A 60,948-nucleotide genomic window follows, 5' to 3' on the forward strand; every position below is an offset into this window, starting at 1 on the left:
TAACGGAACAATGCAATAACATAATTTTTCGGCAGTGAAATCTAAATTCTCATATTATTATTAGACTTTCGTTGCCTTGCATATTTGTCTCGTAAACTACTAAAGCTATAATATTCAAACTATATAGAGTCATTTCCTTTAGCTACTTTCTTATATAGTCTACTTCCCATTTACCACAATTTTGAAGTCCAACTGATACGTTCACTTTACAACGTATAAGTCAAGCAACAGTGTAGATATCGTAACAATATTTTGCACAAATACTAAATTTCTAGTGAGACATCTGTTTTGCCAAAAATGTCGTTAAATCTCTCAGATAGGCAAAAATACTTTATTTCTAGTGTGGCATATATATATATATATATATTTGGCGTAGGAACCGCTTTAAGCGATTATAGCCGAATCCACCAGAGCGCGCCACTCATTCTTCCTTTTTGCTTTTTGGCGCCAACTGGAAACACCAAGTGAAGCCAGGTCACTTTGCACTTGGTCTTTCCACCGGAGTGGAGGTCGTCCTCTTCCGCGGCTCCCTCCAGCGGGTACTGCATCGAATACTTTCAGAGCTGGAGTGTTTTCTTCCATCCGTACAACATGACCTAGCCAGCGTAGCCGCTGTCTTTTTATTCGCTGAACTATGTCAATGTCGTCGTATAAATCGTACAGCTCATCGTTCCATCGTCTGCGGTATTCGCCGTTGCCAATGTTTAGAGGACCATAAATCTTGCGCAAAACCTTTCTCTCGAAAACCCCAAGAGTCGTCTCATCGGATGTTGTCATCGTCCACGCTTCAGCGCCATACATCAGGACGGGAATAATGAGCGACTTATAGAGTTTGATTTTGGTTCGTCGAGAGAGGACTTTACTTTTCAATTGCCTACTCAGTCCAAAGTAGCACCTGTTGGCAAGAGTGATTCTGCGTTGGATTTCAAGGCTGACATTATTGGTGTTGTTAATGCTGGTTCCCAGATAAACGAAATTATCTACAACTTCAAAGTTATGACTGTCAACAGTGACGTGGGAGCCAAGACGCGAGTGCGCTGACTGTTTGTTTGATGACAGGAGATATTTCGTCTTGTCCTCATTCACCACCAGACCCATACGCTTCGCTTCTTTATCTAGTCTGGAAAGCGCAGAACAAACGGCGCGGTTGTTGCTTCCGATGATATCAATATCATCGGCATACGCCAGGAGCTGTACACTGTTGTAGAAGATTGTACCCTCTCTATTTAGCTCTGCAGCTCGTATTATTTTTTCCAGCAATAGATTGAAGAAGTCGCACGATAGTGAGTCACCCTGTCTGAAGCCTCGTTTGGTATCGACCGGCTCGGAGAGGTCCTTCCCGATCCTGACGGAGCTTTTGGTATTGCTCTAGTGTGGCATAGCCCGTATAAAAACTACCGAAATCGCACTATAACTTTTTAAGCCCCAGATATCGAACATGAAGTCCTCGAATTTTTTGTTTAAAATATCAATAAATCTCTCAAATATTCTAAAGAAATCTCGAAAGAAAGATTTCTCCTTTCTAACAGATTCCTTAAAATCAGGTCAAAATTTCCTCTAGCCCAATATATCTCTATTTCGGATTTTCAAACATCTGGTGGACTTAATACCGTATATATCAGTTAATATATGAGATATCTTAGCAAAATTAAGTGAACGTAAAATCTTGGATATAATGTAGCTTAGTGGTGAGAATAGTTGAAATCCATCATAATCCACAAAAAGCTTCGAGTTAGATCAAATTGTGTATTCTCTTAATAAAATTCAATAAATAAATTGCGAGAGTATATATGTTCGGTTAAACCCGAACTAAGCTCTTCCTTATTGTCCAATTTAATACTGTAATTTTAATATCGTATTCTTAAGAAATAAAAAAATCTTTAGATTAAAAAATTAGCTATATTACAATCAATCCATCCTCATAAAATTATTCATTTTAGAGAATTCCCTAACTTTGTGAAACATGAGTTTTTCCCTAAATATTTTCATCGAACCCTTTGATAATTTAATTCCATTATTAGGACTCAATTATAAAAAACTCGTACTCATCATTTGAAGTGAAATTTTTTCCTTTTAAAATTAAAAAAATTACACAAAATAATGTATTTTATACTTTTCAATTGTTCGCATACAGAGCCATACAATATAAGCATGTGTAAAAAAAACGAACATTTTCGCCAACATGGATTGGTATGGTATGAGTGCCTGATTTCATTACTCAGAGTAAACTTGCTTCAACTGCGGTGGCGGTCTACGCATACTCATAAACGTTTATTTCGAACTAATATGTATCTACTCATAGAACTATGAGTTGAAAAGTAACTGATATACTTCCTATTTATTAAATAGTAATTGTATTTGTTTTTCCCACTCGTCCTCTTTTTGATTTTCACTGATTAGTGACGATCTTACTTATCAAGAAATTTACATATGTACATATAATTAAAACAAAACTCAAAAAGAGCAAAGACAAAAGCAAGAACCGCTCATCACCAGTAGCGTGTGTACTTAAATATTTGCAATTGTAGGTATTGTTAATTGTGTATTTATTAGTATTTGTTGTTTTCATTGTAGTTGTATTTATTAGTAACAGCAAACTTTTTTGTTGTTTTGTGTATACCGACTGGGTTGTCGCTCAGCATAATTGTGAAATTTTTTTTATACGCATTGATCTAAGTAGAAAAGATCAGTGGGTATACAAACCACCGCAACATATTTCTTCTTCTTCTTCTTCTTGACTGGCGTAGACACCGCTTACGCGGTTATAGCCGAGTCCAAAACAGCGCGCCACGCATCTCTCCTTCTGGCAGTTTGGCGCCAATTGGTTATTCCAAGCGAAGCCAGGTCCCTCTCCACCTGGTCCCTCCATCGGAGTGGAGGTCTCCCTCTTCCTCTGCTTCCACCAGCGGGTACTGCATCGAATACTTTCAGAGCTGGAGCACCTTCATCCATTCGAACAACATGTCCTAGCCAGCGTAGCCGCTGTTTTTTTATTCGCTGGACTATGTCTATGTCGTCGAATAACACATACAGCTCATCGTTCCATCGTCTGCGGTATTCGCCGTTGCCAATTCTTAAGGGACCATAAATCTTCCGCAAAACCTTTCTCTCGAAAACTCCTAGTGCCGTCTCATCGGATGTTGACATCGTCCACGCTTCTGCACCGTAAAGTATGACGGAAATGATGAGAGACTTGTAGAGTTTGGTTTTTGTTCGTCGAGAGAGGACTTTACTTTTCAATTGCCTACTTAGTCCATAGTAGCACCTGTTGGCAAGAGTGATTCTGCGTTGGATTTCCAGGCTGACATTGTTATTGCTGTTAATGCTGGTTCCCAGGTAGACGAAATTATCTACAACTTCAAAGTTATGACTGTCAACAGTGACGTGGGAGCCAAGACGCGAATTCGCTGACTGTTTGTTTGACGACAGGAGATATTTCGTCTTGTCCTCGTTCACCACCAGACCCATACGTTTCGCTTCCTTATCCAGTCTGGAGAAAGCAGAACTAACGGCGCGGTGATGTTGTTTCCAATGATATCGATATCATCGGCGTACGCCAGTAGCTGTACACTCTTATAGAAGATTGTACCTTCTCTGTTTAGCTCTGCAGCTCGTATTATTTTCTCCAGCATCAGGTTAAAGAAATCACACGAGAGTGAGTCACCTTGTCTGAAACCTCGTCTGGTATCGAACGGCTCGGAGAGGTCCTTCCCGATCCTGAAGGATTAACGTCAGCTTACACAGCCGTATTAGTTTTGCGGGGATACCAAATTCAGACATCGCGGCATAAAGGCAGCTTCTTTTCGTGCTGTCGAAAGCAGCTTTAAAGTCGACAAAGAGATGGTGTGTGTCGATCCTATTTTCACGGGTCTTCTCCAAAATTTGGCGCATGGTGAATATCTGGTCCGTTGTTGATTTTCCAGGTCTAAAGCCACACTGATAAGGTCCAATCAGTTTGTTGACGGGGGGCTTTAGTCTTTCACACAATACGCTCGACAGAACCTTATACGCGATGTTGAGGAGGCTTATCCCACGGTAATTGGCGCAAATTGTGGGGTCTCCCTTTTTGTGTATTGGGCAGAGTACACTGAGATTCCAATCGTCAGGCATGCTTTCTTCCGACCATATTCTGCAAAGAAGCTGATGCAAGCACCTTATCAGCTCTTCGCCGCCGTATTTGAATAGCTCGGCCGGTAATCCATCGGCACCCGCCGCCTTATTGTTCTTCAAGCGGGTAATTGCTATTCGAATTTCTTCACGGTCGGGCAATGGAACATCTGCTCCATCGTCGTCGATTGGGGAATCGGGTTCGCCATCTCCTGGTGTTGTACTTTCACTGCCATTCAGCAGGCTGGAGAAGTGTTCCCTCCACAAACTCAGTATACTCTGGTCATCAATAACTAGATCACCTCTGGGGGTCCTACAGGAGTGCGCTCCGGTCTTGAAACCTTCAGTTAGTCGCCAGATCTTTTCGTAAAATTTTCGACCATTACCCCTGTCGGCCAGCTTGTCAAGCTCTTCATACTCACGCATTTCGGCCTCTTTCTTTTTTTGTCTGCAAATGCGTCTCGCTTCCCTCTTCAGCTCTCGGTATCTTTGCAACATATTTGGCTGAGTAATTTGGATACATTAGTATGAAAAATACACAATTAAGCACGCGATGTAACTACTCTGAGTTAAATCTCAATCGAACATATACCAATCGAATACACACCTATGCCGTGTATGGCCTCTTTTAGGTCAGCAACAGTTATTGAACCTTTGCAGCCTACTACTTTTAGAAATAACTACAATTACCAAGTTTTATACCTAAACTTGACTGTATTAAAAAGCTTTTCAAGCATCTTCTCTAAGTTTGCTGTCGAATTAACGCAAGACAAAAAAATATATATAATATATATTAAAAATAAAATATATTATAATTCATAAATATAAGAAATAAATAATAAATGTAAATACACTTTTAACAGTTTGATAAATTTGGTATTAATTAATTGACCTTAATATAATATCTTGCAAATCGTCAATGTGTTTATTCAGTGCATCTGAAAGCAGAAAAATTAGGACCTCATATTTATATAACCAAAAATTGTTTACCCTTTTCTGTTAGAAGACTTCTTCTTTCTCCACTGCTCTCCTCCATTGACATATCATCCTTTATTAAATGTTTTAATTTCGGAAGAAAAAGGAGCAAACAAATAACTCCAATAAATTTGATAATCTTTTTGAAAATCAGCAGTTTTAATATTATCTTTCCAATTGTAAACAAATTTATTTTCTTCTTCAGTTTCTCTAAAAACCAGTGGTCTCGAGGTTGATATATGACAGGTTGATGGATCGTAGGAGGTCCGTAAACTGGACTTGGCGGGCCATATATTTCATTTGATGGTTGTAAATTATTATTAGAGGGGGGTAAGTAACTGTATCCAATATTGCCACCTGAAAAATTATATGAATATGCTTATTACTTGATTTCGATTAAGAATAATTATTTTAATTTAAATGCGCAAAAATGAATATTTTGTCTAATTTGGGAACAATTCAAACTGTTATAAAAAATGCTTATTTTGAGACGCTCTCACGATGGAATAACTTAGATATCCCTATATCCCTGGTTGACGTTTAACTATTAAACGGTCAGATGAAAAGCTGAGTAATTTGTAACCGCCGTGCAAGATCACAAAGGAGAATTTAAAACAATAAATATAAACGTAAAAGCGAAATTGAAAAGCATTTGAAGAAATTTTTTGTGATCAGGGAATTAATTTTCCATAAAAAATTACACAAACATTTAAAAATTTGGCAGTTGACATGTATTAATACACTTTATTTATCACTGGTATTAACATTAAATACAATGAAATTAGTTTGAAAAATAAATAAGTTCTTCAACTTTGTGCCATTTAATAAAAATAAAACACTCAAGTTTTCTCCTTTTGTTCTCCAACATCGCTTTTTATCAGCCATGATTTAATAGATGTAACTTGTATCAAACATAATTCTTTTTATTTACAGGAATTTTTATCCCATTTAAAAACTCATATTCACCACTATTGTATTACTCAGTTTTTTAATTTTTTTATATGACACCAACTAATTTTTATATCCAACTTGTGAATTAAATATTATTATTTTTGAATAAAATTAATGAATATCTTTTTTATAAATATGTATGTTTACAAACCTACCAGAACTAGATTGATGAGAGCTCTGGAGCGCATTCAAATATGTATCTCGAACATAATCTGTTGAGCTTTCTGCTGTAAAAACATGTGTAATAAATATCACTATAAAATATATTCCTAAACTCGAATTCATATTGTTCAAATTAGCTTGCGGTAGAAACTTTCAATGTACATCAGTACTGGTAACAAAATGTAATACTAAATGCAAGTAAATTTAAAACTTTTAAAGAAACCTTTAACCAGATATACGTTATTCACTATTAGTACCATATACAAATAAAGTGAAAATAAACAGTTAAATCGATTTAAAATCTAATCACGTATTTCACAGACATTTACGGAATGTACGAATTGTCTTGCATTTTAATTACATTGTACTAAATGCAATATATGTATGTATGTAAAAGCTTTCATATACTTTTACGCTTACACAATAGAAATGGATACAAATTTACCTATATAGATACATATATACTAACTAATACTTTCTTAAATAACGAAGTTTCTTGAAACATCTTAATAGATGTATGTATATACAAGCAACTTATGTACGTCAGCCAACCCATTTGAATATTTTTTCAAATGTACAAATGTACCTACTTACATAAACATTTTAAAGTTGCTTTTATTGAAAATATCGGCCAGTTTGTGAGATAAATTAAAAGGATATTTTCCCGTATAGCAATTTACCCTAGTGCTGAGGATAAAAAATGGGTTTCTATAAACCTGATTTAGGGATTTTCCAACTTCCGGTTTTCTTTTACGGTATAAATAGGCCAATAAGTAAAATATCTAGCAAAATTAAGTGAACACATTTTATTATACTCACGCAACAAAGTTGCTAACAGAGTATTATAGTTTTGTTCACATAACGGTTGTTTGTAACACCCAACACTAAACGAGTTAGATATAGGGTTATATATACCAAAGTGATTAGGGCGAAGCGTAGAGTTCAAATCCGGATGTCTGGCTGTCGGTCCGGCCGTCCATCGGTCTGTGCAAGCTGTAACTTGAGTAAAAATTAAGATATTTGATGATCTTAGCACACTTGTTTCTTGGCACCATAGGAAGGTTGCTTTCGAAGATGGGCAAAATCGGACCACTGCCACGCCCACAAAATGGCGAAAACCGAAAACACATAAAGTGCCATAACTTAGCCATAAATAAAGTTATGGAAATAAAATTTTGTACAAAGGATCGCACTATGAAGGGGCATATTTGGATGTAATTTTTTTTGGAGAAGTCGGCCTGGCCCCGCCGCTTACTAAGTTTTTTGTACATATCTCGAAAACTACTTAAGCTATATCAACCAAACTTTCTAGGTACTACTTTATCTAGTCCAAAATTTGAGGAAATCGGATTACAACCACGCCCACCTCTCATACAAAGGATATGTTGAAAACTACTAAAAATGCTTAAATTCAGTAAGGCACCAGAAACCTTAAATTTCATTGTTAAGAAAGTACAGAAGGCCTCTATTCAAAATTATACAAAATACAAAATTTGGTAAACAAAATTTTAAATGGCCACTTATGGGTCAAAAACAATATCTCCAAAGCACTAGTGAAGATATCGGAACATAACTTTACATACATATATGACATTTATAATGGGGCAGCCCCATTCAAAAAATCGCCGAAATCGGCCCCATATATTGAACATGCGCACCTCGGTGCTTCAAGCCTAATATTAAGGTTTTCAACTTTCAATGGACTTTATACCATATACATATATGACGAATATGTGGGTCAAATGGTGTATTATATAACATTAATAAAATTAAATAAATAAATTGCGAGAAAATAAAATATTCGGTCACAACCGAACTTAGCCCTTCCTTACTTGTTGAATATACTGTAGTGGCGAAAATGGGTGAAATCTGTTCACACATACCCGAGCCCTCTATATATAACACTGTACAACATTTTTCGGTCAAGCTTATATGACTGATGTTATAAGGGGTCAAAAAATTAAAACTGTACATTTCGAAAAGTGGTGTATGTGGTTAAGCGGCCTTTCTTCTCGTATGCGTATTTATATAATTTCAGTATAAATAGTTAAAAACAAAAGCATTTAAACGAAAAAATATATTTTTAAATTAAACATTATAAAATTGTACCAGTATAGAGTAAAATTCTTTTTTGTGGATCCAACGTATCCTTATATCATCAGTCAAAAACACTTGATCAATATTTGTTATACGTTATTAAAATTAGAAGAGAATGTTGGTAGTGCCGATATTTTTACTTTTGTGGTAACTTACATACAATTAATATTGGCGTTTCAAGGGTGCTAAAATTCAAAATTGGAAGACAAATATTTCAATATTGGAGGCGGATGAAAATCCAGAATAAAAGTCGATTTCGCCTATAGTGTAATGATTTTGGTTATTCTAATGAAGTTTATGTCGAATTCGTAGAAACATATTCTTGAGTATAAACCTTTCTCTAGCCCTAATATATCCGATTTTGTTTAATGAAATTCAAATCTATTGTTTTTTACTAATATCCCAATATGCATATGTAGGTACATCTATAAAAAGCCTTGGTAGTCACTTTTTCGACTGAGTGAAATTGTACATTTATACTAGGAGCTGTCATTGATCAAGATTTATCATTTTGTATTAGTGAGAGGACACACAGTTTTTTGTTTTATTAAAGCACCAAATTGTTGAAGATATTTATGGGTTTCACGGGATTTCTGATTTCTAGTTTAGTTTTCCCAATCGATTACGATGTAACAGATGTTCCATTACCCTGTTATGAATCAATTCGTATAGCAATTAAACGCACAAAAAGTAGACCTCATAATCTGCTCCAATTACCGTGGATAAGTCTCCTCAGTATCGCATATATCGAGCGTACTCTGCGAAACACTAGAGCCCACCGTCAATAAACTGATTAGACGAGTGAACGCGGACAAGACGAAATATTTCCTGTCGTCAAACAAACAGTCGGTGCATTCGTGACTTTTCTCTCACTTCACTGTTGCCAGTTGTAGATAATTTCGTATACTATGGAACCAACATATACAACACCAACAATTGAAATTCAACGCAGAATCACTCTTGCCAACAGATGCTACTTTGGACTAAGTAGGCAATTGAAAAGTAAAGTCCTTTGTCGACGAACTAAAACCAAACTCTACACGTTGCTTATTATTTCCGTCCTGCTTTTATCAAAATCGTGAACGATTGAGCCGACACTTTTTTCGAGAGAAATGTTTTGCAGAAGATTTATGGACCTTTGAACATTGGAAATGTCGAATACCGCATACAATGGAACGGTGAGTTCAGCGAATAAAAAGCGGCTACACTGGCTAGGTCATGTTATCCGAATGAATGAAAACAGATTTAAAAGTGTTCAATGGAGTACCCGATGGTGGAAACAGAAGAAGAGGAACCTCCACTCCGTTGGAAAGATCAAGTCAAGAGCGACCTAGGTGCACGTGATATCACCTATTGGCGCCAAACAGCAAAAAGGCAAATATAATGGCGCGATGTTGTTAACTCGGCTATAATTGCTTATTCGGTGACTACTAGACACATAGAAGCGGCTTAGATATAAACCTTAGTAAAACGGAAGTTGTTTTACTCACATGCAGGTATTAAATCCCAAACACCGCTCTCCCCTCACTATGAGGCTCTAGTCTGCAACCTGTGGACAAGGTGAAATATCTGGGGCTTATCCTTGATGGGAAGCTATCTTGAAAGCCAACAATGAGGAAAGAGTGAGAACGGCTTCGGTTGCCAATTTTATGTATTTATACATATTTAAACAATATATTATTTGAACAAATTCAGTTTTTTCTTTTAAAATGTACGCTATGTCGTATCACAAACATTTGAAAGTTGATTTGTTTACGCATCTCAGCCTATCTTTCAACTTCTATGCGTATTCGAATCCAAGTTCGAATTTTGGAGCGGTGGTTGCGTAAACATTCGAATGCTGTATAGCTCATCGTAAAAGAACATATTTATTCAATTCATCTGTCAAACGTCCGCATTCGGATATGCGCGCTCTATCGTTCAGTCGTTGTCGAACCAGCAAGCTGTGGAATGGGCAATGTTAGAACTTTGAATAATTTTACATATCACAAATTAGTGGCAGCTCTACAGCGGCCATTGTCGTTGTTAATATTAGAAACATTTTTAATTTGGCGACTGCAACAACTACAAGCCTGCTGTTGTCTAAAAAGCTGTGACCATAAGAACTCTTGATGTCGCTTGTCGTCGTCTATGTGTTTAGCATTTTGCATAAGTGCCCTGCGCGAAATGCATTGCTGTTATGAATATTGTTTGATGTTATGTCTTACATATAAGGTTTTATGCTGGTTAAAGACAGCAAATATAAGGCTTTTATGATCTAATATATTTGTTTTTTTTTAATATAATAGCTTAAATATATAAATGAGGATAAAAATGCATGTTTTGTGAAAAAATAGAAAATATTCCCAAAATATAAAGTTACAGAGTTCTCAATGGGTATAATTTATTTCGTGCTCACCTAGACCCCTTTCACACAGCAATTTTTGTCGCGGCAATTCTTAGTTTTATAGGAGAGGGGGCGACGAGGAGAGGAGAATCGCGCCGAGTCTGCTGTGTTCAGGCAACACGCTTTGTGTTCTTATTCGTAACAGTTCACTGCTACGTAACAGTGTTGCATTTGCACACATTTTAAAATTAATGATTACAATATATTTGACAATTTGAATTTAATCATTTAATTTTGTATTTAATTTGCAATACATATAGAAATATGCATAATATAATTAAAAAGTGCTAGAAAATTGAGAATAACGATAAAAATTAGTTAATGAAATATATTTTTTTGCTTGGAAACGATGCGTACAAGAAGTTGAGAAAATTATATGAAAGAGAATGACAGAAAAACACGAACAGAGTTGTCGAACAAGAATTGCTCGTGTGAACGCAAGGGGCGACAGCAAAAGAGAATCGCCGAGAATTAGCAACAGAAGTTGCCTGTGTGAAAGTGGACCTACATAGTCACAATTTCTCTCGTGCCGGCCACTGCTTAAGAATGTGAAATACGCAAGAAAATTTAAAATTTTTAACTTTTATGCGTATTTCAATACTTATTCGAATTCGCGTGTGAACGATATGTATAAGTTAATAGTTCCCGATAATTAACTACAAAAATTTTCTCGTTTGTACAAAAACTTATCATCACATCGATATATTTTTCGAATACCTAATGTAAATACTGTATGACCTTATTGTTCTGCACAATTAACAAACAATGGCGTATAGTTTTCAATCCTCTGTGCCAGATCAGCAGTTCTTGTGGGATGTATTTCAAAGGTATGCAATTAATTACTGAACACGAAACTTTGAATATATTTATGTTGTAGGGTTGATAAGGATCGTAGCGGTCACATTTCTGCTGACGAATTGCAGATAGCCCTGTCTAATGGTACATGGAGTCCGTTTAACCCGGAAACTGTACGTTTAATGATTGGAATGTTTGATCGCGAAAATCGGGGTACAGTTTCATTTCAAGATTTCGGTGCTCTCTGGAAGTATGTTACTGATTGGCAAAACTGCTTCCGATCGTTCGACAGAGACAATTCGGGTAATATTGATAGAGAGGAACTAAAAACAGCATTATCCTCATTTGGGTATCGTTTATCTGATAATCTTGTGGATGTTCTAATTCGGAAATTTGATCGGTTCGGAAGAGGAACAATACTTTTTGATGATTTCATACAATGCTGTATAGTTTTATATGTGAGTCATTCCTTTCCTATTCTCCAGCCATTTAATATTACGTTTTATTTCTAGACTCTTACATCGGCGTTTAGGCAACATGATACAGATATGGATGGTGTTATTACTATACATTACGAACAATTTCTCAGTATGGTGTTTTCATTGAAAATATGAGCAATTTTAAAAATAATTTTTTTATCTTTGAACTATTATATTTTATTTTTTTTTTGTTAAGGAGTCAATATGGTGTAATTAGGTTTAAATAATATTATACGCATTTCTTACTATACGTAATTATCTCAATGTTTTTAAGACTCCTATTGTCTATCTATAATAAAATGAGTATAGTCGCTGACAAGCAAGCGTAGGCCAAAAAATACATTACGAGAGGATATCTACGAATATGACAGCCTACACAGTGGCAGGTCGCCCTTTACCGCATATTATCTAAATATTATTTTCAACCCTTATTATAGTATTTAGAAATGTCAAAATCAGTCTAATACCCGATACCAAGTTGCCAACAGTATTTTGCGAATTTAGAAGATCGAAGTCATTGAATATATTTAAAGAAAATATGTATGTACACTTTATTTATTATTGTTTTACGAATGTTTCAAATTAAATTATCTGTATAAATTGTTCCCAAAAACTCATTGTCAGTACTTTATGAAATCTTATTTTGCAAACGAATTTTTTACTTCGTTTAATGGTTTTTGGTACGAAATAACTTTTTTTTTTAAGAATTTATTTATTTATTTGGAAAACTTTAGAATAGCATCCCACGATTTCGCGGATAAAATGTGTATGGTTGGATAGAGGAGATCCTCCAGATTAAGAATATATATAATTATAGCCGCAGGAGAGAACTTGTTATTGCACCACTTTGATAATCCCCGGTGTAGGCTTTTTTTTGAAGCGCTGCCGAAGGCCGCCTCTGCAGGAAGTATTTCTACGCGGAAGGACTAGTCATTTCCTCCCTCCTTTTTATTTATTATGATTCATTTGTATTTTTTTAGATATGGCAACGCTTCTTTTTCGTCATCATGCAACCTTTTTGTTATTGTGTCAATTGATAAAATTGAATAAAAATTAAAATGGTTATTTAAAGAAAATTTCTAAATAATTAATATAAAATAAATATATAGAAAGAAAGTAGTGAAGTGTAAGTGTATAATAAGTGCAAAATATAAATGAAAAATTAACTATTTAGCGAGAAATTACGTGTTAAAATTGGACAATAATTATATATATTCTATAATATTAAAATATATATATTCTTAATCTGGAATAATTATATATATTCTTGATCTGGAGGATCTCCTCTATCAAACCATACCCACTTTATCCCCGAAATTGTGGGATGCTATACTAAATCCCAGCCATTTATTTTATTTGTCTTCATACCTATAACTTATACTTCGAATAATTGTGCTTAAACCGTGGTATCAACAAAATTAATAATGTATAATTTTCCAAGTTGTTCAAAATTGCTAATAATCATCATTAATGCACAGAAAATTAGTAATAAACGTACAAATTCATTAATTCTAATTCTAATGGGTGGAGGTAGTAAAGAAGTGAATACAGTGATCCCCGCTTAGTGCCTATATTTTACGGCATCGTTATTTTTTCTACAAATCCCTCTTCACTTAAGTGCCTGTAACATTTAATCCATAAATAAAAGCAGAAAAAATCCCGGTTTAAGTGCTTTTCCCACTTAAGTGCTTATACTTTGCGGCATCAATGATTTTTCTCTAAATCCCTCTTCCTCCGTTAGTGCTTTCGTTTAAGTGCCTGCAAAACCTTATAGAAAGATTCATTTGTGAGGTAACAACGTCTTTTTCAACTATTTTCTTGTACAATCGAAAAGAATCGTCCATCTCTAACTGTCATATTTAAATTTCTTGTTTTTCTAGTAACAAAAGCAAAGTATCTGTAAAATGACTGGAAAAGGGCGAAAAATAACTTCTTTAACAATAAAACAAAAGCTCGAAATTATAAATTTAGTTAACCAGGATAAAATATCAAAAAACGAGGTTGCTAAAGAATATAATTGTGACATTTCGACTATTCACCGGATTTTAAGAAACCAGAAAGAAGTGGAGTTATCTGTTACCAGAAATAATTTAAAACGCAAGCGTCTCCGGCAAAGTTCCTGCAATAAAGTAGAAAATGCTCTATTACAGTGGTTTGACCAAATGAGGGCGACGGATGCGGCAATTTCTAATGCTCAAATTTTACAGAAAGCTAAGGAATTTGCAATTAAAATGAACTGTGACTTTGAACCATCTAGTGGTTGGTTGTGGCGTTGGCAACGCAGAGAAAATATTCAATATAAAAAGTTACAAGGCGAAATAGCTGATGCATATCACGCGCAGGCAGGAACTTTTCGAGATTCACTCTTAAAAGATATACTAAAGGATTATGAACCATGTAATATTTTCAACGCGGACGAAAGCGGACTATTCTACAAGGCCTTGCCAAATGGAACCTTGTGCAAAGAGGGCGGTAAAACACAAAAGGACCACCTAACTCTTCTATTCCTTTGTAACGCAGATGGAACTTTTAAAAAAGTGTTTGTAATTGGGAAACCAAGAAATTCAAGGTGTTTTAATGAGAAAGATCCTCCAGTGCCATACTATTCGCAAAATAAAGCATGGATGACAGTCTCATTGTGGTCAATGATAATGAAAGAATTCGATCGTGAAATGGGGAAGCAAAAAAGGAAGATATTGTTATTTGTTGATAACGCTAGCTGTCATAAAGTTAATGGGTTGTGCTTGGAAAATGTGAAAATCGAATTCTTCCCATCAAATACAACATCAGTGTTACAACCTCTTGAACAAGGAGTAATTCACTGCTTCAAGTTTTATTTTAGAAAAATTTTGATACGAAAATTAATACTGTCCACCGAGAAAGGCGAGTCAATAAAAGAATTTTTAAACTCAATTTCAATACTCAATGTTCTCACCTATATCAAACGGTCATGGTGGCTGGTTACAAGCGAAACTATTAAAAATTGTTTCAGAAAGGTAATGTTATAACATTGTATGTATGTACATATGTATAGCTTTCTATAGTTTCAATTTACTCTTCTATAATTTTGCAGGCAGGATTTCCATTTGATGGAAATCGATTTGATTGTATTGAAGAGGTATGCGATACAATAGATATTCCAATGGAAATAGAAGAATTTCAGGAATATGTCGCTTGCGATAACAATGTGAATTGTTTTGGTACCCTTACTGACGATGAAATAGTGGAATGTGTATTAAGTGAAGATAACGAAGTCTGTCAGTCTTCGGAGGAATGTCCTACAATTGATCTCGGTCCACCTTCATTTGCAGAAGCAATAAATGCGCTGAGCATTGTCGAAAAATTTATGGAATGTAACAATATTGAAGGAGATGATGTTGATCTTTTAGAGGAAAAGCTTTTTAAAAGAAGATTTAAAAATTTTCATCAGACAAATTTTACTTCCTTTTTTAATTAATTATTCGTTTAATGAATTAATGTATTAAATAAATGTGATCTCATACTACAAATTAATTTTTAGCACATGCATATGTCTGTACACTATATTTAAGAATAAAAAAAAATGTATATTTTAAGCCAAGTTCCTATTTTTTGTGTAAACAGGAATATGTCGCTTGCGATAACAATGTGAATTGTTTTGGTACCCTTACTGACGATGAAATAGTGGAATGTGTATTAAGTGAAGATAACGAAGTCTGTCAGTCTTCGGAGGAATGTCCTACAATTGATCTCGGTCCACCTTCATTTGCAGAAGCAATAAATGCGCTGAGCATTGTCGAAAAATTTATGGAATGTAACAATATTGAAGGAGATGATGTTGATCTTTTAGAGGAAAAGCTTTTTAAAAGAAGATTTAAAAATTTTCATCAGACAAATTTTACTTCCTTTTTTAATTAATTATTCGTTTAATGAATTAATGTATTAAATAAATGTGATCTCATACTACAAATTAATTTTTAGCACATGCATATGTCTGTACACTATATTTAAGAATAAAAAAAAATGTATATTTTAAGCCAAGTTCCTATTTTTTGTGTAAACAGGGAAACATACACATATTTATTTTATTTTTGTTTTTATTGTTACTAATAACATTAATAAGAAATATATGAGATTTACATTTTTAGAAGTGGCACCTAAGCGGGGATTACTGTACTAACTCAAGAGAAATATTAAAAAATCGAATATCATTAAAATTTCAAGAAATTATCGAACGGTGCATAATTGACCTTATATTATTATCGCAAGTGATTGTTTCAGTGAAATATGGATCAAATTTTGTTCTAAAAGATGAAATCAAAAAATGAAAACTTGATTTAAGTAGAATGCGAAAGAAGTACAAAAAATCAGCCAAAAATTGCTCTTTTGCATTCAACTCCGTATTGAGTTTAAGCCAGGCGAAAGACTTTTCATCAAAACCAAAAAAAATGTTTTCTACTTTTTTTATTTGGATGCGAAACTCAATACTGCCACTATCGTAAAAATTAGATTGGCCTTTTAAAATTAACTTTTGGATATTTTGTCATTTAGATATTATTTTAGGTGCTCGGTTTCTAAAAAGGGCTATCACATGTTTTATTAATAAATACTAAATGAGTAACTAAATCAAAATACATTACATAATTTTTCACACTTCATACAACAAAATATATTAATACATAAACACAAATACAAATATATCTCATTTATAACAAAGAATAGCTAAAAACAAATAAGTTCTACACAATTTAGGAATATTAATGTCGTTCCCCGAAAATTTATTTCACGCTAATTTCGTCATTATGAACTGTTAAAAGTTCCCTGATTTGGCATTGTCACCAACTTAAAATGATTGATCAGGGAATGCGAAACGGTAATCAGTCGTTTCCTTTGAAATTTCTGCTAGCTCACCGTTCCGTTGTTCTTTCCTGCTAGCGAACGACACTTAGCCAATACATGACAGCTAATACGGGTACATACTTTTTATTTTCACTCATCTTCAAGTTCATAAACACAAATGTTTTTAATAGGTGTAATGCTACATGAATCAAATAAAATAACTGGCATAGAAGATAAGAGCAGCAAATTTAAACTGGCTTTTAACTTCCAAAGTTAGCATAGAAAACAAAAAGGAGTGTAGTCGACAGTTGGTGTAGTGGCTTCAACGACCCATTCTAAATAAATTCATCTTTCCAGTTTATGGTGTTCAATGTAAAATAAATATTCCAAATGCTATTGATACTTACGTCTTTATCATAAAAATTTAAAGTATAAGAATTGTAACACGATTTGACAAAGAACTATACAAGTTAAACGTACGCTTATTATTTTGCCCATAAATGTATATGTTCTTAAAAAATATTATTCACATTCAAACGCAAAAAATTTTAAAATACTGTACTGCTCTTTAGGAGTTGCTTGATTTTGACATTTGACTATAATAAGGCAATATATAATAAATTAAAAATAAAACTGTTGACTGGCGACCCCGTTGGCCGAGATTGATATCCAATAGTCTTGCATAATACATACAGTTGCCTAGCGGACACCATTACATACATTGTCTAGCGGACACACTAGCGCAAGGCTAGAAGCTCGCACAATTGGGGTGTAATAAATAATCTTCCGGATTTGTGTCTTTGTCTTTGACTTTGACTGAAAATTCTTTCAAGAACCTTTTTTTCTACTGTATTTATAATCGATAAACTTTATTATTCATTTAAATTAGTGGTTGAAAAACAAGTTATATACAAATCAGGAAAATATTTTATCTCAATTTCCTCAGATATTGTATTTGAAGTTCATACGGAAAAGATATTGAATATTCACTTGAGCAACATCGTATACAATATATTCGTTGTAAAGAAGAGATGTTTTGAGGTTCGTATCTGTAATCGGTTTACCAAGCGGAATCTCTACGCCATCGTCTTTCTTATAAGATTCTTTTGGGTCAGGCATGGTCCGGCCACGACCTATGGTACTATGTTTGTTGGATGGGAGTTTAGTTATGTATTTTGCTGAAGTACATTCCAACATGTTTCCAAGTGCTACCTCGGAGAGAAGCATTAGTCCTGTGGAGTCTTGAGTGGTGGTACAACAATAATTTGCAGATTTTGAGACCATATCTGCGAAGTATATTCCCTTGCCAAACATATAACCTGTGACAGGTGCCTCAGGAGGCGCTATTTTTAAGCCATGTGACAAAATTCCAGCAAAGTTAGTAAGACGAGAACCATGCCATAGTAGTTTTCGATTTTCAAGCTTTTTGAACGGTTTATAACGTCTGGTTTCACCCTGACGAGCCACTTTAAATATATCAATGATTTCCAGTTGGTACATTTTATGAGTTTCGGCATGAGTATTCTGAACGTATTTTTCAAGTAATTTATATTCATCTGACTTTTTATCAATAGGCTCAAGCTTTGTTTTCAATTGCTCATAATGGTTATCCAAAGGATTCACATTTTTTTCATTATTTTCTGCTTGCAACATACTGTAAGCGCATTCTATTTCCAAAAGGGAATCGAGCACTTGCCGGTGCTTCTCAACTAGATCAATATTATCCAAAATTGGTGGATTTTGAACTCCAAAGCTATGTGGGATTAAGGTGTAAAACCGATTAGTCGCGTCAATGAACTTAACTTTATTCGCATTCTGCTGTATAAGGTCGTAAATTTCACTAAGTACTTTATAAGCTGACTGAATTTGCTTCTGACTTAATTTGCCTAACGGCATTTTTTCCATATCAAGATCGAACAACATCATGGTTCTTTTCATAGCATCAACGTCAAATAAAAGTTTAATTAGGCTTTGTACAGATACATGTAATTTTGATTCGATTTTGAATTTTTCCGAATCTACAGTTTTCTGCTCCTCATAGTCAATTTCGATTGGGTACATACGACCAGGAACCTAAAAATATAGAGTTTTATATAATATTATTACGTAAATTAAGAAGTTGTTATTGATACGTTTAATAAGTTTTAATAGATTGCGTTGTTATTATAGTACATAAAATAGATTTTTATGTAATTCACTGTAGTGTTATAATAATGAATAAAATTCAAGCTTTAGATTTCTATAACGTCATTATATACTTTCAACAAAACTCAAATTAATATCACGAAAATCCATTTCTAGACTTTTTTAATCTTATATTTATAGCTCACTCATTTGGGAAAAAATTATAAAAAAACACAACAAAGTACCCCATAAGTTTAACAGTTCGTCAATATAGTTTATCAATCAATTAAAAATTTTAAGAAAGTTTCAAACCTTAACAAAACCGTCGCGGTTATTAAATTCGTTTCCAGTTTTATCGCGGTAAACGTGAAGGAATGATTGTCTGGCTTCGTTCAGGTTTTCGAAATTCTCTAATTTATGGTCGCCAATAGTAGTGCCAATCCGGCCCCAAGAACGAAATACCCAATATCTGAAATAGAGGGGTGTATATAATTTACACATGATTGTATACACACATGGTAAAGTACCAAAATGTATATTTGGAGGATATGAAATTATGATTTAAATCTTATATAATATATACAAATCTGTATATCTCACTTGTTCTTTGAATCACTTTCCAAAAGTTGCAATTTATAGTACGAATTTTTATTGCGTTGAATATCTGTTAAACCGAGGACAACACTATACTTGTCATTTTTATTCAAATATACATGAGCGACGTTTTGTAAGCCACTGTCGGGATCCACGGCCGATCCATCTTTGATCTTCAAAGTCACCGACTTTGCGACAGATTTAGTATAAATACTTTTTGATTTTTTCGTATTTACATCTTCTTGCACTATACGAGAGGTTGGATCAGTGCCCCAATCACAAAGCGTAGTACTACTGATGTAATTAATTGCGTTTGTTGGACTATTCTCGACCAAATCTAGGTAATCGATTGGTATAACATGAATACCAAGTTCTTTCGCCTTTTTCATGCGACTTCCCATATGTTCCACTTCATATTTCGATGAAAACACAGCAACAGTATTTTCAGATAACTTTGTCGTAATCTCGCCGCCTAGCTTATTCAAACGACTTTTTAAATCCTTTTCTGCATCTTTTGGGCCAACATAAGCAAACTTGAAATTGTAAAGAGGTGGTCGCTCCCGTTTCACTTTAGGTCTAAAAGAAAAAAAAAACAGTATGATAATTTTTAAATTTGTTTGATATACAGTATACTCTCGAAAAGTCAATTCTCAGAAAGTAAATAATCGCGGAAAAGTTAATCACCTTTAAGATTACACATGCACCTCGAAAAAGTAAATTTTTTAAGTAAAATAATAAATAATTCGAAACGAAGCAAGCAGCGATGTTGCAAAAACACTTACTCTCTTGTTTATCGCGTCTTTTTAGTAAATAAACTCTCCTACTTGATCCACTGGTTTAAAAATGAAAACGATGCAAATCAGATGTCAGACTTTTTGAATTGTCGTACAAAAATAGTCAGAAAATATATTGCAAAAGAAAAAAAACAAAAGAATATTTAAGATTTTTTCTCTTTATAGTAAAAACATATGTATGTATGTAAATGTAAATATGTTTTTCATGTAAATCCATATGTTTTATTGAAGCAAATAAATGAATGAATTTTTTTAGTTTAAAAATGCATTTAAATTATAAAAACAGATAATTTATGTATATATTTGGAAAAGTAAATTATTCGAAAAAGTAAATTACCCAAAATACCAATCGATTTACTTTTCGAGAGTATACTGTATTTAAAATCGTCAATCGGCATAAAAAATAATTGTCTCAAACTCTTATACTCCAAAATATGTAGCACAAAATCAGTATAACGTATTGTTTTTTAATACCGATCGATTTACTTTTCGAGAGTATACTGTATTTAAAATCGTCAATCGGCATTAAAAAATAATTGTCTCAAACTCTTATACTCCAAAATATGTAGCACAAAATCAGTATAACGTATTGTTTTTTAATACCGCAGCATGTTTCAAATTCTTTGCTGACCTAATGGTTGTTTGTAAAATCTAAAATAAAACAAATTGGCATAAATTAGAGTTACAAATATCATACTATCGGGATGACGAGACGATTTGAGTTTCAATATGTTCGCCAGTTAGCCTGAACGTGCAAGCGATAACTTATGGGGTGTGAGGTGTCGTTCAGAGGTTGAAAAAATGTTTTTAAAATTTTTTTTAATACATACAATCACACATATATGCAACGAATTCAGCATATGAAAGATACATATTTAAACAGTACTTTGTGAAACTTTTATTTAAAAATTCGAAAACTCAACCGTTTGCACTATTGCATCCAAATTTGGCCCTATCCAGGTCTCGGATACCTCTACCAGAGGACCTCAGTGTCTATGGCTGACGTTGTTCAGAAACGTTAAACGTGTATGATATCTTAATGATTATTAAGATAAAATCGTTTGAGATTTCCCCTAGGCCCCATATTTTTCAAGAATATTTAAGATTAATTTTAAAAGCAGATGATGTCAGTCCAGTCCTTTAAATTATACATGCAAATCATATTTTCCTAATATTAAATTTGTAAAAAGTACTTACTCGGTCGATTCTTCCTTTTTTAAATCTATATTTTTTGAAACAACAGCAATACTAGGTGGATTATATTTAACAATCCGTTTTTCGGTTTTGTTCTTAATTTCAGTTAAAAAGTTATACTTTTCCTTTAAGATTTTTGGTACTTTACAAGGTTTACGTTCTGGATCTATTAAAAGATTCGAACATTTGGTCCATTCCGTTAATTGACCATTGCACAAATATCCAGATTTGCTGAATAATATCTCACGACCCTTACATTCAGGACATGGCAACAATGACCCAAATGTCAACATATCTGATAACTGATTTAACATTTTTTCCGAATCTCCGCTTGCAGGTTCTTGATTATTGTACTCAAGCAAATGAATCATATCTTTTTTGTGCATTTGTTCTGCTACCAGATCACGAAGTTTGAATAGCCGTTTTGACTGCTTTTCTATTTGCTTATTGATGATTTCTTCTTCCACCTTAACATCTGGTTCAATTTTGGCCTTTTTTATAATGCTGCCACTATTGGCATCAATAGCCCTGTTTCAAATAAATAACAAAATGTTCTTTGTCGACTTGATACAAAAATGATTAGATACATACGGTAACAGTTTAAGGATAACGGTCTGATCATCTTTTTTCAAACTTTTGAACCCGGGAATACAATCGCCTTTGCTAAGCCAACCAAGTTCACCACGTAACTGCGCAAAGCATTCTACATGATGCCACAAAGGCTGTCCTCCATATTTCATTCCTACTTCGGTTGTATATACTGTTTTTCGAATTCGTACTTGATCTTTCAAAATTTTTTGTTCACATCCACGACATGCTGCTCTACTGGACTTAGCGTACTCAATTCCAAAATCTTTAATGGCATTCCCTTCTCCAGCACTGCGTTTGTTTCCTTTTTTGGTACTAGTACTAGTTGAGGTACTAGAGCTAACTTCCAAGGATTTTTCTGAAAATACAAATCGCATTGCACATATAATTCGTATGTAAATAATAAAATAAATATAATAATAAAATATGTAAATAAAAAAATTAATATTGAAATATTAAATAAGGAATAAAAAATAAATTAATTAATTAATATATGCATGTATACCTCAATTACAATGAGTACAAACACCCACAATTTATCAATATTAAATGAATATCTCAATTTTATTTCAACAACTCAAAGCTATTAAAATGAAAAAATCAAAGAAAATGTGCAAAAAATCGCTTATTTACAGTTGTTTCTACATCGTTCATCTAACTCATCCTTGGCGCCCAATCGAAAAGTGACGTTTCAAATGATCTATCGGCTTCAGTTCTTGTGCCAACCCAATCTAATACGAATGCAGAGCTAAATCCATCTTCAAACTTCGTCAAGTTCCACGCCGAAGAGCTCTTACAGTAGCCACGGGACCAAATGCATATATGTAACAACCTTGAATAATTTCCAAGCGTTGTACCAAAGTGAAACGTGACATGATAAAATGGCAAATTTTACTGAACACACTGACAAAATTTTACACAAATCACAGTAAGATCAAGATGATACTTAATATTGATTTTACTAACATATCTCACATATTAGCTTATTAGTTATATGTATACGGTATAAAGACCACCAGATCTTCGAAAATCGTAATATTAGGTATGTATATGGGAGCTAAGGCACATTGTTATAAGGAGAAGAATATCCCTGACTTTGATAATAATATTTTCTTTAAAAAATTAATAATTATGTCCAATAACTGAGGACTGAAAAAAATTATAATCCCATTGCTAGAATTTTTAAATAATGTAATATCCAGAAAAACTTCTTACTGAATTCAGTTGATATTTGGACGATTGCTTCTGAAATATGGGGTTTGACCAAGAAGTGGGCCCATTCTCAATTTTCATATATCTTAGCAAAATTAAGTGAACGTATAATCATGAATATAATGTGGCTTGGCAAAAATTAGTTAAATTGGTTGGTTCTGGAAATATCTATCTCAGATACTATAAGTAATAATGTTTGTAATTTTAGTGGTGAAATAAGTTTGCAACCCTTTCGTTATTCGAATATTATGAATATTGCTAGAATTGAATAAAAATCAAATTGTTTGTTTAAAGCAAATTTCGTAAGAATTATTATAAAATATATTTACATAAACAATTTAGTGAACTGTAAGTGTATAAACGCATAATATAAATAAAAAGTTCAATATAAGTCAAGAAAATACAAGTAAAAAATTGTAAATTTTATAAGTGCGAATATGTCAAAAACCACACCACCCATACCCCGAAATGGGGGTATAGTATTATAAAGCCGGCACAAAAACTCAATTTAACGTTTGCTAAAGCTAACAGTCCTTACCAATTTTCAATTTAATTCTTTCTTGATCTTCGAATCGGATGTTTTCAAAGTTTTCAATATCTCCAACAGATCCCGGTCGTTGCTTCTTAAAAAAACAGTTTTCATGAAACCACATCGGTTGTTTTCCATCATGAAAAGCAGACTACAGAAAAATAAATAAATGCTATTTCACAATTTTATTTCATATGTATATGTCACAAACCTGAACCAATGCTGCTAAACGAAGAGACCCTTGAGCTATAGAACATTTACACATTTTACAAGAGGCTCTACCGCTTTTAGCGTATTCACTTCTGTACGGTAAATCTATATCCATTTTTAACTTTACACAAACGACACTATTATTTTCAAATGCCCTGAAATTATTGATGAAGCAATATTAACTTCCCGGGCTTTCTCGGTTCAAAAACGTTTGAAGAAATTGAATGTATAAAATACTATTAAGCCACGTTCATACTGTGAAAATTTAGTTATCCGTCATTACGTGTTTAGACATGGAAGTTTTTAGCGATAAACTCGGTTTGTTTTAGGATAAGAAAAATATTTTATTTTTTATTTTTGGATTAACTAAAGAAAATGTAAAATATATGTGGGTACCGAATAAGTAAAACGTAAAAACGTTTCCTGCGCTAATGAGGACAAGACGAAATATCTCCTCTCATCAAACAAACAGTTAGCGCATTCGTGCCTTGGTTCCCACGTCACTGTTGACAGTCATAACTTCGAGGTCGTAGATAATTTCGTATACCTGGGAACCAGCATCAACAACACGAACAATGTCAGCCTCGAAATCCAGCGCAGAATCACTCTTGCCAATAGGTGCTACTATGGACTAAGTAGGCAATTGAAAAGTAAAGTCCTCTCTCGACGAACAAAAACCAAACTCTACAAGTCTCTCATCATTTCCGTCATACTTTACGGTGCAGAAGCGTGGACGATGTCAACATCCGATGAGACGGCACTAGGAGTTTTCGAGAGAAAGGTTTTGCGGAAGATTTATGGTCCCTTAAACATTGGCAACGGCGAATACCGCAGACGATGGAACAATGAGCTGTATGTGGTATTCGACGACATAGACATAGTCCAGCGAATAAAAAGACAGCGGCTACGCTGGCTAGGTCATGTTGTTCGAATAGATGAAAGTGCTCCAGCTCTGAAAGTATTCGATGCAGTACCCGCTGGTGGATGCTGAGGAAGAGGCATCCACTCCGATGGAAGGACTAGGTGGAGAGGGACCTGGCTTCGCTTGGTATAACCAATTGGCGCCAAACTGCCAGAAGGGGGGATATGTGGCGACCTATTTTGGACTCGGCTATAACCGCGTAAGCTACGCAAGTCAAGAAGAAGAAGATTATAACATATAACAATCTATAGCAACTATATTGAATATTAAACTGAAAATTTGTCTTCAAAATATTATTGGTCTAAAAATATGATCTTTCCTGACTGCTATACAATATAAAGTAGAATGGTTAAGAATAGTCGTTATAAAGTACGGACTGAAAAAAATTGAAATTGAATTGTTGGTGATACCGTTTACAACTTTGGGGCAACCGGAACCGAAATCGGCAAAAGCGAAATGATGATAACTGAAGCGTTTAAAATGAAATTATTAAAGCCAAGTGACAATGACAAGCGCCTTATCAATAAATAAGGGAAAATATGTACTCTGTTTGAATAGCGCCAGAAAAGTTTCACATATGGGTATGTTTTAAAGTTGGACTATGGATTTTGCACCATCCATAATGATTATATAACATATTATAGCAGCACATTAGCCTACCCGGTGCTGGAACCTTACAGACCGGTCACTTTCCCTAATAGCGTAAGAACGATAGTAAAGCCGGTTATTGTGTAATAGAGGAGGAATATCTGATGGTAAGATTGTAGAATTAAGTGTCATTCAGGTTATGCAGAGAACAAAAATTCAAGTAAAGTAAGATACAGAGCTTACGGTCAACCTCACACAGTTTTAAACAACTGAATGAAATTGATTTGATTTAACCACTAAATTACTTCTGTGTAGACGAATTCAACCTCTTCTATTAATCTACACAGCAGAGAAGCACTACAATAACCCATCTATTGTCCACAGCTATATCTTTACTAAGTTGCAGCATTTCTTCCAATCAATCACCAGTTTTGGCCTCAAAGAGAAACCGTTGACGATGCTTGGGATAATTGGGGAACATGTTTGTCCCATCTCTTAACTAACTCTGCATATGCATTTGTCATTCTTTATTTATACATACATTTTACCACACTTCTTAAAATATAACTTATTCATAAAGATTTCTTGCAAAATCGACTTTAATTTTAAACATGTTTTTCACCTACCTTCCTTCGTTTCTGTAATATTCACACCTGCTAACATGTTTTAGTTTTTATTATATGTTACTATCCATACAATTCTCCTAAAATCACAGCAGTTCGTTCATGCAAGTTCCGGGTTCATTATCCTATTTTGTTTAAGTATTTAGGCATTGATGGCATATTCCTTATCAAAAACACCTGATTTTTCCTTAAAATGTTCACATTTTATTTTCAAATTTATTATCCGCCACGATGAGTTCGTATTCGAAAATCACGTTTGTTTCCTCGTTCTCATAGGCACTTTGAAGGAGGCATGTAGTATTGTTAGTGATGCTTGGAAGCAAACTAAACGCGAAAACATTACATTTGTCCATTTATATACAAGTTACGTGGCGCATCGGACACACTTTCATACATACATATCTACATATTATAAACAGTCGTTGTGATAATGATGAGCGCGGGAAAATTGCTGTACCAAGAATATACATATATACATATCCGTAAGTGTACTTACATATGTATGCATTTTGAAATGGTGCTTGTGTAATTTGCTGAATTCAATTCCTTTTTAGTCATCATCAGTTTGCCGGTCGCCATTCATCCTGACTCCTGAGTTTCTATGGCAAGTTCGGCACCATAGACTGGCAGCCACGATTTTTTTTTCAATATGACGCCAGGCTGCCAATTTGGCGCGCTGTTAGTGGCATTAGAGTGATTTTAATATGTAAACAAGAATTCGGTTTATTTTGTCAAACGAGTCATAGTACCACCAATAATTGTCATTCTTAATGAATATACATACATATATGAGAAAATGAAAATATTACTATTTTATTTTAATTTAAAGTTATTGGCTCGCTTACTACAAAAAAAGATTTTTATTAATTATTATGTTGTTTATTTAAGTACATATGGTATATACATATATGCAGACTTATTCAATTTGGTAATAGTATCAATTATTCGGTTTTGAGTTGCGAATACAGTATTTTGTTTTAAATACATGGTAGCCATTGGACGTCGAATGATTAGTTATTTTCGTTTATTGTTGAATGTTCTGCATGTTAGCCACTTTGGCATCAACTACGCGGAGTGTTCAAAAAATAACGGGAATTGTTAAAATTTCAATGTTTAAATTTATTATGTTAATATATATGCCCCTGAAGTAGCTTAGCTATTTTCACAAATTTGTAACAATGGCTCAATCTCCATATTCGCCAGACATGACTCCCTGTGACTTTTGCCTGTTTCCAAAAATAAAGAGAACCTTAAGAGGGCCCTCGTTTTATAATACAAGCTTACAAGTAATTGCTGAAAGAGCCAAATGCTATACTAAAAATCGAGTTTGGGAAGTGTTTCAACGATTGGAAGAAGCGCTGGCATAAATACATAGTATCGAATATTTTAAAGGCAATAATATAATGTAGACGAATGAATAATTTTTTGTTTTCAAAACACGAAAATTCCGGTTATTTTTTGAACACACCACGTACATATACGTGCATATATCCATATATATTTAATGGGCAAATGCCGACTGTAAGCCTTAATCGTGATGTCACTTAAGATGTCACTTAATGTATAAGTATCAAAGGGTAAATTAAAATATTGGCGAAACGTGAGGGAAAAAACATTAAAAAAATGGATTAAATTTCAGTTTTTTCGACATATTGGCTATAAGGACACAAAAAACATTGATTTTGGGATTTACAGTCATCTAAGAACTTAAAGACGGACTTATTCTGAGAAGCTTTGCTAAAGAAAGTTTACCAAAAAAATCAACATTAAAAAAGTTAGAGACCGAAGAAAAATGTGCCTTTCTCTTACAATTTGCCACTTTGATGAAAAACTTCAACAAAAATTTTTGTATGAAACCATGATTGTAACTCAAAAAAGTAATGATGCAGTTCGATTCGTAGGACCCGAAATAGGGGGAAACCGTCGAATTTGGTCTTGTCTTTTTTTTGGACTATCACAGTGTAATAATTTATTGTAAAAAAATCACAACAAGCTACTTTTGCGCATTTACATTGTTAATCTGCTTATGTTTGGATCAATACAGATATTCAAAATGTGTTCAATATAAATGTTTATATGTGCATATACATTAATTAGTGTATATGATTTCCACTTTCTGGTTCTGTAAGTGATAGTAGCTTTCCATTATCATGTACGTCACTGAATTTAGAAAAATAAAATAAATATCAGTATAAAAAGGGAATAACAGTCTTTGCATATAAACATATAAGAGTAAATCATTCAAAGAAAAAAGTAGTGAACTAAAGAAGTACTTACTGTTGTGTGTATGATCCAGGAGCAGAATTAGATCGCCCAGCGCGAACAAATTGTTCAAAACGAGTAATATCACGAGAATGTGATTGATGCAAAATTTCGCTACCGTATGGGTTTCCAAATGAGTGATTTTTGAGCATTGTTTTTATTAAAATCAGTGTGTCTAGTTTTGGAATGCTTTGCACAACTGTATTCATGTCTTCTTCACTAACCTTGACCAAGTCACAGTTCTCACTCTCATTAAGCGAGATGCATTTGCAGACTAAAAAGAAAGAGGCCGAAATGCGGGAGTATCGACAGCTTGAGAAGCTGGCCGGAAGAGGTAGTGCTCGAAAATTTTATAAAAAAATTAAGCGACTTAACGAAGGTTTCAAGACCGGAGCATCGTCATGTAGAGACCATGGTGGTAATCTGGTAACCGATGTCCAGGGCATACTGGGATTATGGAGGGAACACTTCTCCGACCTGCTGAATGGCAGTGAAAGTACAACACCATGAGATGGCGAACCAGATCCTCCAATCGATGACGATGGAATAGATGTTCCATTTCCCGAACAACCGCGCCGTTAGTTCTGCTTTTTCCCGCCTGGATAAGGAAGCGTAGCGAATGGGTCTGGAGGTGAATGAGGACAAGACGAAATATCTCCTGTCATCAAACAAACAGTCAGCGCACTCGCGTTTTGGCTCCCACGTCACAGTTGACAGACATAACTTTGAAGTCGTAGATAGTTTCGCCTATTTGGGAACCACTTGTAATGCACCAACAATTTCAGCCTCGAAATCCAACGCAGAATCACTCTTGCCAACAGGTGCTACTTTGGACTGAGTAGGCAATTGAAAAGTAAAGTCCAATCTCGACGAACCAAAATCAAACTCTACAAGTCGCTTATTATTATCGTTCTGATGTATGGCGTGGACGAAGACAACATCCAATGAGACGACTCTCGGGGTTCTCGGGAGGAATATTTTAAGATTTATGGTCCTAGGAACATTGGCAACGGCGAATACCGCAGACGATGGAACAATGAGCTGTACGAGTTATACGACGATATTGACATTGTTCAGCGAATGAAAAGACAGCGGCTACGCTGGCTAGGTCATGTTGTTCGAATGGATGAAAACACTCCAGCTCTGAAAGTGTTCGATGCAGTACCCGCTGGAGGAAGCCGCGGAAGAGGACGACCTCCACTCCGATGGAAAGACGAAGTGGAAAGTGACCTGGTCACTTGGTGTTTCCAGATGGCGCCAAAAAGCAAAAAAGAGGAATGAGTGGCGCGCTCTGGTGGATTCGGCTATAATCGTTTAAAATGGTTCATACGTCATATATATATATATATATATATATATATGTGTGTAATGAATTCTACATGATGGGTAAAATTTAGTTAATTTATTACAAAGCGGTTACAATTGATTAATACAACTATGATTAAAGTATAAAAGGTTTGGTAAGTAATGACAGCAATGTTTTGTCACTACATTACTTGAGGTTGTATTAGCGAAGGAAAGGATATATTTAAAGTATTAATAGACATACTACTATTCTCAAAACCAAATGAATAAGTAGCATGAAATATGTCCGATTTTCTTCTAAGATGGGTTTGAATTTTTATTTCGTATGTAGATGACAAACCCTTGCAAACGTTTTAAGGATCACGATTTGAGGACATGCATATGGACCCTTATTTGGAAAGGTGCGTCTGCCCAGTTTATTGATGTCTCATAGGACTAAGGGTAGACATTAACGGCCTAAAGTTGTCCAGGGCCCAATGGGCCGAAATATGGATGTCTGTAGTAAAAGATTCCAGCACAAGAAAATTCATCAACCCACGTGGCATGCTCCTGATCGAAACACACGCAAATAAATCGATCATGCTGTGATAGACGGAAGAAAGCCGAACGATTTTCTATTCGATATAAGGGAGCTGTTGAACGGCATCTCAAACTCACTGCGTACCGCTGCTGTCGAAATAATTGGTCTTTGGAAAAGCCAAAAAACGAGCTTGTCCTATGAGAATTGTCATTTCGCAGTGGAGACTTCTCACCTCGTTACGTTGTGATCGACCACAACACGTGCGGGGTGGGATAGATATTTAAAGCTGAAGAGGGAAGCGAGACGCATTTGCAGACGTAAAAAGTAAGAGGGCGAAATGCGTGAATATGAAGAGCTTGAAAAGCTGGCCGACATGTGTAATGCTCGAAATTTTTATGAAAATCTGAGGCCAGACGGGTTGCGAATTTTCGCAGCAATACAAATTGTTTAAATCATACAAAAAAGCAACAAGACTCAAAATTTGTAATTTGAACTAATTCAAACTAAAGCTCAGACAAAATTTTATGAAACTTGTCAAATTTGTCGACAATCGGTAAAACTACTCACTTTGTGGTAAAGCACTTTATCCTTTTTGTTGTTTTGAACTTTAATTCCGATTACTATCTGATGCTATAACAACCTTGATAGTTATTTACCGTTAAGCTAAAAACTATACGTTGTATAACTAAGTTACCAATTTAACTTTAAAATGAAATTTAGTAGAGATTATCAGTGTAAATATGGACAGTTCGCTGCGCCGTAAGTGTTGCCTTTGCGCATATTTTAAAATGAATATATACAATATATTTGAATATTTGAATTTTATAATTTATCTTTTGTACGTAATTTGCAAATACATATAACAATATGCAAAATACACATAATTAAAATATATTAAAAAATCGAGAATAACGATAAAAATTAGTTAATGAAATACATTTTTTTGTTTTGAAATGATGCATACAAGAAGTTGAGAAAATTATATGAAGATAATGAGAGAAAAACACGAAAAGAGTTTTCGAACGCAAATTTCTCGTGTGACGCAATGGATGACAGCAAAAGAGAATCTCCCGATAATTTGCGACAGGAATTTATTAAAGAAACATGCTGCGTATATACAGATAAGTCCGATTGAGGCGGAATATAAGATAAAGTTAGATAAATAGAACATTTATTAATACAAATTCGTATGCACTTAAATTCAATAAAGTCCGCATGAGGAACTTCCACTTCTTCAGATGGAATTGAAGAATGCACAGCAAATAGTACACTCCCCCCGACTCTGTTCAGTCGATCGCATCTAAAGATTTGAAATTCACTATTTAATATTTCGTTATCAAAGATATGAGGTTTAAGCCAAGTTTCAGTAAAAGCGATGACTTTAAAATTACAATTAGTGCTGTTCAAATACAATTCTTTTAATTTTGTATTTAAACCCCTTACATTTTGATAGTGAATTTGTAATGAATTTTTTATAATTAGTTTTTTGAATCCGCGGCATTTTTTGGAATATGAGCAATTACAGTTTGTTTTTGTTGCTTTTGCTCGAATTCGCGCACGAAAGCACCAGGTGGCCAAAATGATTCATCAAGTAGCAATTGAAAATTAACAGCTGAAACGCCAATCTTGAAAGAAGATATGTTTCTTTCGTATTTAAAGTTAAATTTTCTGACATCAATATCAATATCGTTAATTTTTAATTTCGACGAGATGTAAAACTTTATATCTTCGATTGTGGTATCCGAAGCGAATCTCGAAACGAAAATAGATTTTCGTTGAGGTATTACTACCAAATTTTTTGCCACAAACTCAGAGTTAATAGGAGGCGGATCCTGAATAGTTTTCCGCTTAAGGTTATCGTTAATTGTTTTCGGAGGATTAAGCACTTTTGAAGAGGAAGGCTTCTCTCCTTGAGGGCAAGGAGATGAGAGATTAATAAGGTCTAATTTCACCGGTGACATACTTTTCACGGACAAAGTGGCAGGTTCCTCATTAGACGGACGTTTACGTTTTGATGAAGGCTTAGCATTATCATCTTGATCATTTAGGCATTTAAATGATTGAAACAACACTTCATAATGCTTAAATTTTTCTGTAAGGTTTTGAAGTTCTCGACCGATTTCTTTAAAATTATTGCGCGCCTGTTTAAAAACTTTAAATAATTCAATATCTGTCGGTCTACACTTTAAGCACGACCAGCGCAGACCCTTTCCATCGAGAATAGAATCTAAGATTCTACCTGTCAATCCAGCACATTTAAGATGGGCAAGCCCGTCACAAAGCCAACAAGAAACAAAACGATCAGAATCGCCTTTAATAGTACAATTCGGAAAATTGCAAGTCATTATGAAAAAAAAAAAAAAAATTAAATTGAAGGAAAAAACAGAATAGTAAATAATAATAAAAATTAAAATATGATATAATAGTAAATAGAAAAACAATAATAGTTATACTGAATTAGCCGAGATCACAACCAATATAATAGTGAGCAGTTTGAGAAGCACTGAGCCACTTAAAAATAACACGCAAACAGCTGTGAGCAAAAATGAAAGAAAAAAAGACGAATCAAAAGAAAAAGAGCAAATTAAAACAAAAACAATATGCAATCGCACAAACAATTGCAAAGTAGGAAATAAAATTGATAATTGATAACAACAACAAATGATTTAAAAGACTCGGCACCAGAATTTAAGAAAATAGTTAAAATACAATTAAAATTTAAATATAACACAAAAGCAAATTAGCACAAATACTTAGCTTTAGATTACACTTATTAAAAGTAAACTTTCTTTAATTATATTAATAAATTTAAGCACAAATTCAAGAACCGAGAAAAAATTAAACTTCACAGTTTGACGTGTTGTCAGATAATGATCGTGATTAATGAATATTTCAATTTTATTACAACAATTCAAAATTATTAAAATGAACAAAAGCAACTGCGCAAAATGTCGCTGATTTACACATGATTCCAATAGTTGTTTCTACATATGTATGATAGTGAAATTCTGCTCTTGTTTTCCTCTGCTCTGCAATAAAACCTTCCAAACGGACTATCACATGCTCCAAGAATAATTATTTTTCTAACTCCACATGTGTACCAAATTCCAAGATAATTCAATACAAATAAACTAAATACAATATCGGCTCTATCTTACCTAATTCAAATCTTATTTCATAAAATTAGATGTGCAAACTTTTTCTATATTCATTTTATTTATATTTTAATATTTAAAATAAAGTCGAATATGTATACACAAGAAACCAAGGATTAAAGATCTTATACTAGTTTAAATGCATGCGGCTCAAAAAATCCGCTGTCTACATAATTCATAATTTTGCTCGCACACTGTTATAATTATATCGTACTTTTAAATTACTAATTAATTCCATAGGCTATTTATTTCTAGGATAGGTTATTATACTCAATAGTTGCTTGTGTTGCACCAGTCAATGGGGATTGCGATGCAACACCTGTTACTATTTGTTGTGCAATTGGGTCACTTAAAGAGTTCCGCCCTTCCTGAGTGCTATTATGGTCAAAATGTTCATCATCAGACACATCCGTACTTGAAACGTCACCAATTGTGCATAGTGCTTGCTGCGTCTGGAAGAAGCAAAACAATAGTTAAGAACATATGATCAAGACCTGCAAATTTAGTCATATTACTAAAATTAAATTACCTTACATTTCTCTAATTAAATAGAAAGAACATAAAATAAAATTGAAATATTAACGGGTGTACAGTCCCCATGCCAATATATAAAGTATTAGTATATATGTAATTCGATTGATACAATAAAGAAAAAGCAATTGTTTGCTACACGATTATACGATTTATTATTAGCGGCGGAGGCTTTTTTGCAGCATTATAGCATTCTAAAGGTTTGACAAAACCCATTTTGAGCATTTCAAGCTTGAAATTTTTTCTGAACTGAACCCGTTTGTTATCAAAATTTTGTTATTCTGATCCAGTAAGAATGTACTATGTTTACTGATGTATAAATTGTATTTAACTAATACAGTAAACCCTGTCTAAGCTGAACACCTGCGGTTCAGCACTTTTTGTCCAAGTTACGCGAGTGTCCATGTTATGAAGAAATGATTGTTTGTGCTATATATTAACTAAAATTGTATTAGCCTTTTAATTTGAACCAGTTGAATTTTCCTAACTCGAATCACCATAATCCACAAAAAAAAAACTTCCAGTTAGAAACTCTTCCAAGTTACGGAAGGTAATTTGTATGAAATTTGACTTCTATTGCCAATTCAAGTGTTCGAGTTATGGAAAAATTCAAATGATAGCAGTTCGAGTTATGGAAGTTCAATGTATTTATATGTACACTAGCAGACCCAGCCACACGTTTTGTGGCTAAATTAGTAAATCTTTCAATGCAGAGAAAAAATTCTTACGCATAAAGACGAAAACGTTATAGCCGATAAATTTTAAAATGATTGATAGACATTATTGTAGATCTGTGTTAAGCGTAAATCACCATAATTTGTATAACTTTGATTTTTTTAATCGTATATTAAAGAAATTAACAAATTACTAAATTTCATAGTAGGTTTTATCTTGGCTTTGGTGACGATATTGATTATCTTCTTCACAGAATTTATGTTACGCAGCATGATGACAACTCACACTACTTTTAATTGCAAGTGAGTGGGGATAGTACAGCAATTTAAAATAGTCTGTGGGATAATTGAATACGTCCTCCTGGTTTGTAGCTGTGTCAACTCTCCTTTAACGAAATTCTAAATTGTCGCATTAAGATCAAAGTGATCCTTGTTTTTTTTACCACCAATATATGTCATTCAATAAGCCATTTATGTTTACTATATTATGGTTTCATGTCAGGAAAAACACGATGAATAAGCTCCTCTTTCGAGGCCATGAAGTAACAGAAACCCGTTAAAAATGTTATTAATCCATCGAGGTGTCAACTGCGTCGCTACCATTTTCAACTATTTCTACAATCGCAGTATGATATTGTTAAAAAAACACTCGTATGTTATTTGTTTATTGGCGATTCTTTATGTGTCGCCACAAATTAAATGATTTTAGGAATGTGATTAGTTCGTCAGCAACAGTTGATCCAGGAATAGTCTGGCGAAAATCCCCTGCCAACAGAATCATGGCTTCACCAAAAATATTTTCATTGTCGCGTAAATCTTTTAAAGTCCTGTGCAGTACCTCCAGCGACTTGAATATCTGGAAAATCTTCTTTATAGCTCTTTTTTTTGGCGATTTTGCAGACTGGTGTTTGGTTGATTTGCAATTTAGGAGTAATTTCAAGGCCGAATTGCCGTTTGTCTGCCTACTAACAGGTGCCAAGTTGCCCCTATTCCCATTATAACTGGGCGTTGAAAATGAGTGAAATCGGTTCAGGAATTACCTCAACCCTCATGTACTATATATGCTGATTTTTGTTATTCTATTGGACTTTATTTCAAATTGTGTGTAATAAAATTACGTCAATAAATTGCGAGAGTATAAAATGTTTGGTTGCCTTTCCCTACTTGTTACAAATTGTTTTGGGCTATCGACATAGCCTTATACAATTGAACAATGATAAAAATATTTTAATAAAGCAACAATGACAACTTTCAAAATATTATTATTTTTTGTTTTGTTTTTTTTTTTTATAATTTTGTTGTCAATTCAAATAAAATCATCTTCTTGTTATCTTCCTCACAATTTTTCGATATATACTAACTTTCTAATACTTCCCGGGCCTTCCATAAATATTTCAAAACTAAAATTAGCCAGATCGGTTTGGCTCTTCTTGACTTTTTTCGAGACTAACGACACACATTGTTTGCATGGGTGATTAGAAAATTGTGGATGTAAGACTTTTTCAAGCAATTTTTCTAATTTTTCTCTCCGTAAGAACCATCCTGGTACCTCTAAAAACATTCTAAACAAAGAATTTGCGAAATCGGTTCAGCGGTTCTCGAGTTATGCGCTTAGCAACACATTTTGCGATTCATTTTTATATTATAGATTATTTTAAAAATTCTTCACTTTTTACAAATGTTCTTTACAGTTAATCATTGCGATATATCCGATCTGGGAAATCTCAGTTCACCGCTCAAATACAATGTGTTCGATTCAAATATACAAAGTTTGGAGGGCTATCAATATTTCACATGGAATAAGATGATCAAAGAAAGCTCTTACTTTGAATTTACCTGCGAAGATGGATATAAACTGGATGGCGAGAATCGTTCAACCTGTATGAATAATGGCTGGAGTAGTGCTGCACCTACTTGCAGTAAGCTGTGTTATATTTTGTTACAAAATAACACGTGTTTTTAAATCAATTAAATTCTATATTAATAGTTCCCTTGTGTGATCTAAGTCTGGTTAGTCCGTGCACAGCGCCATTACTCTGTCGACACAATCACAAAACATCTTTCTTTAACTTTGGAAACAGGGCTGACGTGGTGCTTCCAGGGGTACATGTAGACTATAGTTGTGAAGATGGTTATGAACTGGATGGGGCAATGTTCATAACATGTACGAACAATGGATGGAGTAATAGGATTCCTACTTGCAGTAACTTTCGCTCGAGATTTTGGTTTTATTTTCTAATTTACATATCGTCCTTTATTTTTAGAGGAAACTGTTTGTGATGTTAGTATATTTGCGGACTGCACTTATCCGTTAAAGTGTAAGATATATGATCGAACGCTACGAAAGTATAAGAGTATCTACAGAAGAGACATCCCGGAATTATCAAATAACGAAAATTTATATGTAAATTGTGAAGATGGCTACACTCTGCAAGGCTCACAATATTTAGCCTGCAGAGGAAGAAAATGGGATGGCATTATGCCTAAATGCTTTGGTATGTATTTGGTATGGTTCATATTGTTCATGCACTTCTCATCATTTAGGGTCAATTTGTTGCCGAAATGTGGAAAAACTCTGATTTACACCGTTTATGTTTTATATTTGGAGCGAATATTTAAGTTCGGTTGGGACAAGAATGATAGAATACAAGATTACGACATTCGTTTACAGTTAGCTTTTTTGAATTTTGATTTCCTGTTGAGCGCTCACGATCCCAGAACACGAGAGCAAAACGAAAAACGAAAGAAAAATTGACAAATTTCACGGTGGTACAAAACAATAAAACCAAAACAAAGAGCTGAAGTCAAGACTAGTGCTTAATTATTATTTAAAATTCTAAGTGAAAAATGTATTAACTTGAAAAAGAATTCCGCAATGGCGGAATTAAACAACAATAGTACATAAAAGTCGTAGTTGGAAAAATGGCGAACTTTTTGTAACAAAACATATAATTTTAATTATAAATATGCTTTATTATATTGGATCATTTTATAGATGACGATTTTAGGAACCACGTTCATTGTGATATTTTATCTGCACATTATTCAATTTGGTTCACTATGTTTCATATTTCCATTTGACAGTTCTTATGTTGCCTATTCCCTTTCGTGGGTCGTGAGAGTGTCACTATGTCGTAATCTTGTCTTCTATCATTCTTGGGTTGGGAGACAATTCATCGTTTTCTTATATAATTACAATTATTTCTTTTAAGAGAAAATCTCTAAAACTTGTGAGCAGGAGATATTAGATAACTGCATTTATCCAATGATTTGTGAGAGATTCGAGTCAGAGTTCAGTGATTTTATAAAAGTAAAGTTTAGTTGTGAAAATGGTTATATGTTGGATGGCGGAAACTCTTTAACTTACACAGATGGCAAATGGGATCACAATCTGCCCAAATGTATTGGTACGTATTTTAACTATTCAAATAAGCTACATATATGACTAGTTTTACTAACATCATTTCAGTAGCACATTCTTGCAGCGGTCATCTCATACCCATCTGTGAACACCCTCTTATTTGCACGCTTTTCGACGCAAAGTCAAAATCCAAGCAGAAGATAATTAATAATAATATTATTCAGTCCACAAATTATACTCTAGATACGCAAATTATTTTCAGTTGTGGATACGGTTACAAATTAAAAGGCGCGGAACAAACCACTTGTGGTTCGAATGGTTGGAGTCATGAGCAAAGTCTGAAACTACCGCAATGCAGTGAGTTAATTTCTCAATTATTTAATCTTGTTATACTCTCGCAACAAATGTTGCTAAAGAGAGTATTATAGTTTTGTTCACATAACGGTTGTTTGTAACACCCAAAACTAAACGAGTTAGATATTTAGTATATTATATATACCAAAGTGATCAGGGTGAAGAGTGGAGTTCAAATCCGAATGTCTGTCTGTCCGTCCGTCCGTCCGTCCGTCTGTGCAAGTTGTAACTTGAGTAAAAATTAAGATATCTTGATGAAACTTGGCACACTTATTTCATGGCACCATAGGAAGATTGCTTTGAAATGAGCAAAATCGGACCACTGCCACGCCCACAAAATGGCGAAAACCGAAAACACATAAAGTGCCATAACTAAGCCATAAATAAAGCTATGGAAATAAAATTTGGTATGAAGGATCGCACTATAAAGGGGCATATTTGGATGTAATTTTTTTGGAGAAGTGGGCGTGGCCCCGCCCCCTACTAAGTTTTTTGTACATATCTCGCAAACCAATAGAGCTATATAAACCAAACTTTCTGCAGTCGGTTTTTTTAGCCACTTCCTAATACAGTCCAAAAAGGAATGAAATCGGATCATAACCACGCCCACCTCCCATACAAAAGTTAGGTTGAAAACTACTAAAAGTAGGTTAACTCACTAACGAAAAACGTCAGAAACACTAAATTTCACATAAGAAATGGCAGATGAAAGCTGCACTCAGATTTTTTTACAAAATGGAAAATGGGCGTGGCGTCGCCCACTTATGGGTCAAAAACCATATCTCAGGAACTACTCGACCGATTTCAATGAAACTTGGTTTGTAATAGTTTCCTTATATCCCAATTATTTCAAATTGTGTGTAATAAAATTACATCAATAAATTGAGAGAGTATAAAATGTTTGGTTGCCTTTCCCTACTTGTTACAAATTGTTTTGGGCTATCGACATAGCCTTATACAATTGAACAATGATAAAAATATTTTAATAAAGCAACAATGACAACTTTCAAAATATTATTATTTTTTGTTTTGTTTTTTTTTATAATTTTGTTGTCAATTCAAATAAAATCATCTTCTTGTTATCTTCCTCACAATTTTTCGATATATACTAACTTTCTAATACTTCCCGGGCCTTCCATAAATATTTCAAAACTAAAATTAGCCAGATCGGTTTGGCCCTTCTTGACTTTTTTCGAGACTAACGACACACATTGTTTGCATGGGTGATTAGAAAATTGTGGATGTAAGACTTTTTCAAGCAATTTTTCTCTCCGTAAGAACCATCCTGGTACCTCTAAAAACATTCTAAACAAAGAATTTGCGAAATCGGTTCAGCGGTTCTCGAGTTATGCGCTTAGCAACACATTTTGCGATTCATTTTTATATTATAGATATATATTTCTACCTATGTATGTATCTAAGAAATTAAATGGAAATAAAACACTATTATAACACGAAAACGGTTGCACCGACGGTGAAGATCTTAATTTTAGAGAGGATTTTGTCAGATGATACTTATGTATATATGAATATTCTTGAGGAATCAAATGATATTAATAATTCTGGACTGCCTTTCGTAAACGTAGGGTAGACGGATATTTCTCATCAAAATTTTGTTTTTTCAATACATTATAGATAAAAATATTTGAAAAAAGAAAAAGATCTACCTACAAAAAAATCAATAAAATTCAAGGCGTTTCCACAGACATAAATAATGGCCGCAATTGGTTGACGTATACTTTAATAACCTTATTTGGTTAACCACTGATGACAAAATATATTTGCATTGCAATTCAAGAAACTAAAGTTTGAAAGCAAATATTCAACAAAGTATACCTTTTTGATTTTAGGAAAGCTGCCTTCTTTTATTCGTGTTAATCGCATCAACAAGTCATAATGTTGTTCCACTCTTCTTAAACAAGTCTCGCAAATAGTTTTAGGTAAGGGATCCGTCGGAGAAATCTAAAAATGTATATAAGATTTAACTTACTTCCAGAAATATACTAACAAACTCACAGTAATGGGAAGATATCCGTTAATCTTCTCTACTAAACATAACTTCCTACCCTGGTCGCCATAAATATGTATTACTATTCTGTGCATTTCAGAGCAAAGACGACAAAGAAATCCAGATATGCAAGCTCTCTCGATGCTACCCATTATATGAAACGGTCGTGGGCACAGTTATTTTACCACTTCTATTCATTAAATTTTAAATAAATTTTAATCCAAATCATTAAAATATTTCGTTTAATAGAATTATTCACACATTTATATATATATACATCAAGCTAGTGATGAGAGATCACTGACATCTCACTAATTCACAAAAACGCCTGTAGGGAAATTGTAGCACTTGAAGTGCGTAACGATATTATATGATAGATTTTGCAACGATATCATCGTCGTATGTTAGTAAACAAGTTAAATGAATATTTTTATTGTAATTTCATAAGTTAAATTAATTACTAAAAATGTGTAAAAATGTTATATATTATATTAATGTATAAATATGTAAATAACTAATTGATTTAAATGAATAAAAATATAAAAATTTCAAATTTTTAAAAGAGTTTGTGTGAAATTTACAAACGAAATTTCTTGTGTCAAAACGTTGGAAATGTTGAAACAACATTTAGTGATTCAACCAGTCAAAAACTCAAGTTTACGATTAATAAAAATCGCAACGCACACTAAAGTATTTACTTGTTTCTAATAACGCCTTAAAGAAACTAAATGACACATAGCAATAAAAATTGACAGAATAGTGGCTGACAGTTGTGCCAACCTGGGGAAAAATTTTAAAATATTCTTAGCGGAAAAATTTAAAATGAGATTTTTCGGGAACTTATTTGACAGAATTTATAGCTTGAAATGAGAAAACAGATCAATCACATTCTGGTAATAAATGGATAACGAAATAAATTACAATTCAAACAGGTTTATTTAACTGATGAGTAATAAAATAAATAATGAAACAACCAGTTTATATTCGCAGATAGATATTCAATCAAATAATTCTTATAGATTGCTTTGTTAATGAAACATTAACATATTTTTGGCCAAAAGAGGGAAAAATGTGAAAAAAACTTAGGCTATACATTATGCCCCAAAACCATGAGGCAGCTTATCACACTGTCGTAAGGATAAGAAATTATCTTTCTTTACCTACTCCTAGAATAAAATCAACCTATCTGATAATAAAGTTATTAATTACTGATAACCGATTGGTAACAGTATAACAATTTCTTACCAGACTTGCGTTGTATACTCTATTCAGTTCCTAGTGGGAGTATACAAAATAATCGACTTATTTAATTTTTCGATAGGGAAACATAATTTCTATTAAAATTTGTGTGTATGCTATATGAAAGAATACTGTTTTCTTAGTGGATAATATGATAAAACATTGAATTCTGATATTTATTGATTGCAAAAAATATGTCAGAACAAGTCGGTACCTTAACTTTATCCAAGGGTAATTTATATTGTTGACTAAATTACCCAGTGCTTAATTTGAAAAACAATTTTAGATATAAAAAGAGCTATTGAACTACTGGATAAATTACAATCTAGTGGCGATTTTCCAACAACTAAGCTTTCTGCTCTGCAGAAGGTTCTTCAAAGCGACTTCTTGAATGCTGTAAGAGAGGTATATGAGCACGTCTACGAAACAGTTGATATTCAAGGCTCTCAGGATGTCAGAGCTTCGGCCACAGCAAAAGCCACTGTCGCAGCATTTGCTGCAAGTGAAGGACATGCTCATCCTAGGGTTGTTGAATTGCCGAAAACTGAAGAAGGTATGTTGGTCGGAAAAAATGCAATTAAGACATCTCCAAATTGAAAACCAAGCTCCACCAAAGCCTCATATCAAAAATTTCACAAATACAATAAAGTCTATGCCCCTCCCTGACATGTTTGAAGTAAAGTAAAGACACGAGATTGTCTTCATTTGGAAAAACCTTTATACGATGCACAGATTGCAAAGTTTTCCAATCAGTACAATGGCACAATAACAAAACATATGCAATAAAATAATGCAATAGCTACAAAATATGGTACACTAAAATCCATGAGCAAGAGAATTCCCTTAATGTAATTGTCTAATTTTAGATTTAGATACAAGTAAATAGGCATAGTCAACCTGAAGCTATAGCTTGCTTATGCACACATCTTTATTATATTGTTTTTTATTATGTAAATATTACAAGTAATCATTATTTAAATAACCAATTCTATGAAACCTCAAAAGTTTTAACGTTAGTCAGAGTGACATGAACTGAACGTATAACTTCCACACGACAGTAAAGTATAAGAAAACGAATTTTTCCTCAAATTTATATGGGGTATGGGGAATTGCATAATTTTTCAAGTAATAACTGAATGAAAATATGACAGATATGCCAAAAGTACTACTAGTTTCTTTATTATTGACTAAATTTTCGTTTTAGATTGCGAATATTTTGAAATTAAAACAAAGAAAAATTTCGGTGTACGTTTAGAACTTTAAGGCATATCTGAGTTAAATAAACTATTATTAACGAATCGTGTTATCCATAAGCGATAACGAAAATTTCGGAATCTGTAGAATTGTTGTTCGACATTTTCAAACTTCGATTTATATTAACAAGGCTTAGGGATAAAGCTACTATTTTAATGTTTTCCTGAAAATGTTAGATATTACATTCCATATTCATTGATTAGATTTCATAAACAATATATTTGGAGCTGAACATTATACAATAAATTAAAGTATGGATTATATAACATTTATTTAGATTATTTATTGTAATTTTTTTTTAATATCTCCTTGGTTATATGTATGTTTTAATTACCTTTCCCAGGACTTGGATTTAATGTAATGGGAGGAAAAGAACAGAACTCGCCTATTTACATTTCTCGTATTATACCCGGTGGTGTGGCTGATCGGCATGGAGGACTAAAAAGAGGAGATCAACTTTTATCTGTTAATGGCGTGGTGAGTTACGCATATTTTAGCAATTAAATAATGCAGGAACGCAGAATTACTGTACATTTCACATTGTATGCATTGCATTCTTTTGTAGTCAGTGGAAGGCGAAAATCACGAAAAAGCCGTGGAACTCCTTAAACAAGCTGTTGGATCTGTGAAGCTAGTCGTACGTTATACTCCCAAAGTTCTTGAGGAAATGGAGTTGAGATTTGATAAGCAACGCACTACACGCCGTCGCCAGTGATTTTAAAGGAACTTGTGGTATTAATTTGTTATAATAGTTGCACTGTCTTAAATTAATTTTAATAAATTATTATTAATATGCTAACATAAAGGCTATATACTATCATTAAAGTTAAATAAAAAAAATTAGATTCGACAACAAAAAAAATTAATTATCGATCTAAACCTAAATAAATTTCTAAAGTATATTAATTTAAAGTTATTACATAAAAAGGGAGTCAAGCGCTTAATAATGGTCTTATTACGACTTAATTTCTTACATAGCTCATTCAAATATTTACCAGCCAAATTAACGGAACTGCGTTCAAAGAGGTATACTACATCTGGAAACAATGAATTAAGTTGTTTCAGAATATATAAATACTACCACTACCTAATGCAGACGACGAGTTGTCTCGAAAAACCAGAGCCAACTACGTTCTGAATACTGTGACAGATTAAAGTACTACTATCCAGACTAGACCACGACATATCAAATACAAGTTGTGCATGCAAAGAGTCCCCGCATAGCACTAACCACGCTTGACCAAAGAAACGGATTTATCTAACATCACTGTCCGTATGGTCCGACTCTATCGAAACCGCTCGTTTCCTGGGTCTCCGGTTAGATGACTTCGATGACAATTAGTCTAGGCATGTCGGTTCTGACAGGTTTTGGTAGCCGTTACAACAACAAGAGGTCATCTGTGAATATGACAGGCTACCGAGTCGTCAGTAGCCAATTTATTTGCATATTATCTGTTAATTTCAATTCTTTTTATAGCATCCAAATCAAAATCAGGCAACAACAACACTGCTGGGTATTGGACCAAACTATTTTTTTCTGGAGATTAAGTAAAAAAGTGTATTCTCCGATTTTCAAAGTTAGCCTAAAAAATCGAAATATTTAGTTTCGAAGTTCGAAAAAGAACTTAAAAAAAATTATTGTTAATTACTGAATATAGCTACCAAAAAATTCAGAATATTAATACATAATATACATTTTCCTCTTAGTTCAATGGTATATAAAACTTTTTCGTCAAGCTTATAATAATTAGTATTCTAGTTAGTATTTTCTTTATATTATTTAACTTGTATGTAAAAATTTTAAATATTTCCGAGATTAATATCCAGTTTCACAGTTCGTGCTTATGCCATTTTAGCGTAAGCGACAAAAACCAAACTTTACAGTAGAAGGTTTTTTTTAAATACTTTTAACCATTAATGTGGTAGTAATTTAAAATTTCTCATACATTAATGCTTTTCAGACATTTACATATATAATTGAAAAAAAAATTTAAATTACTACCACATTAATGGTTAAAAGTATTTAAAAAAAACTTCTCCTGTAAAGTTTGGTTTTTGTCGCTTACGCTAAAATGCGGTAAAAGCTCGATATTTTATACACATCTTTAAAGCAGTCCTTAATGGATTTTATGATATTCTCTATTGATTGTAAACAACGGTATCACTGTACTTGTTGCACTTACTTTCATCTGCCCAACCATTTTAGTTTTCAATCTTTATTTGATTTTTTTTTTTATTGGAGATATGTTGGAAAGTTGGGTATATACTTCACACTTGTTGTGTACCATTTTTTCTTCGTTTTGAATTTTAAGACCTTTCAGATGGCGGTGCGAATGGATTTACTATTTTGGAAATATCCCTCCAAAAAAATCGAAATTTAAAAGTTATATTTTCTAAAGTCTTTGGCATATGCAGAATATTTTTCTATTTCAGAAATTAAAATTTCAAACTGTTTCTGACCGAGAAGTTTTATACACCATTAAATTAAGAGGAAAGATACTACTGTATCCTGAAATTAATAACAATTTAAAATAATCGTTTTTTCGAACCACGAAGCCAAATATTTTACAAATTTATACTCATGGCTCAATCTCCGGGAAAAAGTAAGATATGTCCAATACCCAGAAAAAAGTCAATTTTGCCGTATAGTTTTATATATGATATAAAATGTAAATAAAAAAATTACGACACATTTTTCTTCCAATTTATTCTCACTGTATGCATTGTAACCTTTGTAACAGAGTTTAGGGCAAGATATACTAAGTATATTAGTTGAGTTTTTTTACAGCGTCTCTAAATAAACGGCATAATAACTTTTCAGTGTTTTTTCTAAAGTATATATATTAAATAATTAGCTAAATAATAATAATTTAATTTTAGATACGTGTGCCTTATGTATCCATAAATCAGCAGCAAACACGATGAAACTTAAATTGTATACACAATCATCTCAATATCGTGAAAAGATTGTGGTATTCACTCAAATACTTATGCAAATTGTACAATTTATTTAATTTTCTGGCATAAACACGTATGCGTTCATAAGTTCAAAAAAGATTAGTTAGTTATTTAGTTGGAAAATCCGGCCAGTAATTGATATTGTACCTATGAGTAGATCCTTCGAATAACCTGTCCAACCAATTACTTAATCCATCCAAAAGATTTTCTTCCAATAAGATTTTTTGCTCACAATCTGATTCATCTGAATTAACCTCAACAAATGCTCCTATTTCGGGATCGGTAGTATCTCGCTCAAGATGTTTCTTCATTTTTATCAATCTCTGCAAAATAAATAAGAATATGGTTAACTTGGTGTAGTGTGCTTTTACATTAATGTATATAGTCGCTTAATTGAATAGGTTCAAATAACTCAGTAATTGCCCAAAAGCGGCCAGTTTTGGACAATAGGAAAATATTTCCCTTCAGAACAGAAGAACTATAATAAATATGGAAAAGGATCGGACTTTTGGGTCAAACACCATATGTACATCAGATATTCCTCGATCAATTTCAATCATATATGTATGTCAATCAAGGACCAATGAAGATATCGGAATACAATTTTGCACAAATACTGCTTATGGCCTCGCTTATCATAGATTTGTCCAATTCGGATTATAACTATTCCAAGTCCCAGATATCGAACACGACATCCAACTCAGGAATTATCCCAGCCTCCATAATACTGATTTAACGATTTAAAGGCGGCGCAGTTTCGGTTCGATTTAGAAAATATGTAAATATTCATTAGTATTGGAGTACATTTTTTTGCCTTGATGGTCTATTCTTTATGTTTGCTTATATAGTTTAGGCATTGAATACAGACGTTCGATCGAGATATCGTAGTATTAATAAATAACACATATTGCTTTAAAAAAGCGCTACTATCATATAAAACTTACCTTTCCATCACCGCTTGTCTCTGGGTGTTTAGCGTGGTACATGCAAAAATATTTTCGGTGACCATTTAAAGCAATTACTGTACCAACACAGTTTCGGGGATTAATTTTAAAAGACTTCGATTCGCATAAAGACAATCTTAGCAGTTCAGAGTACCACAGCAGTCCTTTTTCTATAAGCATATGACCAAATAATAGTGTCTTGGATTTTCGGTATGGCCAAACAGCTTTATGAAATGAGGGAATTAGTTTAGGTCGTGTTTTTAAATCGGTAACCAAAATTATAGTTCTACATCCCGGTTTTAACAACCGAACCATGCCATTATATTTTTCAGCTCTAAGTTCATGTAATTTCAACTCCGGAGCAGTCCGGTTTAGTTTCAGAGCTAAAAGAAATAATTTTAAAAAATATATGAATGAAATTTTATTTGAAATTAAATAAACACATATTTTATAGCAACTTTATAGTAACCCAGTACATGAATAAAACGATTAAAATGGTAAGTTGCCACACAGCTCGGCTAATGCTGACTTGTTTTCATGTGAAATCAGAAATTCACTTCATTTTTTTCTTCTTGCAAGTTCAAGTTTAAAGACTTTACTAAACATATAGTTTTCTTTTTTCACTTCAGATTAACCTGTTAGAAAACATGCTGTCACACGGACAGAACTTTTTCCTTTGTCAAAATGGCGGAGTTTTTAATATACATACATATAATAGGTTAATATGTGAGATATCTTAGCAAGAGGAAGTAAATATATAGTCTTGGATTTAATTTAGCTTCGTGGCAAAAATAGTTGAAATCTATCCAGGAATTATCCCAGCTTCCACATACTATATATAATGGTTTTCGTTAGTCTAGTGGATTTTATGTCAAATATATGGGAAAATTGAGTGTTATCGTAATAACATTAAAAAAATAAATTGCGAGAGTATAACATCTTTCTGTTTGCACTGCTCTCACATGTGCTATACTTTGTGTTCTCGCTGTCGTCCGGTATTTCAGTTTCATCGCCAGTTTCACTTTATGCTCCTTCTGAAACTGTTTCATATTGCTCCTCCTCAAGACGAACTTGTGCTTCCAATTATATGTTTCGATGAACGCCATTTTGTGGACATGGCAGTGATTCAATTTCGCCCACGTACAATATCAACCCTCTTATGGTGACTGGGAATACAAGGATTTCAATCTGCACTCAACTTATAACTTGCACTGGTAGACAGACAGACATCCGGATATCAACTCTACTCATCAGCCTGATCATTTTGATTTATATAACTCTATATCTAACTCGTTTAGTTTTAGGTGTTACAAACAACCGTTAAGTATATGAATATAAATTGTGTGTTTGCTAATTTAATTTTTAATTCTTAATTTATTAATTTTACTTTTACGTAACATTTTTTTATACATATTATTATAAAAAATTAATAAATTAGGCATAATTAAAAAAATAAATAAAAAACATAGGTGTATGAATAAGAAATTTGGTGAGTGTATATATTGATAAATATACTGTACTTTCATTTATTGAACGTGGGAAAAACGTGTTATAATCTTAACGATTAATTTTTTCAGTACTGCACAAAGCAATTTAAATTAATTATTAATACTTACAAGAATTGTTGTTTTCATTCAAATAACCCTTTTGTTTTAAACTTTCTTCTTCGACACGAACAAAATAAACCATAACATAGCCCACGGCAAACATAAATACAATTGTTCCCAGAAGAGATAACAACGCTAATATATGTTCCTTCTCCAAGTTGTCAATCACATATTCACACGTGTACTCCAACTTGGATAACCATCTGTTGATTAAGCTTTGTGCATGTTCGTCAAAGAGATTCTGCAAGAAAATTTATTAGAATGTAGTTGATAATAATATTGTCATGCAACTACGTTTATAACCGCGTTAAACATTTGTTTTAAAATTGGCTACAGATATTGATCTTTCAAATTTAATTTGATTAAAACATATGAAAAAAAATATGCGTTAAAACAGTCTTACTTACTTTCACAAAAGTTTCGTAGCTGAGTGTCTCACTTGTTCTCAATAGTCTTTGGATGGTGTTGTCGATATAACGTCTCGTTAAATTGATAACTTGCTCATTTGAATCATATTGGTTGGAATCCATGTTAAGAGGCGCTCCTTTAATCCACTCATATTTTATATGAGTTTGATCATACCGCCAAATAATTACTATAGGACACAACGGATCTGCTTCGGCTCCCTTAGAAATTGCGTTAATAAAGTCTTTTTGTCGTTCCTATTAAATGAAAAGTAAACTCATAAATAAGTTGTTTGTAAATGGTTTGTATTTTTCCAATATCAGTCCATCTACTCTGATTCTTTACTAATTAAAAACCAGTGAAGATATCGGAACAAAACTTTGCATAAATACTGCATTGGTGATGTGGCCGTAGTATATAAATCTTTGAAATCGGCCCCAGATACCGAACATGGGGACTTCAGTATGTATGACTGACTTTTTATCAAAAAATAGCGGTAAATAACCGATTAATGAAAGGAATATTTTCCTGATAATAGTGTGTCCAGGTGCAAAAAACGAATAAAATCAGGTCAATAAATCCTCTAGCACCCATATACCCAATATAAGAATTTTCATATCTCTCAATATCTTAGTAAATTAGAATACCTTAGTAAATTAAGTAAACACATATTCTTGAATACGTAATAGTTCGGCTGCGAAAAATATATTTTATATTTACAATGATTTTTATTTCGTGTAGATCTTCCCCTAGCCCCATATGTATATAGTGATGTGATCGGCCTAGACCTTGTTTTACTCTTATTATAATTATTCTCGCATAGCTGATTGATTTTCTCCTTATAGTGAGTATAAGCGAAATATAAATGAGTAAATAACCAATAATATAAACCTAGTATATACGAGCCTTGCAAATTTTACGTATGTTTACACCCGAATTTTTCTTACTTACTTTTAACTTACTTTCTTTTAACTTACATACTTAGATTTGTAAACAATTTCAGTGATTTCTTCAAGTTTTAAGAAGGAGGTGTGATTAGCTCAAAATTATTTGGAGAGTTTTTTGTTTTAAATATATTTTCTAATAAATGGTTCAATATTAAACTTATTTTTACCTTGAACATATACGTAAATCGTACTCTTTCTATACTGTATTCAGCCTGAAGAGCAATATTTCGAAATACAATGCGGGCAAAATTATGAGAATCGTTGTTTTCTGTAATAAGAATAACACATAAACGTTTTCGAGGTTGGCTCCATTCAGCTGGACATACTCCTGAAATATTGAAATGAAAATATGTTTAGTAACATATAAATACTTAATACAATAGTGCACTAGCATGCAACACGCTATTATTATAATTTTTCTCAATCGAAAGTTCAAAAGTTTGTATATCATTTATTATAGTTATTACGCATCGGAGTAAAACTAAAACCTGTTGTATAATGGAATAAATCTTACAAAGAAGAAGGAAATCTTGAACCTCACAATATAGAAAATATTGAGAATCAAGTAAAGAATGGCTAAGCTCGGATGGAACATAACTTTTTATAGTCACGCCATTTAAATTTTTAATTATATTAAAATTCTTTTTGTATATTCGGCATAAAATACAATATGAAAGTTGGGGTACATTATAGTTACATTATATCCAAGATTTTGCGTTCATTTACTGTTGCTGAGATATTTCACATATTAACCGATGTATTAAAGTCTACCCCGTAAATGGATTTGTAGAGGAAGTATTGACCCGATTTTGTCCACACCACATATTCACTGGTGCTTAATATATATTTTGTAGAGTGAACGAATCGGACGGACTTCAGAATTGTGGTAAAGTGAAAGTATGCATGATGGCAATCCTAGAACTCACACCGCTGCATATAGTAATCAAGCACTGCGCCAACCAAATTAACATGCAGATGGCTATGGCAAAGGTAAGGTGATCTCAACCCAAAATATGATGGAGATCAGTACGAGGCTTCCTCTAGCTCTCCTACATAGAGATTATATCACCAGAGAGCCACTAAGCTGCCTGGCCCAGAAGCCTTCATAGCAGTGGGGCCACACACAATTAGGGAAGTGTTACGGAAGGAACTGAGGAAATACAGGGAGAAGTACTGACGGCAGGCTACGACTCTACACCAATCAAAGTGTTTCATTGGAGGGTATAACATTAAAAGATTTAGGTGTATAATAAACCTCCCCAGAAATAAACGAAGAGTCTTGGTGGGACTATACACAGGCCACTGTAAGCTTAGGTACCACCTACATAACCTAGGCATAGTCTCATCCGTAACGTGTCGCTTCTGTGACTTGGAGGCAGAAACTCCCTTACACCTACTCTTAGATTGTGTAGCAGTTCACAGAAGTAGGAGAGAATTATTGGGTCTCAGCAACCCAACAGAGGATCGCATCGACTCTCTCACTCCAAGCGCCATTCTTGACTGATGGAGTTGTTGTAATCTTAGGGAGGGTACAAAATACCACAGGTCGTTGTGCATTCCTCTAAAATTTCTATTATATTCTATTCTAGGCATGATTGCGAATGGATTTGGACCATTGTCAAACTATACCATTCGGAATATTATGAAAGACCAATGAAATGTTGTATGAACCGAAGTTCGTTGAAATTGTTCAAAAAGTTCCTGAGATATGATTTTTGACTCATAAGTGGTGGCGCCGCTCATTGGCAATTTTTTATACTAATCTTAATGAAGCTTTATTGTACTATTTATGGAATGTTTGATTTATATAGCTAAAGTATTTTATCTATACGGCTATTATAAAGAAGAAAGATTTGTATGATACTACTACTACTACTGTGCCGATTTCAAAAATTCATGTTGGAAAGCTACATTCACCCCGAGTAACATAGGCTATATTTATTGCTAGAATCTCAACTTTTACGATATATACAAACTGCAGAAGCTATAAAGTTTTAAATTGATATTTGGTGAAGATGATTACAATAAGTCAGGGGAGCTATAGATATTTTTTCCCTGAAAAAGTGGTACATTGGTAATTATGACGTTTACATTTACATTTATACATATATAATATTTCAGATAGAAATGATATGTTAATAAAACTCGAAAGGTATATTATTCTTATAATTATAATACGGCAATAGGTCATAGCTACTTTATTAAATATACTCTACTTAGTTTATTTAAATAATATTTAATCTTACCTTCCAAAACTTGTTGTGATGAGAGTCTAGGTAATAAAAGATATTGATTTGTAGAAATAATGTCATTTAATGTTTGCACCGGAATCTCAGGCATGGAAATCTTTGCACGTGGACTACGGGAATCTTCATTAAACATAAGAAGCGTGTCGAGATTTGGAACAACATTGTACCGTTTTTGAGTTTGTTCAGTTCTGCTATCATTCGAATCAACGATTCTGTAACATATATAAATATGAAATAAACTTAGCTTTTCTTTATCCAAATTTATTTGGTGTTTGTTTCGAATTAAAAATTAAAAAAAATATCATGAAATATCATGAAATAATAGAAAAAATTAATTATAAAACTTTACATTAAACATTTTTTAAAAATGGCGGCCACAACTTACCCAAACGCAACTCTATACTGGAACGCGTATGCATTTATTAAATATCGAAGTCTCGTTTTATTTCGTGGTTCGAAGATTAGAGCTCTCACTCTATTATCTATCCAACCTCCCAAAAAATCATCCACATTTTGGTCAAATACTCTCTGTGTAATAGAATATGGCATCTTTTTTCTTATAAACTCTACAATAAAAAATATTGTTTAACATTTTGGTGGATATAAATGCCATTAATGTAATGCAGTTTTACAGAAATGCACGATAAAAATCAACAAACCTTCGAAATATCGCGATTTCAAAACTTTAAATTTTTTTTATTCTGGTATACGAAACGCATAATAAATCATCATTTGTTATTTAAATATTCTTGCAATTGGAAATCGCAATAACGGCCAATTAACGCTTGTTTTCGAGTTACGGCCAAAAAAAAAAAATTTTCAATGTCGATATATATATGTATGTACTATGTACATCAGTGGTTGGCACGAGATGAACTGAGACAATGCAGGTGAGCGCGAAATTTTTTCATACTCCCATTGAACAGGTTTTCTCGTTTGTTTCTTACTCAATTTTAGATATGACGACATAATTATGACGCCAGTGATCTACAGTTTACCATTTTCATCATTCATCGTCTACAGATTAAAGCCATTTAAAAAAATATATGTTTGTATGTACACAAACGTATTTTAATTAATATGAAGTTGTCTCCTACTTATTTATGGATTACAATGTGCAACACTCGACTGACAATGTACAACACTTGATTGGGAGTCATAAGAAGAAAATAGTATATTCCTCGTATATTTATATTCTTCATACATATATTTACATGCATAGCTCAAGGATAACTCATAAATTTTCATAGCTACGTTGTTTCATGATTTTCATATAATCTTTAAAAACACTACTACTCAATCTACTTACCCTTAATTTTAGCCAATGTATACACATTTTCGCGATATATATAGCAGTGTCCATCCAGAATCATAACCAAGCTTGGTATAGAGCTCACACCCGATTTCTTAACTAAAACCGGTTCATATGCAGCATTAACTGCAGCAAAATGAATACCTATAAAAAAGATGAGGCGTGAAAGCGAAATTATTATTGACAGATACCTGTTACAACTCTATTGAAGTAATTACATATTACAAAACGAACGAATTAATTTGAGGTGAGTTGAAATTCACTCGATTTTATTCTATTTCGAACTTAAATTCGAAATAATTGATAGGCAAACAACTGATATTAAATAATAATTGTGTATAATATATTTATTTCATTATTAGTGAATATGAGCGTATTAATTGTGTCTGCTTATTTAATATACCGAAATAATTGGAAGAATCATTAGAAAGTTGTCCAACCAATTTTAAGCATTTTAATTTTAATATACCGAAATGATTGGAAGAATCATTAGAAAGTTGTCCAACCAATTTTAAGCGATCGATCCAATCATTCAGATATTCCAGAGTCAGCGTAAGTGCAATATAAAACAAGTAAGGAAGGGCTAAGTTCGGGTGTAACCGAACATTTTATACTCTCGCAATTTATTTATTTAACTTTATTTATATTATATAATACTCAATTTGACCCACATATTCGTCATATATATTGTATAAAGTCCATTGAAAGTTGGAAACCATAATATTAGGTTAGAAGCAACGAGGTCCTCGTGTTCGATATATGGGGCCTTAAAAACCTATGCTCCGATTTCGGCGAGTTTTAGATTGGGACTGCCACACTATAAACATAGTATTTGTGCAAAGTTCTGCACCGATATCTTCACTAGTGCTTACTTTATATATTGTAAAGTAAACGATTCAGATCGTCTTCAAAGTTCTCGTATATAGGAAGTAGGCGTGGTTGTGAACCGATTTGGCCTATTTTCAAAACATAGTTCCTGAGATATGGGTTTTGACCCATAAGTGGGCGACGCCACGCCCATTTTCCCATTTTGTAAAAAAATCTGTGTGCAGCTTCCATCTGCCATTTCTTATGTGAAATTTAGTGTTTCTGACGTTTTTCGTTAGTGAGTTAACCCAATTTTAGTAATTTTCAACCTAACCTTTGTATGGGAGGTGGGCGTGGTTATAATCCGATTTCTTTCATTTTTGGACTGTATTAAGAAGTGGCTAAATAAAACGACTGCAGAAAGTTTGGGTTGTATAGCTTTATTTGTTTGCGAGATATGTACAAAAAACCTATTTGGGGGCGGGACCACGCCCACTTCCCCAAAAAACTTACATCCAAATATGCCCCTTCATAGTGCGATCCTTCATACCAAATTTTATTTCCAGAGCTTTATTTATGGCTTAGTTATGGCACTTTATGTGTTTTCGGTTTTCGCCATTTTGTGGGCGTGGCAGTGGTCCGATTTTGCTCATTTGTGAAAGCAACCTCAAGTTACAGCTTGCAAAGACGGACGGACGGACAGACATACATTCGGATTTGAACTCCACTCTTCACCCTAATCGTTTTGGTAAATATAACCCTATATCTAACTCGTTAAGTTTTGGGTGTTACAAACAACCGTTATGTGTACAAAACTATAATACTCTATTTAGCAACTTTGTTGCGAGACTATAAAAATTGTCTAAGTTCCTGACAAACTCTTGTTGAATTACAATAACAACCAACTAGACCTTGTTACTTTTCCCGTCCCTTAAAATAAAACTTACAAATTTCATTTGTATACTCAGAAGTGTGTTCAGTTATTTTAATTAATCAAGTAAGAGTGGGTTCAATTCCGGTGCAATCAAACACTTTATACTCTCTTAATTTATTTATTTAAATTCTAAGATAACTCAGAATGTAACTCATATATTCGGCACAACATCCACTAAAATAAGGGATGATTCATTTAATTTTGCTAACATATTTCACATAATAAGTGGTATAAAGCCCAACAGCAATTCGAAAATTTTAATATGAGGTAAATAGGAGCTAGTGGATCATTTAAACCAAAGCTGTATGTATTAATTTTAGTCTACATTATGGCTATAATTACAGAGATCGATTCACAGTTTTACTTACAGCTATCCCTAAATTGGTGAGTCAAAAACAGCAAAAAATCCATATACCCAAACAATCCCAATTATGAACAATCCCACAATAATGCAGCGCCAGCATGAGCAAATGGAATTTTTAACATTGATGGCTCGTCACGGCTTGAAGTTGTGTGACACAAATGTGAAAAGAAAATGATAATAAAATTAATATAAATTTAAACATTTCTTTATTGCAATAAAAACAAATTAATTGAAATATCAAGGATGATTTCTGATCAAGGAGATATCTGACATTATAAATAAAAAACACAAAATTGATGTATGAAACCTTTATTTAAAGGATTTCGACATTCTCTTTTCAATATTTCAGCCGGTATCTCACGAATAAATGCTAGCTTCCAATGGGTAAATCGAAGCATGCTTGTCACTATAGACATGGACCTTACATAGCAAATAGTCTAGACCTCAAAGGTGAAATAAATTATTCGTGGAATTTGTTTAGGTACATTGCTTCGCGTACTGTGTGGCACGTGGTACCGTCTTGATAAAATCACAAGTCATGCAAGTTAAGCTTTCCCGCGAATTTCAAAAAATTTAGCTTTTTTTGGCCAAAAGTTTGCTATCATCGTACGGTAGCGCTCATCGTTCACATTAACGTTGTGATCCGCATCACCTTTGAAGAATACGACCCAGTGATCGACAGCACGTAATTCCCACCAAACAGTGACCTTTGTTGGATGCATTGGTAGATCTTGCATTGCTGCTCTCCACACTAAAAACAGCAATTCTGCTTTGGCTGATACATCTGCGATAATTTACTCATTTCGCACACTACATTCGTAATCGTGGTGTTGGTTTAATGTCCAACAATGTAAATTTGGTGCGAAATTTAGTCACAATAACCCGAATTATGTTCTTAGGTACTGAGTTCTTCTTGTCCGATATCTGGAGCCTTGATAGTCTGATTTCGACAATGTTTCAAAAGTGATGAGAGACCATACACAACGCATACCTGTCATACAAAGGTTATGATGACAAAACTACCAAAATTCAGTAAGAAAAAACACCATAAACCTTAAATTTCATTGCAAAAAGAGCACACAAGGACGGCACTCAAATTTGTATACCAAAATACCAAAATTTAAATGGTCGTTGACCTGCCCACTTATGGGTCAAAAACCATATTTCGACCAATTTCAACAAAATTCGGTTCAAACCACTTTCTCGGCATCTCAATTCTCTAGTTTAAAAATGAGCGAAATCTATTTACAGCCACGCCTACTTCCCACATACTAAAATTTTGAAGTCCAACTGATTCGTTCACTTTACAACATATAAGTTAAACACCAGTGAAAACATTTGAAAAAAAAAACTTTGCAGAAATACTGTATTTCTAGTGTAGCATAGCCCGTTTCACCAAAATTGGAGTCGAGTTTTTCAAGGCCTCAGATATCGAACATGAGGAACTCGAAGTTTGTGGATAATTTTTTATCGAAAATATCGGTCAAATTCAGGTAAATATTTCGCCTAGCCAACATATACCTCATATTCGGATTTTCAAACTGCCGGTGGACTTTATATGGGTAGTATGTGAGATATCTAATTATTAAAATATGTAAACGTAAAATCTTGGGTATAATGTAACTGGGTGGTAAAAATAGTTGAAATCGGTCCAGGAATAACCGAGGCCCCATATACTGTATACATTTATTGCCGTTATTCTAGTTGGCTTTATACCGAAGATGTGAGTCGAATTTTTTTGTTATTTTAATAACAATTATTTAACTTGCTAGAGTATAAAATGTTCGATTACACCCGAATTTAGCCCTTCCTTACTTGTTGGAGAAAAAATGGTCAATTAAAAAGTATCTCAAGGTTTACTAGGTTAAAAAAATATCGACTGAAATATTCGCAAATCCGCTCGTAAAGTTTTTTTGATCTACGGTTGCCTGTCGGCGACTTTACCCGGTCTACTATAAATACGGAATAGAGGTGTACATTTACCATCTATTAAATTTTACGAATTGCGTTTTAAAACATTCATCTGATTAAATGTTTAACCCTAGACGGTCATCCTTCGTCAAAATGACTACGAACTATTTTATTTTCACTGTAAATATGTTTTTAGAAGACTGTGAATTATTAATTTTAAGTGAAAAGAATATAAGTTTTCCTTTTAATTTTTGACTTGTATTTATTAATATTGAAATAAATAAATAAAAAAAATAAAACGCGTTCATTATTTCGACTCACACCCTACTGAAAATGGATTTGAAATAAGTCGTCGTCATATTAATGAAGGATGACGTTAATGTACAAAAAAAAAAGGATGACCGTCCAGGGTTAACAAAATCTTGGTGCGAACGATAAATGAAGACAATAAAGTTGAAACAATCAATGAAAACGTGACATCGTTCAGTCAGCAGAGCTCTCACTTGCATATATACATATTTTTTTTTAGCTTACGAAAACATATGCAACCAGCAAATAATAACTTACCTAGTGGTTCCAGGGCATCGATAATCTTTTTAAATGCACTAATGAGTCGAGTGCAACGAAAACACCAGTCGTTATAAAACATAACCATATACACTGTGGTTTTGCTGTTTGGAACAATTTTTCTCTCATAATTCTTATTATTGATGGAGATTCTGTGGTAGAAGCTGATATCGTTGTCCATATTAAATTGTTTCCCAAAAAAATTCTCAAATTGTTCCGCCGAAGTTTTGCGGTATAAATCACTCTTAGTTGAAAAATAATGCGAATCTTCATTTCGTATTCCATGCTGATCGTACATGCGGCGTCGATCAGGGTCACTTAGCAACTCATATGCTTGCTTTATTTTAACGAAAATCTTATTAGCATCTGGATGTTCATTTTTATCTGGATGCCTGTTAAAAAATTAGTAATAATGAAAAAATGTGTATAACGAATGAAAAATAAATGGTATTGAATTTTTGCAATATTATCATATAAAATATTATACATATATAATAATATATGAATATTACTCGAACGATAATCGATACATATTGTATGCCGTATTGGTATGTATGGTCACCAAGGCGACTTGTCCACCTTGGCGATAATGGTACAGCCATCTTTGGTGCTACCCGACTCTTCAACCTTGTAGATTCTTGATCTTGTAGCATGGCGGAGTTAAAACAATCAGCAGGGCACATATTGGATTATTTGCAGCTAGGGGAGGATACGCTCATATATAAAAAGTTCATTCACCCAGGAGTGGCCAGGAACAATTATTTTCCATATGGTTGAAGCAGCTCACTACTTCATGATGGAGCCAACAAACATCCCTCTGTAGGTGAGCTAAAGTGAGAAGGCAAAGTCCTCACAGTGGTTGTGGCCCTTGTGTAAACTACTACAGCATTTATATAAACAGACCGATGTCCAGGGCAAACTGGGTTTATGGGGAAAACACTCCGCTAACCTGCAGAATGGCAGTAAATGTGCGACACCCTTTCTGGACCAACAACAATATAAAAATGTTTGTCCGCTAACGAATAAAAAAGTGCTACCATACCTGTATAAAGTGTAAATAAAATGAAAATAATATATAAGGAAGATTACACCCCAAATGTAGGAACTACTATAATGAGTACGAAGTGAAAAGATCATTGCAAAAGAACTAAGTCTAATTTTAATAAACAACTTGAAAACTATGTATACGGCTGTGCTGTTGTATATCTATTATTCTATCTAATCTTCAAGCCAGTATTATGGATATAATTTTTTGATATATTTGCATAATATAAATAATAAATGGAATTAATAAAAAAAGTAAGTTCAGACAATGTTACTTTACATTACTTATAAAATTATTATAAATGTGTAACGCAAGTTCAGTGAATTAAAATTAATAAATTTCCAAACAAGTGAACTTTTACCGGTGATGTTCAAGTAGTATATTATTCCTAATCTATTTAATACGTACTGTTAAAAGATATAGAGTAAGTGCATTGCATGAATTGTAGTATAATTCAACCAAATTTTTTCAGCTAATGCAATCTATGCTAAATATTTAAAATATGACGGATATATTTTAATTAATATTAAATTACTACTGCAATTATATTAAGTAAACAACATTAAAACATATATATGTACTTTATATATTTTTTCATTCATGAATGCACTTACCAAATTCTAACCAAATGCTTATACGCTCTTCTAATGTCTTGAGCAGTGGCACGATTTACTATTCCAAGTATTTCGTATGGATCAGCATTGTCGGATGATGATACCACAAACACAAACAAAAGGAGCCCACTAAACAACAATAAAATAAATTTTATATTCCTACACATTTTCGAAATGTTTTAGCATATTTTTGGTATACAATAAATAATACATCAGATAGTTCTTTCTAAATATCGATACCTAAATATCGATAATAAAAGGACGAAAATAAATAATAAATATAAATGATATATACATATATATTGAATAATAGCCTTATTACAACAAGGTGGATTCAATATGTAGCTTTTATTAATATTAAAATGGTTATAAGTCTTTTAATTCATTAACAATTTATTTTACATGAGACAGTATAGTGCAGACTTGACAAATTACTTTTTGGTCTTTCAAGTATTTTTACGACGAGTAAACATTTTTTATCTTGTTTACTATTGGCTATCGTGAATTGATTTTCAGGGTACTTACGTATTAACGCCATAGATAGATAGATAGATCATAGATAGATATTGAGGAAAGCACCGCGACCAGTGGTCTATTGTGCCCTCTCCAAGTCTACAGCGACTCCATAAGACCCAGTACCCTGAAAAACTCCAGGATAGTACTAGGTCCAAGGGAGACGATGCGCCCCTCTGTTGGGATGGTATAACCCAAGACTTTGCTCCTGGTTCTGTGAAGAGCTGCACATTTCAGTAGTAAGTGCAGGGGAGTTTCGTCCTCCATGTCACAGAAGCGACAGGTCCGCGACGAGACCAAGCCCAAATTGTTAAGATGTGTCCTGAGCTTACAGTGGCCCGTGTATATGCCCACCAATACCCTCAGTTTGCATCTTGGGAGGTTTATTAAGCATTTGAATCTTTTGGTATTGTAACCTCCCAATAGACCTTTTGACTGGCGCAATCCAGCTGAATGGCGCCAAAGCTCCTCCCTAACCCTTCTTTCCTCTGCCCGGAACATATCCCTGATAGTGTGGGGACCCACTGCTAGAAAGGGTTCTGGCCCAGTAGGTATAGTTGCAGCAGCTGTGCGAGCCAGCTCGTCTGCAATTTCGTTCCCTTCTATCCCCTTATGTCCCGGCACCCAGATCAGGTGAACTTTGTTACACGCTGATAGGTAATTTAGCCTATCCATACACTCTCTGACCAGGCGGGACTTTGTTTCGTATGAGGAAAGCGCTTTTAGTGCCGCCTGGCTATCGCTCATGATGGCAATTCTCTCGTTATGATACCTGCGCTGAATGTTTATTTCAGCGCACCGATAAATTGCATAAACTTCAGCCTGGAATATGCTTGGAAAAGCACCCAGTGGCACAGAGAGTTTAGTGCGAGGGCCTGTTATTCCCGCACCTATGCCCTCAGATGTCTTAGAACCGTCAGTGTACCAGTGCAGCGAGTTGCTTTTCAATAAAGCTTCGAA

The 60,948-nt window shown here is 33.6% G+C and overlaps 8 protein-coding genes across 18 annotated transcripts; 4 read left to right on the plus strand and 4 right to left on the minus strand.

Annotated features, from left to right (window-relative positions):
• Nucleotides 1-4,891: 4,891 nt before the first annotated feature.
• On the minus strand, nucleotides 4,892-6,392 carry LOC105215769 (uncharacterized). The gene is made up of 3 exons (XM_011189883.3): nucleotides 6,189-6,392; nucleotides 5,098-5,439; nucleotides 4,892-5,045 (listed from the first exon to the last, which is right to left on the minus strand). Exons 1-3 carry the CDS (start codon nucleotides 6,316-6,318, stop codon nucleotides 4,987-4,989), a joined length of 531 nt encoding a protein of 176 aa, XP_011188185.2. The 5' UTR covers nucleotides 6,319-6,392; the 3' UTR covers nucleotides 4,892-4,986.
• Nucleotides 6,393-11,206: 4,814 nt separating this feature from the next.
• Nucleotides 11,207-12,125, plus strand: LOC105215770 (programmed cell death protein 6). Its single transcript, XM_011189884.3, has 3 exons — nucleotides 11,207-11,505; nucleotides 11,556-11,931; nucleotides 11,986-12,125. Exons 1-3 carry the CDS (start codon nucleotides 11,444-11,446, stop codon nucleotides 12,085-12,087), a joined length of 540 nt encoding a protein of 179 aa, XP_011188186.1. The 5' UTR covers nucleotides 11,207-11,443; the 3' UTR covers nucleotides 12,088-12,125.
• A 168-nt stretch (nucleotides 12,126-12,293) lies between these two features.
• LOC105215773 (tigger transposable element-derived protein 6) lies at nucleotides 12,294-15,972 on the plus strand. Of its 3 annotated transcripts, none has more exons than XM_011189889.3 (3): nucleotides 12,294-13,078; nucleotides 13,833-14,948; nucleotides 15,026-15,972. In XM_011189889.3, the coding sequence occupies exons 2-3, from the start codon at nucleotides 13,857-13,859 to the stop codon at nucleotides 15,407-15,409; spliced, it is 1,476 nt and encodes a 491-aa protein (XP_011188191.2). In that variant the 5' UTR covers nucleotides 12,294-13,078; nucleotides 13,833-13,856; the 3' UTR covers nucleotides 15,410-15,972. The 3 variants fall into 3 exon arrangements, with proteins under 3 accessions (XP_011188191.2, XP_054081527.1, XP_054081526.1); XM_054225552.1 differs by lacking the exon at nucleotides 12,294-13,078 and adding an exon at nucleotides 13,108-13,743; XM_054225551.1 differs by lacking the exon at nucleotides 12,294-13,078 and having other exon boundaries at nucleotides 13,755-14,948.
• Nucleotides 15,973-16,219: 247 nt separating this feature from the next.
• LOC105215772 (poly [ADP-ribose] polymerase) lies at nucleotides 16,220-24,250 on the minus strand. Its single transcript, XM_011189887.3, has 7 exons — nucleotides 24,017-24,250; nucleotides 23,815-23,956; nucleotides 22,068-22,422; nucleotides 21,480-22,004; nucleotides 19,495-20,064; nucleotides 19,207-19,363; nucleotides 16,220-18,843 (listed from the first exon to the last, which is right to left on the minus strand). The coding sequence occupies exons 1-7, from the start codon at nucleotides 24,128-24,130 to the stop codon at nucleotides 17,713-17,715; spliced, it is 2,994 nt and encodes a 997-aa protein (XP_011188189.1). The 5' UTR covers nucleotides 24,131-24,250; the 3' UTR covers nucleotides 16,220-17,712.
• Nucleotides 24,251-33,429: 9,179 nt separating this feature from the next.
• Nucleotides 33,430-40,624, minus strand: LOC105215771 (uncharacterized). The gene is made up of 3 exons (XM_011189886.3): nucleotides 40,327-40,624; nucleotides 40,147-40,272; nucleotides 33,430-33,842 (listed from the first exon to the last, which is right to left on the minus strand). The coding sequence occupies exons 1-3, from the start codon at nucleotides 40,468-40,470 to the stop codon at nucleotides 33,642-33,644; spliced, it is 471 nt and encodes a 156-aa protein (XP_011188188.2). The 5' UTR covers nucleotides 40,471-40,624; the 3' UTR covers nucleotides 33,430-33,641.
• LOC128919907 (complement component receptor 1-like protein) lies at nucleotides 34,612-39,131 on the plus strand. 6 transcript variants are annotated; one of them, XM_054225555.1, is made up of 7 exons: nucleotides 34,612-36,086; nucleotides 36,287-36,514; nucleotides 36,583-36,798; nucleotides 36,860-37,090; nucleotides 37,808-38,002; nucleotides 38,065-38,252; nucleotides 38,283-39,106. In XM_054225555.1, the coding sequence occupies exons 2-7, from the start codon at nucleotides 36,400-36,402 to the stop codon at nucleotides 38,382-38,384; spliced, it is 1,047 nt and encodes a 348-aa protein (XP_054081530.1). In that variant the 5' UTR covers nucleotides 34,612-36,086; nucleotides 36,287-36,399; the 3' UTR covers nucleotides 38,385-39,106. The 6 variants fall into 6 exon arrangements, with proteins under 6 accessions (XP_054081530.1, XP_054081529.1, XP_054081528.1 ...); XM_054225558.1 differs by having other exon boundaries at nucleotides 34,620-36,086; nucleotides 38,219-38,252; nucleotides 38,283-38,313; XM_054225554.1 differs by having other exon boundaries at nucleotides 38,068-39,107.
• Nucleotides 40,625-41,628: 1,004 nt separating the features above from the next.
• LOC105215774 (protein lin-7 homolog C) lies at nucleotides 41,629-43,700 on the plus strand. The gene is made up of 4 exons (XM_011189890.3): nucleotides 41,629-41,788; nucleotides 41,844-42,110; nucleotides 43,155-43,288; nucleotides 43,377-43,700. Exons 1-4 carry the CDS (start codon nucleotides 41,752-41,754, stop codon nucleotides 43,524-43,526), a joined length of 588 nt encoding a protein of 195 aa, XP_011188192.2. The 5' UTR covers nucleotides 41,629-41,751; the 3' UTR covers nucleotides 43,527-43,700.
• A 1,801-nt stretch (nucleotides 43,701-45,501) lies between these two features.
• Nucleotides 45,502-59,717, minus strand: LOC105215775 (dnaJ homolog subfamily C member 16). Of its 4 annotated transcripts, XM_054226054.1 has the most exons (11): nucleotides 59,476-59,717; nucleotides 58,766-58,858; nucleotides 57,817-58,208; nucleotides 53,231-53,377; nucleotides 52,307-52,487; nucleotides 51,919-52,133; nucleotides 49,840-50,000; nucleotides 48,728-48,982; nucleotides 48,330-48,561; nucleotides 46,714-47,096; nucleotides 45,502-46,092 (listed from the first exon to the last, which is right to left on the minus strand). In XM_054226054.1, the coding sequence occupies exons 1-11, from the start codon at nucleotides 59,640-59,642 to the stop codon at nucleotides 45,877-45,879; spliced, it is 2,442 nt and encodes an 813-aa protein (XP_054082029.1). In that variant the 5' UTR covers nucleotides 59,643-59,717; the 3' UTR covers nucleotides 45,502-45,876. The 4 variants fall into 4 exon arrangements, with proteins under 4 accessions (XP_054082029.1, XP_011188193.2, XP_054082037.1 ...); XM_011189891.3 differs by lacking the exon at nucleotides 58,766-58,858; XM_054226062.1 differs by lacking the exons at nucleotides 58,766-58,858; nucleotides 59,476-59,717 and adding an exon at nucleotides 58,555-58,741.
• Nucleotides 59,718-60,948: the final 1,231 nt, after the last annotated feature.

Source organism: Zeugodacus cucurbitae, chromosome 2 (assembly GCF_028554725.1).
Source record: "Zeugodacus cucurbitae isolate PBARC_wt_2022May chromosome 2, idZeuCucr1.2, whole genome shotgun sequence".
NCBI lineage: Eukaryota > Metazoa > Arthropoda > Insecta > Diptera > Tephritidae > Zeugodacus > Zeugodacus cucurbitae.

Bases quoted from the DNA above. Each gene is read 5' to 3' on its own strand.
- LOC105215773 (XM_011189889.3), top strand. From the start codon at position 13,857: ATGACTGGAAAAGGGCGAAAAATAACTTCTTTAACAATAAAACAAAAG. The intron at 14,949-15,025 runs GTAATGTTATAA...ATAATTTTGCAG, and splicing joins TTAAAAATTGTTTCAGAAAG to GCAGGATTTCCATTTGATGG.
- LOC105215775 (XM_054226054.1), bottom strand. From the start codon at position 59,642: ATGTGTAGGAATATAAAATTTATTTTATTGTTGTTTAGTGGGCTCCTT. The intron at 58,859-59,475 runs GTAAGTGCATTC...CACTTTATACAG, and splicing joins AAGCATTTGGTTAGAATTTG to GTATGGTAGCACTTTTTTAT. The intron at 58,209-58,765 runs GTTAGCGGAGTG...ATTTTTTAACAG, and splicing joins CATTTACTGCCATTCTGCAG to GCATCCAGATAAAAATGAAC.
- LOC105215769 (XM_011189883.3), bottom strand. From the start codon at position 6,318: ATGAATTCGAGTTTAGGAATATATTTTATAGTGATATTTATTACACAT. The intron at 5,440-6,188 runs GTAGGTTTGTAA...ATAATTTTTCAG, and splicing joins CTCTCATCAATCTAGTTCTG to GTGGCAATATTGGATACAGT. The intron at 5,046-5,097 runs GTAAACAATTTT...TTCTGCTTTCAG, and splicing joins AAGTCTTCTAACAGAAAAGG to ATGCACTGAATAAACACATT.
- LOC105215770 (XM_011189884.3), top strand. From the start codon at position 11,444: ATGGCGTATAGTTTTCAATCCTCTGTGCCAGATCAGCAGTTCTTGTGG. The intron at 11,506-11,555 runs GTATGCAATTAA...TTTATGTTGTAG, and splicing joins TTGTGGGATGTATTTCAAAG to GGTTGATAAGGATCGTAGCG. The intron at 11,932-11,985 runs GTGAGTCATTCC...TTTTATTTCTAG, and splicing joins AATGCTGTATAGTTTTATAT to ACTCTTACATCGGCGTTTAG.
- LOC128919907 (XM_054225553.1), top strand. From the start codon at position 36,400: ATGATCAAAGAAAGCTCTTACTTTGAATTTACCTGCGAAGATGGATAT. The intron at 36,515-36,582 runs GTAAGCTGTGTT...CTATATTAATAG, and splicing joins TAGTGCTGCACCTACTTGCA to TTCCCTTGTGTGATCTAAGT. The intron at 37,091-37,807 runs GTATGTATTTGG...ATTTCTTTTAAG, and splicing joins CATTATGCCTAAATGCTTTG to AGAAAATCTCTAAAACTTGT.
- LOC105215771 (XM_011189886.3), bottom strand. From the start codon at position 40,470: ATGGGTAGCATCGAGAGAGCTTGCATATCTGGATTTCTTTGTCGTCTT. The intron at 40,273-40,326 runs GTGAGTTTGTTA...ATACATTTTTAG, and splicing joins ACGGATATCTTCCCATTACT to ATTTCTCCGACGGATCCCTT. The intron at 33,843-40,146 runs GTATACTTTGTT...TGCTTCTTCCAG, and splicing joins GCTTTCCTAAAATCAAAAAG to ACGCAGCAAGCACTATGCAC.
- LOC105215772 (XM_011189887.3), bottom strand. From the start codon at position 24,130: ATGGATATAGATTTACCGTACAGAAGTGAATACGCTAAAAGCGGTAGA. The intron at 23,957-24,016 runs GTTTGTGACATA...ATTTTTCTGTAG, and splicing joins GTTTAGCAGCATTGGTTCAG to TCTGCTTTTCATGATGGAAA. The intron at 22,005-22,067 runs GTATGTATCTAA...TATTTGAAACAG, and splicing joins GTTATCCTTAAACTGTTACC to GGCTATTGATGCCAATAGTG.
- LOC105215774 (XM_011189890.3), top strand. From the start codon at position 41,752: ATGTCAGAACAAGTCGGTACCTTAACTTTATCCAAGG. The intron at 42,111-43,154 runs GTATGTTGGTCG...TACCTTTCCCAG, and splicing joins ATTGCCGAAAACTGAAGAAG to GACTTGGATTTAATGTAATG. The intron at 43,289-43,376 runs GTGAGTTACGCA...ATTCTTTTGTAG, and splicing joins TTTTATCTGTTAATGGCGTG to TCAGTGGAAGGCGAAAATCA.